This window comes from Dipodomys merriami, unplaced genomic scaffold (genome assembly GCF_024711535.1).
Source record: "Dipodomys merriami isolate MVZ:Mamm:240054 unplaced genomic scaffold, mDipMer1.0.p SCAF_52, whole genome shotgun sequence".
In the NCBI taxonomy this organism is placed as follows: domain Eukaryota; kingdom Metazoa; phylum Chordata; class Mammalia; order Rodentia; family Heteromyidae; genus Dipodomys; species Dipodomys merriami.
In genome coordinates, this window is record NW_027206091.1 from 9,629,552 (window position 1) to 9,690,499 (window position 60,948).

Here is a 60,948-nt window from a genome sequence, read left to right on the forward strand (position 1 = left end):
ACGCCGGGAGATGCAGTCCGCCTGCCGTCCGCGCCGCCGTCACCGCCCTCGACACGCAAGGAGGCCCGCGTGGTACGCCGGGAAATGGAGTCCGCAGTGGCTTCAGAGTAGAGGTAGGGGGTCAGGAGATGACGGTCTCTCTGCAAGTCGAGAAATAGAGTCCTGGGTAATCTGCCAACCGATTGGTGCAGAAGGCAAGCCCTGGAGGATTTTGAAAACAGAGTCACCTCCACGACAGCAACTCAGAGCCTCTAGCGGTACCTCAGAAATGAAGTCCCAGCCGCGCCATCCCCGAGCTGAGTAGGCCTGATGCACGCCGGGAAACGGAGTCCAGTCAGTTCTCTTAGCCTCTAGGCAATGGGTGACTCCCAGAGCCAGATGCACTCTGGGAAATTGAGTCCGCGCCGGTCAACCCGCAGATCTTGGTCCGCGAGGCAAGCCGGGAAATGAAGTCTGTGCCACACCCTCTCCCGCATTGCAGGTGTAAAGCGTTTTCCAAAGCACGCCGGGAAATGGAGTCCCAAATGTAGTCTTGAAACCCCCTGAGTGGATACGAGGGTTCTAGAGATAGACCAGGAAATGGAGTAGGCATCACGTTCTCTGGCTTTGTACACCAAACCGCAGTGCCTGCTGGGAACTGTAGTGGACACCAAGGTTGTTCCACTGAGATCTTAATGCCTTCTGGGAAGTGAAGTTCAAGGCAGCCTCCGAGTTATGGACAGGCGGGATTGACTAGACGCCCGAAGCATGTTGGGAATATTATAAAGCTGATCCTGACCCTTTGTGAGACCAGAATCAGAAGCTTGCTGGGAGGTGGAATGTAGTCGAGTGCCACCGGGGATTGTGGGACAAAGGGTAAGGACGGTAGTTCCCTAGAGGAACTGGAAAATGTCTCAGTTCCTCCTCTTTCACCCTCAGGTCCTTAAGTATGAACCCAAGTTGGTCGGTGACCCCTGGGAAAAGACGTCTAAGTACCTTTGAAGTCCATGTGACCACAAATCAGGAGGGGGTGGATGGGGTGGGAAACAAAAGTTTCTAGTAGAGTATCCCAGAATTTGCCTTCATATAGTCTACTTTTCTTTTTCCTATCAATATAGGTAGCACTATGAGGCAAAAATGAGCACCAAAAGAATGAAAGAGTACCGTCTGCAGCTTTACGGCTTTCGTTTGTTGCTGTTGTTGATTTGTTGCATCTGCCCGTTTGGGGAGACCAAATGAAATAAGCCGGTTTCAAGAAGTAGCCTCTGGGTTTCGTGCGCTCATTTTATCTTTAGTACCCGGAAAGATAACAGCCTCAGAGGATCGTGGGAAACAGAGTTCTTGCGTGTTTGTCCCTCCAGTCCGACGAAGGGTAGGAAATGGGGATTCTATACTTCACTTTTAACTCGAACCTATGCTCATACTAACTGATCTGGCTTTCCTGAGGACCTAAAGAAAGTTCAGTGGGCTCGGTCTGTTTTTGATTGCAAGACAGTGGACGCAAAACCGCAACAGATTTAACACTGACGCCTTCTCGGACTACATTACCCAGAAGGCAAAGCGCGAGTCCTTCCGCTTCTCCGCAAAGCCTGTGAACACGCCGCCCTCCTCCATCTTTCCCCCCCACCCCTGCCGCGGGTGTTTCTGGGATTTGTAGTTGTCTAACCAAATGGTGGCTGCTGCCCTCTAACGGCAGCCCGGAACTTAAGAGTAAAAATTTTAATTCAAGCTTCAAAGCGCAGAAAATTCCGAAGGGGGTCAAAAAGGTTCTCAAGGACATTAGAGAGGGGCAGAATAAGACCCAGCTAATTAACCTCCAGAAAGTGTAGGGCATGCGCAGTGGACAATCCTCTGAGGAGTTTGGGTCTTTGGGAGTATGAGGGTGACGATGTGAGAATCTGGGCTTTTTGTTGTTGGGTGGGCTTGGTTTTTTTGTAAGTGGTAAGAACATTTGTGGAGGAGTACTAGGGCCTAATAATGTCTGCAGGGACCGAGTCCACGAAGAGGTCTTTAATGAGTTATGGACACCTGAGACATCTGGACCAGTGGAGAATTCTGAGGTAATTTAGGATAGCTGTCAAACGACTATAGGCGACTGAAAGGGTCTCTTGAGGGATCTGAATGGGGTGAGAGATGGCTGAGAAACACCAGGAAGGGCTTTGCCAAAAGGACCTGTCCAGGTGCTGGGGTTGGGGGCCATGTTTGGTTGCAAATGAGATCTCTGGTGGGGTGAATTAATGTGGAAGATGCCCTATGGAGAAATCTATGAAAGATTTTCTTCTTGGAAAGCAAGACTCTCAGAAACTAGGATCATAGGTGTCTTGCAGAAATATTTCAGGTCTGCTAATGGGAGTTCAGTGAGCTATTCAAGATTAAGGGGAAAACACTGGCGTTCTCTAGGCCAAACGCCACCTGCAACATCCCACACATCCAGAATCTGGGGCAACAAGCTTGGTTGGACCGTGTAGTCTGACCTGGAGCTGAGCCTTTGGGAGTCATGTGATTAGAGGTATTTGGAAAGCTAAGGTACTGAAGCTACTAGACAGGAACCTGTTTCCCTCCAGCCAGCCAGGACTTTCTCCTTATCTCCCTTTCTCCATCACTCTACCAGCAACTCGGTCGCATCTTTGTTGCCAGGAGATCCGCCTCATCCCAACTTCCCGAAATAGCCCAGTGGTCCCCACCCTAGGGAATAGCTTACATCACCCAGGAGAGGGAGCAGTTGCCCATAGCAAGCCACAGGAGCCTCGTTTTCCAGCCAGTTCCTCAGCCCTGGATCCTCTCTTTACTGCCAAGTGACAGCGTCATCTGGGACCACCCACCCTGGGCTGGCAAGAACTGAAGTTTTAAGTGTGTAATGGGTAGCAGTTGCCCGTCAACATTCTTTCCCCCTCAGGGTTACACAGGGTGGGGTTTCATGGTAAAGCCAGTCCAACAAGCCCCTAGCCTGCTGCATCTCCTAACAGCTGCATGGCCTGAGGGAAACCCCTTCACCTCACTGGGCCTCAGGCACCTCACCTGCACTGCAGGTCCTGGCTTATGTCTCCGGATGATCCATCCCAGCCTGAATTCTTCCCGCTTTGCTCCTCTCAAGACTCAAGTCTCCAATCTGAGCTTCTAGATTTATGAGGCTGGCTCTAAGATTCTGTAATTCTGAAACCCCTAATCTGGATCCAACTATCTTAAATGCAGGGGAGAGAAAAAAGAAATCACTTGCTCAAAGAATGTCATACAACTGGGTTCTTTCTTAACTGAGCTGGTGGCCATTCCTTGCTGAATGCTTAAAGGCCTGTCAAACCATACTACCTACGAGGTGGAAACCAGCCCTTGTCATTTGCTGGCTGGGAATGGTAGCCTAGTTGAACCAAAAAAGACCACCATTATTTGCAAAGTATTTAAAGAGATGCTGCAGGCTTTGTTCCAAAGGACTCGCAGCTTAATTCCAAGCACCCAAATGAGTGGGCAGGGTGTTAAAGGCAGCACAAAAAAAAGCTGGGTGCTGGTGGCTCACGCCTGTAATCCTAGCTACTCAGGAGGCTGAGATCTGAGGATGGCGGTTCAAAGCCAGCCCAGGCAGGAAAGACTGTGAGATTCCTATCTCCAATAAACCACCAGAAAACCAGAAGTGGTGCTGTGGCTCAAGTAGTAGAGTTGAGGGACAGCGCCCAGGCCCAGAGTTCAAGCCCCATGACCAAAAAAAAAAGTCTTGAACTTCACGGGGGGGGGGGGGGGGGGGGGAATCAGAACAGGTGAGAGAAAAGCTTCTGGCACTGAAGAACCAAGCAGTTTGGGGGTAGATAAGTGAAAGTTCCAAAGGCAGACAAGAGTCCAGGGCCACAGTAAGCCAGAGACCTTAATCACCCAGCTCTGAGGTCTGTGACACCCAAGTGCAGCAGACAATAGTTCCCCAAGGCCTGGATTGAAACCATCCAGACAGGGTTAGGCCCTCTGGCCACAAAGTGAGGGGAGGGACGGTCTAGACCTGTCCAAACTGGCTCCACCCAGCATCTAGGACAGCTCACAGCAGGGAAAGGTCCAAAATTTTATTGTTTGAATACATTCTCCAGCAGCCCCCTACTTCCCTCCCCCACCCTCCAGCCCCAATACAGAATAAGGCTTGACCACAGCCCCCACAGCCCACCCCAGGGCCCCCAAGCTGGGAGGCAGGGGGCGCTTCCAGTTTGGTTTCAGGGCATTCCCCTTCCCGTAAGCCTCCACCTGTCTGCCCTGTGGGCCAGTCCTAGGAGCAGCTGGGGGTGGGGGGGTGGGGGTGAAGGATTGGGACTGGGGCTGGGGTTGGGAGTGGGAGAGCAGGCACTTATAGAGATTTGTGGCCCATGGGTGGTAACCCCCTCACCCTCCACCATTCCCCCCACCCTACCCCATCCCTGTACACGGGATTTTTGGTTCATCATAAAATGGTCCCTCCCTCCTCTGCTGCAGCCTTGTGGGGTATGAGAAACCCAGGCACTCACAGCCCCTGGAAGGGGCAAGGAAGGCAGGGTTGGGGGGTGGGGGGGGGGGAGGTATAGGGAACAGAGGAATGGACTGGGGGGAGGGGAAGGTCCCAAGGCAGAGAACAGGGAGGGAGACAAGGCTTTACTTCCTAAGATTGTAATTTAAAAAAAAAAAAGTTCCTGGGTGTTAAGGCCAAAGCCTGGTTCAAAAAGAAATTCCCAGAATGGAGGTCACCCCTCCCTTCCCCCCCCACTTCCTCCCCCCCATCACCATCACTTTGCCCAGAGCTCAGACACCCAGAGGAAACCCCCAAGTCTTGGGCACCCCCCCACCCCCCCACCATTTAAAAAAAAAAGTATACTTTTATACAAAATGTGGGGAGGGGAGGAGGTGGCATGGGGGAGACGAGAAAGCTGCCCTCACCTCCGGGGCTTTTGGGGGGGGGGGTGGTTAAGGCAGCAAAAGAAGCATGGGAAATGGGGGACACCTGGGCCCCCTGCCCACAGCCCTCAGGAATCTCGATGTTCCAGAGAGAGCTGAGCTGTGGCATGCTGGAGATCAGAACTCACCCTCCTTGGGGTGAGAGGTCCCCCGGCTTCCCCAGGTCCCTCGCCCCGCACCTTTTTGTCTTCACCCTCATCCTCAAGGGCCCCAGCAGGACCCCCGCCCCCCTCCAGGCGACAGTCTTCACTCCAGCGCCGCTTAAAGCGCAGCTTGAGGGGCATGCATTGGGCAGCCCCAGGCGCCTCGCCAGGCTCCGGCTTGGGGGGCGCAGGTGGGGCACGGGGTGTCTTAAACACTTCCCCATCTTCCTCATCCTCGTCGCTGATGTCAGTCACCTCCACCTCCTCCGACTCGCCTTCTGAGATGGGCTCCACCTTGATCTGGGGTGGCGGCGGTGGGGGGGCCAGCGCGCCCGCACCCTCGGCCAAGCCCCCGGTGGCACTGCCTCCCAGGCCCCCTCCGCTGCTCTTGTCGGGGCCTCCCGGCGCCTTCTCCCCTGATGCCCGCTGGCGGCGTCCTAGTGGAGGCGGCTGCAGCTTAAACTTGAATGGGGAGGAAGAAGAGGAAGAGGAGGACGAGGACGAGGAAGGGACCGGTGGGGTCTCGGGTGCCAGGGGGGGCAGCGGACACTTGTCAGGGCGTTGGGGCTGGGGTACCACCAGCCCAGGGTAGTGCAGGAAGGCGCGGGGACTGAGGTGGTAGTTGTAGACGCTTTGGGTATGGGCCTGTAGGTACCGTTTCATGTCCTCGGGGCTAAAGGAAAAGTGGGAGCCTCCAGCTGAGCCACTGGGGCCCCCGCCACCACTGGGGTACATAGGACTGAGCGTGGGTGAGGGGGTGTAGGCCAGATGCGTGGGTGTCATGGGGAGGGCTGGCGAAAGCTGAGGGGGTAGCAGGGAGCCAGGCCCAGCAAGAGGTGACACAGGGAAGGGACTGAGGGGCTCAGGGCCCCCCCGAGGCCGAGGATAGACACGGAAGACACCAGGGTCATGAGACAGGCGGGCCAGTGGGGGCCCTCGGAAGGCACCCAGCTCTGGGGGGCCGGGGGGTCGAGCCCGGGGGTCCTCTCCCAGTGGCTCTTCCAGCTCTGATGTGCCATCGCTACAGTCACTGACTGAGCCACGGCCCAGGCGACGGGCCACCACAGCCGAAAAGAGGGAAGATGAGGATGAAGAGCAGGCCGGTGGCGAGCGGGGGTCTTCAGTGGGGGACAGCACCTCAGAGGGCGTGGAGGGAGGGAAGCGGAAGTGGCTGCCACCGGATGGCACAGGAGGGGCACTCTGCGGCACCGCACCCCCTGATGGAAGAGGGGGAGAGACTCAATATCAAGGCCCCTTGACCTAGCCTCGACAGACCCCCCCTTTTCCCCATCCTCGTAGGCCAGATATCCCCATACTCACCAGCCAGCCCCACATCAATGAAAGGGTAATTAACCAGCACCAGTTTGTTGAAATTGAACTTGTAGGTGAACCGTTTCCCCTTGGTTTTGTGCAGAATGCGCTTGTTGTAATAATAGCTGTGGATACAGAAGAGCCATTGGGATGTCAGTCCCCTTCCTCCCCCCAATCCCCCCCACACGCACACTTGTAACTCCCCAGTACCCAGGCCCACCCTGAGGGTTGTTTAGATCCGGCTCACAAGGGACAAGTGACTACCAAGGACCACACAACTAGAAATCTGAGCTACTCTGGAGGCTGAGATCTGAGGATCACTGTTGGAAGCTAGCCCGGGCAGGAAAATCCCTGAGGATTTGTGGCTCAAATGGTAAATCACCAGCCTTTACTAAAAATGCTAAGGGAAGAGTAAGAGTAGCCAGGTCCTGAGTTCAAGTCTTGGAACAGGCAGGAAAAAAAAAAAAAGAAGCAGAAAGAAAAGGTCAAGTACCCTGAGGCTAGAGACTATAGACTCCAGGCCTTATCAGTGATTGAATTCTCTCCCTCAGGACAATGGGCTCAGAGAAAAGACGGGAATTGCTCAAGGTCACACTGCCAGGATCCCAGAAGAGCAGAGAAATCCAACAGCCTGTTCCAGTAGGTCAGGCACCCTCCCCAACCCCAGGGCCAAGCCCCAGACCAGCTCCTCACCGCAGGGCCCGGCTCAGCTTGTCATAGTTCATCTGGGGCTTGCACTTGCGGACCCCCCAGAGGCGGGCGACCTCATCTGGGTCCTTGATGACAAATTCCCCGTAGTCCCCCTGCCAGGCGATGACGCCCTGGTATTCCTCCTTCCGTAGCAGCTCAAGGATAAAGTGCCACAGCTGGATCTGCCGGGAGCCGGGGGATGACTCCGGCTTGTAGGCCCAATCCGGGAAGGCAAACCCTGAGGACGAGAAACCGGGAAGCATGGCCTAGGGGGTCAGGAGGCCAGGATGGGGAAAACTCTAGGTCATATATCCCAGGGTCCACCTCCTACCCAGCCTTCATGCTTCTTCCCTTAGCCAAGTAAAGCGGGAACTAGAAGGAGACAGTATGTGTCTGTCAGGTCGAGGGGGGCTAGACGGGAGCTGGGGGGGGGAGGGGAAGCTGGAGCCTGCTCCAGCGACACCGGGAGAAACAGGAAACCAACGGCGGCGGGTCCCGGGGCCAGTGCCAGGGGGCCAGGCACCAAGCCAGGATGGCGGGCAGGGCTGCCAGTGGGGGAGGGGCAGGAAAGGGCACACGTGGCCTGCAGGCTGGGGGCACAGCCCCTTCACCCATTCAGAACCAATAGTAACCCCCCCCTCCCAGGACCTCTGGTCCCCTTTTCTTAGGAACATACATTACCTCCCCACACACACCCAAGACCTATGGAAGTCTCTACACGCCCCACACCCCAGCATCAGAGAGAATTTTTTTTTTTCTTAAAAGGACCAGGAGGGGTGGGGTGGCTGGTTGAGGATGAGGTCAGCGCTTGCACACACAGAGGCTTCTGTCTTCCCTGGAGAGTGAAACCCAGACTGTCTGAGAGGCCACCCCCCCAACCCCCCCCAGTCCTGGACCCTCTTGAGTGGCGCTGCCCTCCCCAGGCCCAGCCTCAGACCAGACCTGGGCTGGAAAGGCCACAGCTCAAGGCAGGACACTGGAGCTGGAGCGCTCTTCTCACTTCTGCCTTCTCATGCTCAAGCTACTCCCCAGCCCACCTGCCTGCCCGCCCCCAGCATTAACCTTGGGTAGAGGTTGGTGGTGGGCTGGCTGGTCCCTGGAGGGGGGTGGGCAGTGGGGGGGGAGGGGGGGGCTGTGGTTGTTGTCATTTCCCAAACCCCCGGGTAATCAGGGGCCATCAATAATTCAGCACTAGGCAGCCGGTAATGGAGGGGTGGGAGGAGGGAAAGGGGAAGAAGAGATGGAGGTGGGGGGGGGGGGAGGCAAAGCAGGGGCTGTGGTGCCACTAGAGAGAAAAACCAAGGTGGATGGCTAAAAATGTGAAGGGAGGGGAGGGGGTCCCAAGCCCTGCCAGGCCAGGCAGCAAGGGGCAGTCTCTCTCAGCTCCAGCTCAAGCAGGTACCAGGCAGGCCTCCAGGGCAAGGCCTCCCCAAAGGCTCTACCCCACTCTGGAATCCAACAGGGGATGACCGGTGCCCCTCTGGGAACCACTTCCGCCCAACACAAAACTGTGATCCCTACCAGCCCCCAGCACAAGCCCTGACCCTGGCTGGAGAGGCTGAGATGGCCAGTACCTCATTTCCCCACACAGTCCCTGCCCTGGCCCCAAACCCCAGCCTTCCAGGAATCTGACCCCCAGCTCTTCAAGCCTGGAGTCCCGCTCAGTAGCCTTGCTCTCTTCCCAACAGTGACAGCCCCTCCCCAGGACCCTGCTTCCCTAGCCTCATCCCTTGACTGGGAACCCAGAGATTCACCCCATGATCCTCAACCTGAGAATCAACATCACCACATCACCCTTGGGGCCCACCCAGAGGCATTTGGGAACACAGGTGCCCATGTATTCAGGAATCCCCTCCAAAAATATTCCTGACTCCCCTCAGAGCACCAAGCCCCAAGCTACTTCTACCTCAGCCCCAATCTGGCTCCCAGACCCAACAGGGTGGATGGGGAGACTGAAGCCCCTGAAACATCAATCTAGGGGTGGAGGGGTGTACTGACTGACTTCCACCCTCCCCCCCAAAAAAATTAAAGCCACCCTTCCCAGCCCACCAGCCCCAGCCTCCGTGTCCCGGTAACCAGGCAACGTGTGTGCAGCGACAGTCCTGGGAGCGGGGGAGCAGGAGGCTAAAAATAAACTTTGCAGAAGAGAGGGAGTGAGAGAGACTACATGCAACACAAAGGGAACTCGAAAAGGAGGTGGGGGGGCTCTGGAAGGGCCTCAAGCCGCATTCTGGGAGCTGTCCCGAGCCCTGTGTTAGCCCCCTTCCCAGAGCAATCCTCACCTCCTTCTGCCCCTTCACCCCCCACAGGGCCTAGACCCTGGCTCCCAAGCAAGGACCCTTCCCCATCCCCAGGCCCACCCCCAACACAGGCTTTCCTCATCGGACACAACATACACAAGGGCCTGTTCCCGGCTTTAAGGGGGAGAGTAAGAGGGGGTGACGTCAGGGTGTCTCAATGGGGCTCTGTTCCCCAGGCCTTGGAGCCAGGAGCCAGGCACGGGCAAGGGGAGCATGTGTGTGTGTTGTCTGTGGATCCACGTGCTTTAAATCAGGAAAATACCAGCCCTGCACACCAAGAAGGCTTGGGGGTGTGCAGGACCTCTCTGATGCACTGGGGAAGAAGGGGGTGCGGTGAAGTAGGGAGAGGGAGAAAACAACTGCAGAGAGAGACAGAGAGAGAGGGTTCTGAAATGCAGACAAGGCACAGAAGTGGCAGCAGACAGACAGGAAGAACTGGGATGGCACACCTGGATGCCACAGAGGTGCGGAAGGGCTTCTCCCAGACTCTGCAGGCCTGGGTAGGGGCCGAGCTCCTGGGCACCTTCCAACTTCATGTGACAGCTCAAACTTTTTATTATTATTATTTTATTTAAGAGTTATGTGGATCAGAAAGGAAGGGTGGTGGTACATAGAGGAAGAACATGCTGGCCTGGGGGGGGGTCCCCACCTCCCTCAGTCCAGGCAGCCCTCTGCTGCTGCTGCTGCCAGAGCCGGGAAGAAAACAGGAAGTGGGAAACAGCCAGTGTAGAGGAAAAGAAGGGCCGGGATGTGGAGGATTACATGGAGGGAGGCAGTCAGAGCGACCTGAAGGCCATTGTGGGGGGGGGGGGTGAGGGGAAACTCACACCTCCCTCAACTAGAGACCCAACCTAAGCCACGACTCAGACCTCCAGACAGCATTGCGGGGGGGGGGGGGGGGCGGTGCGGCGCGTCCCATCAAGCCAAGGCCCAAGGCAGAGAAGGATGAGCAGGGTTGTCTGGGCATCTGGGCCCTCGGCCCCAATCGAGGGAAGGTTGGGAGGGGAGGGGGGCTGGCTGGGAAGGGGGGGGCGGCTGTGCCCCCATGGAAGCCAGGGAGTATGTGGGACGCACGTGACTGACCCTACCGCAACTCCGCACCCCTGCGCCTCCCCCGCCCCAATCAATCCCCAGGCGCGGGAGCCCTTTAAGAAGAGCCGCCCCCACCCGCCGAGCAGGGGGGTGGGTGGGGAGGGCTGGGGTGGGGTGGGTGGGCCGGTCGGGGCACACACACCACGCACACGCGCGCACACACATACACATACATACACACACATACACACACACACACACACACACACACACACCACCCGATCACAGGAGCCCCGGCCGCCGCCACGGCCGCCGCCGGGGGAAGGAAACAAGTTTGAACAGCGGCGCCCGGCCCCCTTCCCCCTCCCCCGTCCCCGCCCCGGGCCGGATTCCGACGGGGTGGACGGGCAGGGGGCGGCGGGGACCCCTCCCCCCGCCGCGCGCTCGGGCGCAAAGTCCAGCCGGGGGCGGCGGGGGAGGGGAGGGAGGGAGGGAGGGGGGAAAGTCCGAGCGGGAGGGGGGTTAATCCCGCCGCCCCCCGCCCGCCCGGGAGGGGGGGCGGAGGGGGAGGGGAGCACTGGCCCCTTAAGGAGGAGCAAGTTGGCGGGGAGCGAACGCCGGGGCGGAGGGAGGAAGGCGGCGGGCTGAAAAGAGAAGGGCTGGATCAGAGAAGGGGGGGACGGGACGGGGGAGGGGGGAGGGGAGAGACTTCAGCGTCCCCCCACACACACACACCTCCCGGTACACCCCCTCCCCTCCCGATCGCCCTGCACCCCCTGCACCCCTGGGCCTCGTCCGGCGGCGCGCGAGCCGGGAGACCCCGGGCTCCCCCGGAGCCACCTTAAAGCCGCGCCGTTCTAAGGTCGGAAACAAAAAGTTCCTTTTTCGAACGTTCGGGCTGCGCTTTGGAACTTTGCGACTCGGCGCGGGCGGGGGAGCGAGGAGACGGCGGAGCCGGGCGGGGGAGGGGCGGCGCGGCCCGGACCCCGAGTCCCGGGGCCCCCGCGCCCCCCCCACCGCACTCACACGCGCCTTCTCCCCGCATCCCTTCCCCGGCACCGAGCGGGGCACACGCCGCCGTGAAGGTCACGGGCCGGGACCCCGCGCGGCGCCGAACCCCGGGGACGGCAAGGGGGGGAGGGGGGTCCTCCGTGCACAAGACCCCCGCCGCCGCCACCCCCGCCTCGCACGCGTCCCGGCCCCCCGAGTGCAACGTGACGGAGCGGCAGGGAGGGGACCCGCCACCCATCTCCATGATCCCGGGAGTAGGGGAAGAGCCCAGTTTGCGGGGATCCGGGCAGGAAAGAAGAGCACGATCCGCAGCACCCCGTAACCACTCCGAGAGAAGCCACGAAACGAGGGGTCCCAGGCAGTAACCCCCGCTCGCGCCGCGAGAAGCAACAGGTCTCGAGTGATTCGGGGGGGGCCCCAGAACTAGGGGACCACTCCAGCTCCCCTAGATTCTTCCAGCCCCCCCCCTAAAGTTTTTTCCACCGGGTTTCCCAAGGCAACAAGTCTTCCCCCACACACACACCACCACCACACGTGCTGCCCCCGCCCCCACCTGTGTCCGCCGGGGTCTTCATGCTGGTGTGTTGGGAGGTGGGGTGGGGGGGCCCGGGGCAAGGCGCCCCGACTCCGGGCCGCAGCTCCCCGGCGCCCGCGCTTGCCCCGTCCCGTCCCGCGCCCGTCGGGCCGCCCTCGCCGCCTCACCCGGCCTCGCCTCTCAGAGCCTCTCCCCTCCCCGCCGCCGCCTCCCGGGTTAATATCGCACTCCGGGGCCGGGACGCCCACGCCCCCCGGCCGGCGACGTCACCGCCGCGTCGCCATGGAGACACTGCGCCCGCCCCCTCCCAGCGCCGCCACACACACGCACGCGCGCGCGCGCGCGCACGTACACACACACACACACACACACACACACACACACACACACACAGACGCGCGCGCGCGCGCACACGCGCTCTGGCGCACCACCAGTGAGGACCGGCCGGCTCCGGGCTTAAAGAGACCGCGCGGCGAGGGTGGGGGGGGGTGGAGGGGAGGGAGGAAGAAAAGGGCGGGGAAGGACCTAGGGGGGTAAGGGGGGGGGCCCTAGGGGTCGTGACCCTTCTCCCTGGCGCAGATAACTTAAGTTTGCCTGCCCTTCGCTATCTGCCACCCCTCTTCCTCTCCTCAAGCTGCGGATTCCAGTTTCCTTTTTCTTTTTTTTTCTTTTTTGGAGGTGGGGAGGGAGAGCTTTGAGGCAAGGATACTTTCGGAAGAAAGGGATTCGGTATATTTTTCCAGGGAGGAGGATATGGGTCTTTGGGGGGAGTAGATACTTTCCTCCCTCTATAGGGGATGGGTGGGGGGTTCTGGACTTGGGAAGATGATAAAAAAAATTTTTTAAGTGAATAAATAAACGTAGTCATTTCTCAGCCTGGGTTTATCCAGCCCCCTTAGCCCCTGAACCTGAAAGCTGCCCAGGGGCAGCTGTCCAGGAGTGGGGTGGGGTGGGTGAGAAGCATTTCCCTGCATCGGAAATGGGGAGGCGGCTGTGCCCTCAGCTCCGGTAAGGATGAGGGCTCTTTGGCCCTTCCTGATAGGACCTAGTGCAGCTGGAGGAGGAAGTGACCCGAGAGAAGGCATTCAGGAGCCCCCACAACCACCGTCCATCCCCAGGCTACAGCTGTCCTAGGAAGGAACAAGCCCAAGCCGGAGGTAACCCTTCCCCCATACACACACACACACCTCCACTATTAGGGCAGAGGGTTCCGGAGAGCTTGGTGGTCAGGATGCAAGTGTAGGGGGTGACCAAAGTCAGAACAACTGTGCTCCCTAGAGGCACTGGGGTCGCCAGGAGAGAGGAAGACAAGGTTTAAAGACTCAGGGCCCAGGCATTGGGAAAAATGTGAAGTCTTTTTTTTTTTTATCCCTAAAGTAGCATCTGGGAGAGATGGATGGAGCCTGAAGCTCCAAGGAAACAGGAAATCAGATAGATTCAATGGAGAACTACAGTGGGCAGGCAGGGTACAAGGCACATAGAAGCAAGATTCCCAGCAAGGACTCTTGAGTTGCCAAAAGAGAAGAAGGTGGGAGGAGGGGAGATGGAAGCCCAGAAAGAAGATGGACTTTCCAAAGAGATGGACAAGCCTGAGGGACAGAGCCTGCTGGCATCAGGTTCTCTAGGCTTGGGGCTCTGCCTCAGCAGTTGGGGTTCCTAGTGTCCCAGCTCCTTCACAGAAGGCCTCTGAAAAGTCTCAGGCCTTCTCCTTGGGGACCAAGGCCTCCAGGGAAGCTGTCACCCCCTTGGGGAATTATGTAACCTTGCCTACGGACAGAGCAGCTCCCCCACGGATATTGTAACCCTCTGGGAGCCTTGTGGTCCAACCATAATCATCATCATTGTTACAATAACAGCTCCCGATTCCTGATGCTCAGGATGTGCTAGGCACTGAGCCAGGCATTGTCCAAAGCATCTTCTCACTTAAATCTCTCACTGAATCCCAATGAGGGGAGTTACTATTTGTTAGTCCCCCCCCTCCCTCCTTGGGGATTAAGAAAATCAGATTCTTTTTTTTGGGGGGGGGGGTCCGGTCATGGGGCCTGTACTCTGGGCCTGGGCACTGTCCCTCAGCTATGCAGCTCCAGGCTAGCACTCTATCACTTGAGCCACAGCGCCACTTCCGGCTTTTTTCTTTTTGCTTAGGTGGTGCTGAGGAATGGAACCCAGGGCCTCTGGCATGCAAGGCAAGCGCTCTACCACTGAGCCACCTTCCCAGCCCCTAGGCCTAACTTTTTTTATTTGCTTTATTTTTTATTTTTTGGTCAGTCGTGGGGATTGAAATCTGGGCCTGGGCGCTGTCCTGTGCTCTTCAGCTCACGGTGAGCACTCTACCACTGAGCCACCTTCCCAGCCCAAGAAAATCAGATTCTAATGATAGGGGAAATGAGGATTCAACTCCTATCTGGCAAATTCCCAATCCCCTTAGATTACAATTCATGACCTCCTTCACTACTTTCCTCCCACCTCAAAAAAAAAAAAAAAATAGAGTCTCAAGGGTAATAGACCACTTGCCCATATAATTGTAATCCCTCTGTACAGTATTTTCACAATAAAAAAATTTTTTTAAAAAGGATAATAGGCCAATAGTGGCCCCCAATGACCCCCACGTAAGTCCTCCTCCCCCATCAGCAAAGAGAGACCTGGGTTGTAATCCTAACTTGGCTTACACATCTCTGAAAAAGGTCAATATGATCCCATTTATTTGACCCTCAACTTCTGTAAAATGGGACTTTTAATAAACTCTACTCAAGGTGGGCATTGATGGCTCTTCCCTGCTATCCTAACTACTCCGAGGCTGAGATCTGAGAATATGGTTCAAAGCCAGCCCAGGCAGGAAAAGTCCAGGAGCAAAACTAAATAAATAAAAGCCAGAAATGGAGCTGTGGTAGAGCACTAGCTTTGAGCAAAAGAGCTCAGGGACAGCACCGAGGCCCCAAGTTCAAGCCCTGGTATTGGCACAAAAAATAAAACAAACCCTTCACAATAGGGTTATGATGATAGACCAGAAATGTGAAGTAAAATGCATGACTAATACCAGGCTGTGAACCTGTCTCAAGTTGTAAAGCACTTTTTTTTTTTTTTTGGTCAGTTGTGGGGCTTGAACTCTGGGCCTAGCACTGTCCCTCAGCTCTTCAGCTCAAGGCTAGTGCTCTACCTCTTGAGCTACAGCGCCACTTCTGGTTTTCTGAGTAGTTAATTGGAGTTATGTCTCACAGCCTTTCCTGCCGGGGGCTGGCTTTTGATCCTCAGATCTTAGCCTTCTGAGTAGCTAGGATTACAGGCATGAGCCACTGGCACCCGGCTTTGTAAAGCACTTTTCTAGCAAGCTCAAGACCCTAAATCCAGTCCATCCGTGTATGTGTATGTATGTATAATCATATGTAATATATGCATATGCTTTAATATATTATGTATTAGTATATTGTAATATAAAATGTATTTTAAAACATATTTCTTATAATCTATCCATATGCTTCTATATCTACAGAGATAAATGCATAGATGTGTGAACATATGTATGCATGTATGGCTGAGGTATGGTTCAGTGAGAGATCATGTGCTTACCATGTACTAGTTTCTGATTTATATCCCTAGCACCAAAAAAAAAAAAAAAGGTTTTGTGACAATACTGGGACTTGAACTCAGACTGGGTTCCATCCCGTAGCTTTTTCAAGGCTAGCATTCTAGCACAAAAGCCATAGTTCCACTTTGGGATTTTTGCTGGTTAATTGGAGATAAGAGTCTCTTGGATTTGTTTGTCCAAGCTGGCTTCAGACTTGGATTTTCAAATCTCTACTTCATGAGTAGCCATGATTACAGGCATGAACCACCAGCCCATAGCCAAAAATTGTTTTCAAATTAATACTACCAATAATTATTATTAGCAGTGAAAAAAGTGAACTCTACACCCCATGGGATCATTTCTTACTCTAGACAGCAAGTATAAACAACAACAAACACTTATCTTGACGGTATAGAATTGCCAATCAGTATCATAATCCCAACCTGATGCAGCTACATAGCTCAATGCCACCGTTTTCTGCGAAACAGGACCAGAGATTGTAAGCAAGCCTTACAGGTGAGTCAAAACCATCTGCATGGGTCTGGGAAGGTGCCTCAGTGGTAGAGTGCTTGGCTTGCATGCACGAGGCCCTGGGTTCAATTCCTCAGCACCACATGAGCAGAAAAAGCTGGAAGTGGCATAAGCTCAAGTGGCTGAGCACTAGCCTTGAGCTGAGGAGCTAAGGGGCAGCGCCCAGGCCCAGAGTTCAGGCCCCAGGACTGATAAAAAAAAAATTTTTTTTTGCAGACCCTTGTGCCTTGACAAGCTAGCCCATGGATCTTGAAACTTCTCAGGAGTCCTATGAGTTCACTACAGAAATACAAAAACCTGGGGCTGGGAAGGTGGCTCAGAGGTAGAGCGCTTGCCTTGCATGCCTGAGGCCCTGGGTTCGATTCCTCAGCACCACATAAAGAAAAAAGCCGGAAGTGGCATTGTGGCTCAAGTGGTAGAGTGTTGACCTTGAGCTGAAGAGCTGAGGGACAGTACCCAGGCCCAGAGTTCAGGCCCCAAGACCAGACCCCCCAAAAAAAAAGAAATACAAAAACCTACCTGGTATGGTAACTTCCACCTATGAACCCAGCTGCTTGGGGAAGCAGAGATTGAGAGGATCAAGGGTCCAAGCCAGCCTGTGGCTGGCTTGCAGGCCAGCCATTTGCAAGACCTCCATCTCAACAAACAAGTCTGTCATGATGGTGGCATGCCTGTGATCCCATCCAGGACTTAAGGTCTGACACTGGCTCTGGACAAAAAAAGAAAAAAAAAATTGTAAAGCCCTATCTGAAAAATAACTAAAGACCCAAAAGAGGGCTAGGAATGTAGCTGAAATAATAGACTGCCTGTCTAGCAAGTGTGAGGCCCAAGTTCAAACCTTAGTGCCAAAAGAAGAAAAAAAGAAATGCATATCCCCTTGGGTAGATCATTGGCTCTCATACAGGCTTTGGTGGTTCAGTCTCAGAAATGGTATGATAAAGAGCGTCACCATTACTGAGATCCAGGACACACCCTCAATGACCAGTGTACACAAACCTGTCAGTCAGTGAAGAATCCCCACTCCCAAGGCCCCTGTAGTGTTTGTTTCAGTTTGCTGCTCTGACATAGATAACATTTATCCTGGGCCGGGAATGTGGCTTAGTGGTAGAGTGCTTGCCTAGCATGCATGATTCCTGGGTTCCATGCCTCAGTATCACATACACAGAAAAAGCCAGAAGTGGTGCTGTGGCTCAAGTGCTAGCCGTGAGCAAGAGAAGATCAGAAACAGTGCTTAGGTCCTGAGTTTAAGCCCCAGGGCTGGCAAAACAAAAACAATTTTAAAAAATTCATCCTCCTGTTATCCAGCAAAGCATAAACAAAACTATTCCCAACAGACACAGATTTGTCTCCTCACTCCTGAAAAGGAATCAAGGCTGGACACTGTTCCTGTAATCCTAGCTACTCAGGAGGCTGAGATCTGAAGATCACAGTTCAAATCCAGTCTGTAAGACTCTTACCTCCAATAAACTACTGAGAACAACTCAGAAGTGGCCCAAGTAGTAGCACTAGACTTTAAAAAACTCTGGAACAGAGCCCAGGCCCAGAGTTCAAGCCCTAGGACCAGCAAAAAATAAAAAAATAAAATAAAATAAATATATATATATAGAGAGAGAGAGAGAGAGGAGGGGGGAGAAAGAGAGAAGGGGCTGGGAATGTGGCTTAGTGGTAGAGTGCTTGCCTAGCATGCATGAAGCCTGGGTTCCATTCCTCAATACCACTTAAACAGAAAAAACTGGAAATAGTGCTGTGGAGTGCTAGCCTTGAGCAACAGAAACTCAGGGACAGTGTCCAGGCTCTGAGTTCAAGCCACAGGACTGGCAAAAAAACAAACAACAACAAAGAAAGAAAAAGAAAGGAAGGAAGGAAGGAAGAAAGAAAAGGCAGGGTGCCAGTAGCTCAAGCCTGTAATCCTAGCTACTAAGGAACCTGAGATCTGAAGATCGAGGTTCAAAGCCAGCCCAGGAGGAAAGTCTTATCTCCAATAAGTCACCAGAAAACCAGAAGTGGCTCTGTGGCTCAAGCAGTAGAGTGCTTTGAGCTGAAGAGCTGAAGGACAGTGTCCCGGCCCCGAGTACAGGCCCTACAAACAACAAAAAAAAAGAAGAAGAAGAAGACTTCCCTGTCTCCTGCCTGGGTTCGATTCCTTAGTCCCACACACACAGAAAAAGCCAGAAGTGGGCACTGTGACACAAGTGGTAGAGTGCAAGCCCTGAGTTCAAGTTCCAGAACTGACACACACACTCTCACACACACAAAAAGTCTTTGCTGGGCTGGGAAGGTGGCTCAGTGGTAGAGCGCTTGCCTTGCATGCATGAGGCCCTGGGTTTGATTCCTCAGCACCACATAAGCAAAAAGAAAAAAGCCGGAAGTGGCACTGTGGCTCAAGTGGTAGAGTGCTAGCCTTGAGCTGAAGAGCTGAGGGACAGCGCCCAGGCCCAGAGTTCAGGCCCCATAACCGGACCCAAAAAAAAAAAAAAAAAAAAGTCTTTGCTGCTAGCTTTGAACTGTGATCTTCAGATTTCAGCCCCCTGAGTAGTTAACAGTTGTGACTTTTTTTTTTTTTTTTTGGTCAGTCCTGGGGCTTGAACTCAGGACCTGGACTCTGTCCTTGAGCTTTTTTTCTCAAGGCTAGCACTCTACCACTTGAGCCACAGCAGCACTTCCAGTTTTTTCTTTTTTTCTTTTTCTTTTTTTTTGGGGGGGTCCAGTCGTGGGGCCTGAACTCTGGGCCTGGGCGCTGTCCCTCAGCTCTTCAGCTTAAGGCTAGCACTCTACCACTTGAGCTACAGCGCCACTTCTGGCTTTTTTTTCTTTTTGCTTATATGGTGCTGAGGAATTGAACCCAGGGCCTCAGGCATGCAAGGCAAGCGCTCTACCACTGAGCCACCTTCCCAGCCCCACTTCCAGCTTTTTCTGTATATGTGATACTGAGGAATCAAATCAGGGCTTCATGCATGCTAGGCAAGCACTCTACCACTAAGTCACATTCCCAGCCATGTGATGTGACGTTTCGGAGAGCCACCTGTCTTATGGTGAGTTGTCTCTCAGCTGACTACAGCTACATTGCCATCTCTAGCCCACAGCTCTTGCTAGAACTCCAGCTTCCAACATCTAACCAACTCGCATTTCTCAAGCTTGCCAGATCAACATGATCTCCCTGAGTGCCTCCAACCTGTTCCCTACCTCCAGTGTTCCCCCTCTCAGGAACACACAACTCCATTTTCTCATCTGACCTCTCAGCTGAAGAGAACTTTCCTCTGCTTTACCCTTGACTTTTCCAGCATCAACTGCCCCCCACCTTTTTCCTTTTCTTTTTTCTTTTCTTCTTCTTTTTTTTGTTGATCACCGGGCTTGAACTCTGGGCCTGGGTGCTGACCCTCAGCTCTTCAGTTCAAGGCAAGCGCTCTACCACTTAAGCCACAGAGCCACTTCCAGGTTCCTGGTGGTAAATTGGAGATAAGAGTCTCATGGAGAGGCTGGGAAGGTGGCTTAGTGGTACAATGCTCCCTTTGCATGCATGAGGCCCTGGGTTCGGAAAAGCCAGAAGTGGCGCTGTGGCTCAAGTGGTAGAGTGCTAGCCTTGAGCTGAAGAGCTAAGGGACAAAACCCAGGTCCAGAGTTCAGGCCCATGACCAAAAAAAAAAAAAAAAAAAAGAGTCTCATGGACTTTCCTGCCTGCACTGCCTTGAACCTGAGTAGCTAGGATTATAGGTGTGAGCCACCAGTGCCCAGCTTTCCTTTTCTTTTCTTTCTTTCCTTTCTTCCTTCCCTTCCTTTCCTCCTTCCCTCCTTCCCTTCCTTCCCTTCCTTCCCTCCCTCCCTCCCTTCTTTCTTTCTTTCTTTCTTTCTTTCTTTCTTTCTTTCTTTCTTTCTTTCTTTCTTTCTTCCTTCCTTCCTTCCTTCCTTCCTTCCTTCCTTCCTTCCTTCCTTTCTTTCTTTCTTTCTTTCTTTCTTTCTTTCTGCCAGTCCTGGGGCTTCAACTGAGGGCCTGGGCACTGTCCCTGAGCTTCTTTTGCTCAAGGCTAGCACTCTACCACCTGAGCCACAGCACCACTTCTGACTTTTTTGTTTAAGTGGTACTGAGGAATGGAACCCAGGGCTTCATGCATGCTAGGCAAGCACTCTACCACTAAGCCACATTCCCAGCACTTTCCTTTTCTTTTTTACTCTTTTTTTTTTTTTAGGTCCGGTTGTGGGGCCTGAACTCTGGGCCTGGGCGCTGTCCCTCAGCTATGCAGCTCTAGGCTAGCTAGCACTCTACCACTTGAGCCACAGCGCCACTTCCGGCTTTTTTCTTTTTGCTTATGTGGTGCTGAGGAATTGAACCCCGGGCCTCAGGCATGCAAAGCAAGTGCTCTACCCTTGAGCCACCTTCCAAGCCCTTTCCTTTTCTTTTTTAAGATGGGGGTCTCATTCATCTGTTTTGCCCAGGCTGGTCTTGAACTCCAAGGCTTAATCATCCTGCCTCAGTCTCTTGAGTTTCCAGACTACAGACATGCACTATGGCTGCTTCTGGCTGAAATCAGCTCCTCCTTCGTTATCACCCCCCCCCCGCCCCCCTCCTGATCTAGGGTCTCCTGTTTAGCCTGCCTGCTGCCACCCCCAGCCAGGAGGGTTCCAGTAAATCAGATCACATTCCTTTCCTGCCAGTAACCCCCCAGTGGCCTCTCTACTCACTGGGAATAAAAGCCAACTCTTTGCAATGGCTTCTGAGGCCTTGCCCTCCCCCCCTTCTCCCTTCCTCTCCCCTCCCCTCAGTTCTCTACCCCTCTCCTCCCAGCTTCCCCTTCATTCCTCCTCCAACTCCAGTCAGCCTCTCTGCTGTCCCTCACACATGCCAGACACATTCCGGCCCCAGGGACTTGGCCTTTGCTTTCCAATCTGACAAGGAAGCTTTTCCCCAAGATGTATGAAGCTCTGTCCCTCATCCCTGTCAGCCTTTAACTCACAAACTTGCTTCCCTGGTAAGACCCTGCTTGACCACTGGATTTCCCTCCCACACCGCCCCCCTCTCTCTGCTTGTGTGTGCTTGAATTCAGGGTATAGGCGCTTGTCCTCCAAACTGGTACTCTACCACTTGAGCCAAACTTCCACTTCCAGCTTTTTGGTGGTTAGCTGGAGATGAGTCTCATAGACTTGCCTGTCTTGGAATTGTGATCCTTCGATCTCAGCCTCCTGAGTAGCTGGGATTACAAGTGTGAGCCACCAATGCCCAGCCTCACTTTAACAACTCCTCATGGAGTTGATAAATGACACAGATAGGCTTACTAGTAGAATTCTTCTCCAAAGTACCTCCTGCCCTCCTTTGAGACAGAATAAATGAGGCATGGTCCTGCATTCAGTGACACCTCCACTACAGCACTCACAAAGGAAGGATGAGGTTACCAATCAGAGTCAAAATATTTATTGTGCGGCTTGAACTCAGGGCCTGGGCATTGTCCTGGAGCTCTTTTGCTCAAGGCTAGCACTCTATGAGCTATAACTCCACTTATTTTTGTCAGTGTGGGGCTTGAACTCTGGGCCAAGGTGCTGTCCCTGTGCTCTTCAGCTCAAGGCAAGCGCTCTACTGCTTGTGACACAGCGCCACTTCTGGTTTTCTAGTGGTTTATTGCACATAAGAATCTCATGGACTTTTTTCCCCGGGCTGGCTTTGAACCTCAATCCTCACATCTCAGCCTCCCAAATAGCTAGGATTACAGGTGTGAGCCACCAGTGCCTAACAACAACTCCTTACTTTTGAGGCAAGGTCTCACTATGTAGCCCAGACTGGCCTGGAGTTTGGAATTCTCTTGCCTTAGCCTGCCTAGTGCTGCCATTATAGGCATGTGCCACCACACAGAGCATCAAGTGTTCTTTATAATTTTAAAAATTATTTATGTTTATTTACTTCTCGGTTATTTGCTCAAGGCTATTACTCTACCACTAGAGCCACAGCACTTCTTATTGCTTTTTCTGTGTATGTGGTATTAGGGAATAAAATCCAGGGCTTCATGCCTGCTAGGCAAGCACTCTACCACAGAGCCACATTCCCAGCCCTGTATGTTTGTTATTGTTGTTTCTGTCAGTCAAGGGTCTTGAACTCAAGGCCTGGGCACTGTCCCTAAGCCTCTTTGTGCTCAAGCCTCTTTGAGCCACAGTGCCATTTCTGTTTTTTTGAGTGGTTAATTGGAGATAAAAGTCTCACGGGGACTTTTTTTGCCTAGGTTGGTTTTGAACCATGATCCTCAGATCTCAGCCTCCTAGGTAGAATTACAGGCATGAGCCACCAACACCTGTATGTGTGAATGCTGTATGTATGTTTTGAACAGCAGGTGATTGTTTTGTGTTTATGCTACTACTGGGGCTTGAACATAGGGTCTAATGCTATTCTTTAGCTTTTTTTCTTTCTTTCTTTTTTTAGCCAGTCGTGGGGCTTGAACTCAGAGCCTGGGCACTGCCCCTCAGCTGTTTGGGTTTTTTTTTTTGGGTCCGGTCATGGGGCCTGAACTCTGGGACTGGACGCTGTCCTTCAGCTCAGCTCTTCAGCTCAAGGCTAGCGCTCTACCACTTGAGCCACAGCCACAGCACCACTTCCGGCTTTTTTCATTTTGCTTATGTCGTGCTGAGGAATCGAACCCAGGGCCTCATGCATGCGAGGCAAGCATTCTACCACTGAGCCAACTTCCCAGCCCCCCCTCAGCTGTTTTTGCTCAAGGCTAGCACTCTAGCACTTGAGCCACAGTGCCACTTCTGGCTTTTTTTTTTTTTTTTGCCAGTTGTGGGGCTTGAACTCAGAGCCTAGGCACTCTCCTGAGCTTTTTTTTTTTTTTTTTTGGGGGGGGGGTCCGGTCATGGGGCCTAATCTCTGGGCTTGGGCGCTGTCCCTCAGCTCTTCAGCTCAAGGCTAGTGCTCTACCACTTGAGCCACAGTGCCACTTCCGGCTTTTTTCTTTTTGCTTATGTGGTGCTGAGGAATGGAACCCATGGCTTCATACATGCTAGGCCAGCATTCTACCTCTAAGCCACATTTGCAGCCCCTTTTTTTTCTTCTTCTTCTTTTTTTTTTTTGGTCAGTCATGGGGATTGAATTTAGGGCCTGAGCACTGGCCCTGAGCTCTTTTGCTAAAGGCAAACAGCCCTCTACCACCTTGAGCCGTAGCTCTACTTCTGTTTTTTGAGTGGTAATTGGAAATAAGAGTCTCACAGACTGCCTGGGCTGGCTTTGAGTCAAGATCCTCAGATCTCAGCTTCCTGAGTAGCTAGGATTACAGGTGTGAGCCACCAAAGCCTGGCTATTCTTTAGTTTTTTGGCTAGGGCTGGAGCTCTACCATTGGAGCCACTTCCACTTCTGGCTTTGTTTTTTTATTTTTTCAGTACTGGTATTTGAACTCAGGACTTCATGCTTGTTAGGCAAACAGTGTACCATTTATTTATTTATTTATTTATTTATGTCGGTTGCAGGGCCTGAACTTTGGGCCTGGGCGCTGTCCCTCATCTCTTTAGCTCAAGGCTAGCGCTCTACCACTTGAGCCATAGCATTTCTGGCTTTTTGTGCTTATGTGGTTCTGAGGAATTGAACCCAGGGCCTCATGCATGCAAGGCAAGCACTCTATCACTGAGCTACCTTCACAGCCCCAGTGTACCCTTTAGCTATACCTGCAGCCTTACTTTTAATGTTGGTCATTTTGGTTTTGGTTTTGGTTTTTGTGGGTTTTTTTGGGTCTGGTCATGGGGCCTGAACTCTGGGCCTGGGCGCTGTCCCTCAGCTCTTCAGCTCAAGGCTAGTGCTCTACCACTTGAGCCATACCGCCACTTCCGGCTTTTTCCTTATGTGGTGCTGAGGAATCAAACCCAGGGCCTCATGCATGCAAGGCAAGCACTCTACCACTGAGCCACCTTCCCAGCCCCAATGCTGGTCATTTTGGATGAGTCTAGTAAAGTTTTCTCCTGGGGCTAATCTTGAGCTGTGATCCTCTAGATCTCAACTTTTTTTTTTTTTTTTTTTTTCTAATGTTGGTTGTGGGGCCTGAACTCTGGGCCTGGGCACGGTACATCAGCTCTTCAGCTCAAGGCTAGTGCTCTACCACTTTAGTCACAGCACCACTTGCAGCCTTTTCTGCTTAGGAGGAATGGAACCCAGGGCCTCATGCATGCAAGGCAAGCAGTCCACCACTGAGCCACCTTCCCAGCCCTCAGTCTCAACCTCCTAATTAGCTAGAATTAATTAGCTAGTACTCAGAGCCTGGGTACTGTCCCTGAGCTTCTTTTGCTCAAGGCTAGCACTTTACCACTTGAGCTACAGCGCCCCTTCCAGCTTTTTCTGTTTATGTGGTGCTGAGGAATCGAACCCAGGACCTCATGCATGCAAGGCAAGCGTTCTACCACTGAGCCACCTTCCCAGCCCCCTGTTAGTCTCTTTTTAAAAGGAGTAGGAATGAAGGCACAGAGAGCTTAAGTGACCTTCTCAATATCACAGAGCTGGGAAGAAGCCCAACTGGGATTTGACCCCAAGCAGCCTGACTAAGGCCTCCTGCAACATCACCCCAGCCAACCCTGTATCTTTAATGAACTGTGTAACTATGTTAATCATGCTTTATGTAATTCTCCTAGGGGCAGGGTACAGCTCCCTGCTCACACCTGTCCTCCAAGACAGGGGGAGTAAGCTTTGGAATGTGGATTCCTAAAGGCAGGTCTCCTATATACAAAGCTGTAAACTGGATGAAGCACTGGGCGTGGGGGTCCCTCCCTAGACATAAACACAACACAGAAAGATCCTTAACCTGACAGCACAGGACACCCCCCTCCCCACTATGGATGGCAGAATACTATCTTGGAGGATAAGTTCCATCACGGATAGCAGACCGCCCCCACCTCTGTCCCCCCAATCGAATCCTTCCTCACACCTGATGTGAACTGACTGTGGAACACAAAATTCCATTCTAAGAAAAAGCAACTACGGGGAGCTTGAACTAACTACCCAGTGTGAACTTTGTAAAAGACAGTAGCCTGCAAGTCAGGCTTGTTATTATTGCTTGCTTGGCTTTTTTTTTTTTTTTTCTTTTTTGGTCATAGGGCCTGAACTCTGGGCCTGGGTGCTGTCCCTCAGCTCTTCAGTTCAAGGCAAGCACTCTATCACTTGAGCCATAGTGCCACTTCCGGTTTTCTGAGTGGTTTATTGGAGATAAGAGTCTCAAAGAATTTCTTCCCTGAGCCAGCTTTGAACCGTGATCCTCAGATCTCAGCATCCTGAGTAGCTATGATTACAGCGTGTGCCACCAATGCCCAGCTTTTTCTTTTGGCAGGGGATGGGGGTGGGGTGGGGTGGGGTGTGGAGGTGGGAGTGGGGGTAGGAACTGGAGTTTGAACTCAGGAATGTCATTAGACAACTGGTAATTTTTCCAAGCCATTCACAAGTAAATGGGAATGAATGAGATTACTATGACCTACAATAGATATGTTTCCTTCTTCTTTTTTTTTTTTGGTCAGTTGTGGGGCTTAAACTCTGGGCTTGGGCACTGTCCCTGTGCTCTTCAGCTCAAGGCGAGCACTCTACCGCTTGAGCCACAGTGCCATTTCTGGTTTTCTAGTGGTTTTATTGGAGATAAGAGTCTCACGGCCTTTGCTGCCCGGGCTGGCTTTGAACCGCGATCCTCAGATCTCAGCCTCCTGAGAAGCTAGGATTACAGGTGTGAGCCACCATCGCCTGGCTAGATGTGTTTTCTTCTAAGGAGTCGTGTGTGTGTGTGTGTGTGTGTGTATGTGTGTGTGCGCACGCACGTGTGCGCTGGTACTTGAGCTTGAACGCAGGGCCTGGGCCCTGTCCCATCTCCTTTTTTCCCCGCTCTCAAAACTAGCACTCAACCCTCTGCACTCCACTATTTCACCATCTTGGTGATTGGATTGGGTATACAAGTTTCATGGAAGCTGGGTACTGGTGGGCTCACACCTGTAATACTAGCTACTTAGGAAGCTGAGAATAACAGTTCAAAGCCAGCCTGGACAGGAAAGGCCATGAGACACTTATTTCCAATTAACCACCAGAATACTGGAAGTGGCACTGTGGCTCAAAGTGGTAGAGTGCTAGCATGGACCAAAAGAGCTCAGGGACAGCTTTCAGGCCCTGAGTTCAAGCCCCATGAACAATTAAAAAAAAAAAAAAGTTGAGCCAGGCACCTCCTAGCTACTCAGGAGGCTGAGATTTGAGGACTGCAGTTCAAAGCCAGCCCAGGCAGGAAAAGTCTGTTAGACTCTTATGTCCAATGAACCACCAGAAAAATGGAAATGGCATTGTGACTCAAGTGGTAGAGTGCTTGCCTTGAGCTGAAGAGCTTAGGGACAGTGCCCAGGCCCAGAGTTCAAGCCCCATGACCAACAAAACAAACAAACATGCAACACTGCCCTGACACTGTTACAAATTTTGCCAGCAAAATGCAAGTCTAGCTACTCAGGAGGCTGAGATCTAAGGATCATGGTTTGAAGCCAGCCCAGGGAGAAAAGTGTCAAACTCTAATGTCCAACTAACCAGAAAAAAGAAAGAAAGGAAGGAAGAAAGGAAGAAAGAAAGAAAGAAGGAAAGAAAGAAAGGGCAGAAGTGAAGGCTATGGCTCATGTGAGTGTGAGACTCTTACCTCCAATTAACCACCAGAAAACCAGAAGTGGTGCTATGGCTCAAATGGTAGAGCACTCACCTTGAGCTGTAGAGCTCAGGGACAGCATCCAGACCCAGAGTTCAAGTCCCACATCTGACTCCCCCCCAAAAAAAAAGTTGGATTGGGAATGTGGCTCAGTATCATGTAAACAGAAAAATCCAGAAATGGTGCTGTGGCTCAAGTGATAGAGCACAGCCTTGAGCAAAAAGAAGCTCAGGGTCGGTGCCCAGGCTCTGAGTTCAAGCCCCAGGACTGGCAAAAAAAAAGTTTCACAGAATTTCTTACTTAGGCTGGCTTTGAATCCCAGATCCTTAAATCCTTAGATCCTTAGATCTCAGCCCCTGAGTAGCTAGGATTAGAGGTGTGAGCCACCAGGGCTCGCCTGCCCAGATATAGGTCTTGAGAAGACTACAGTACTGAAAACCCATCACAGGAAAAGGAAACCTTCCCTAGGCCTTGGTACATCGCTCTCCATTATGCTTGGTCCAGGACTATCTGATGTGCAGAGTAGAAGATCATGGACATATGTAGACAGGTCTACACCTGGTGTACACTGTATCCAGGCAATAGGCATCTACTAACAAGGCATAGCCCATCCAATCCATCTCACCTCCAGTGTGACGAGACTATTAGAAATCTCCCTCCTCCAGGTATGAACACCCCCACAGGCTAGCTCAACAGAATGCAGTGTGCAGGCCCAGGAAGTATCACATTTCTCCATCTTGTGCTCCCAGCCACTCCAAGCTTTGGGGGCGGAGGGGGGGATGAACTGCGTCGTTCTGAGTGTCAAAATCTTGAGGGAAGTGACAGGTCTCTCCAGAGCCCCTCAAAGTCCCAGGCTGCTTGCACTGCCTAGGCTGCAGCGCGCGCCACCCTACAGGCCAGGCGCGTTCTCTTTCCTCCCGGTGGCAACAGGGCTTTCCGCGGGGCCGCGCCAGACTTTTTAAGACTGTTGATTGGTCACCAGAAAGCCAATCAAGCAGGAGAAAGGTGACATCACTAGTTCTCCCGTTTCCCTCCCTTCCCCCCGCCCCTCCCCAACCCCAAACTTCCCTACTCTGGCTACCGGCAGCAACAACCACGTGGGGGAGGGGTAAGAGTGTAGAGCCGGTGAGGTCATTGCCCCGCCCAAGCCGCTGTTGATTGGCTGCGGGACTCGCGGGTGGCGGTTGGCTGCTCCTCGCACCTCCCCCTCGTGCCGCTACCGCCGCCACTGAGAGGAGCCACCGGCGACGCCAGAGCCGGGAATCCGGGTGAGTTGGGGCCCTGGGTCTAAAATGTTCCTGGTGTCCAGCGAGATTCACGAGGAACTGCCCTTTCCGACTTTTTCTCCTCGCCCGGGTTCTTTAGTGCTCCCGGCACTCTGTCACATGGGAGTTGTAGTCTGCCTTCTACAGTCGACTACGGGTCAGAGACGTGAGAGGACTACTATTCCCAGAAGGCTCTGCGCCTCGCCGGTCAACAAACGCTTTGAGCCACGCCTTCTAAGCCTGCTCATTGGAGAGCCCATCCCTTCTTCTATTTCATTGGTTACTGTCCCTCAAGTCTAGGTTCCGGCCTAGGGTGCATAGTGACTGGGTACTGTAGTTGTCATTCGGCACAACGTCGATTATCAATTGGCCAAAGCTGGTGTTCATCACTTGTTGTAGGGCAGGGCCCAAGACAGATCAGGCGGTCGTAGGCTTAGGTTAGTGTCGGTCCCGGAGGGAGGCCGGCCTTGGATTTTGGCCCCACCCCCTAGCGCTGCCAGAAGAGCACGATTGGTTGCTGTGAGTGTCGCTCATCGTCGAGAGGCGGAGCTGACTAGACTGCAGCTATCTATTGGCCTAGATCGGCGCCGGTCAGCGGGGTTGTGGCCACTGATTGGCTGGTTGTTCCAGCTGTTGCAGGTCCATTCACCATTTTGTGTGTTGGAGTAAAAAAAAAAGGGAGAATCGAGAGGGAGAGCCGGAGGGGGGGCGGGGAGGGACCGGACCGGACCGAGCCGGGGCCACGGCCCCCCGCCCCGAAACCCCGCTGAGCCCGAGGTGAGGGGCGGGGCCAGGGCTGACACGGGCGGGGGGTCCTGGGGGCTGGGGGACGTGTGGGGACAGGTGGCAGGAACGGGAAGAGGGGTACAGGGGGAAAGGGGTGGGCGGAATGGTGGGAAGAGGAGAGGGAGTGGAGGAAGTGGTGGGGAGGGGGCTGACAGGAAAGGGGTGACAGGGAGGGGGTGTTGGGTTAGAGACCTGGTAACAGGAATAGAGAGATGACAGGACTAGATCAGAGTGACAAGGAGAGAGAGGGGATAGAGTTAGAGGGGGTGACTAGGAGGTGATGGGGAGAGGAGGTGTCAGGTCCAGAGATGGCTGACAGGAGAGTGACTGGGAGGAGTAGGTGACAGCCATAAATGGGGGTGACCAGGAGAAGGTAACAGAGGAGGGGGGTCTTAGGACCTGAGAAGAGAAAAGTAGAGGTGGTGTCAAGATGGGAGAGTTGATGGCAGCAGAAGGCATGAACCCCCCCAAAACCCAGGTTCTGGAATGGTTTCAGGAGTTACTACTGAGATTCAAAGGGGGGGGGGGGCAAGGGCCCACAGGACCCTGGTTACTCAGGACCTAGTTATGCAGAGAGGAGTGGATGGGAAGTGAATAGGCCTCAAGGAAGGGCCCATTCTTGCAGAGTAAGGAAGCGCTGCTGGGCAATAGGGTCTAGGGGTGTCAGGCAATGTGGTCATCAGCCCTGGCTAGGTTATCCAAAGGTTGGTGTTTGGGCCAGATCTCTCGCAGTGTCCAGCACTGTGGCCCAGCAGTGAGGAGGAAGTGGTGATGGTTGTCTGATTCCTGGTCACATAGATGCCAGTCCCTGGCCCTGCAGGCCCTGCTTTTGAGGACATATAGAAGAAGCAAGGCTTGAGACTTTAGGGTCCATGGGAAGAGCAGGCCCCAATTGCAAGAGTATAGTGTGAAAGATCCTGGGGAGCCAGAAGACTCATGAGGCCTGTGATTGTGTTTGACTTCTTGTCCTGGACCTCCCCATTCATCCTACAGGACCCTTTTAGGCCTCTTGGGTTCTCTTAAGTCACTTCAGAGTAAAGTTTTTTTTTTCTCTTTTCTCAGGGCAGCTTGAGAGGGGGCGGGCAGCAATGACTGTTCAGGAAGTGGGTGAGGTTGGCCTGTTGGGCTTGTACTGCTTTCTTTGACCTTATCCTGGTTACCCCCACCTGAAGTTGGAAGATATATTTGGGAGTCTGAATACTCTCCCATCCCCCCCTTCCCTTCCCTCCTCCCCCCCCCCCCCCGCCCTCCCCTACCTGCCACTCTACCCTAGCCAGCCTAGCCAAAGGTGCGTGCAAGCCAGAAGAGGGGGGCTGAGCTTGCTGTTTTCATGCTGGCTGTTATAGGGGGAGGGGCAGGCCTAGTGGGATCGAGAAATCCTGGGGTGCAGCTCTGTGTCCCGTGTCCCACTGTGCAATGATGTTGTGTGTATGTGCGTGTGTGTGCCCATGTTTGTGCGCGTGCGTGTGCTCATGCACGGCCCTGTGGCAGTACCGAGTATGAGCTCTTGCCCTAGACATGCCCCTGCCTGTTCCCTGCCCAGGATCTGGGGAGATGACTGCACCTGGCAGGCCTTGGGTGCAGAGTGGAGTGGGCAGCTGTCCCTTAGGACACTCAGCTGCCTAATTCTTCCATAGTGCCTGGCCACATGTGGTGTCTAGCGTGATGAGGGAAGGTGGGGTGGAGAGATCCACATCATAGCCAAGTCGCCTCCATGTCTGTGGCTTAGTGCTCGGGTATGTGTGTGCATCCGTGCCTGTGGCTTGGTGCTCGGGTATGTGTGTGCATCCGTGCCTGTGGTTTGGTGCTCGGGTATGTGTGTGCATCGGTGTCTGTGGGCTTGGTGCTCGGGTATGTGTGTGCATCCGTGCCTGTGTCTTGCTGCTCGGGTATGTGTGTGCATTTGGATGTGTGGCCCTGTAGTTGATGACTGTAAGAGTAAGCCTGCCCTGTGATCATGTGACAGGCACACACTGAAGTGGTTAGGAGCACTGGTTCTGGAGCCAGAGTGCCTCAGTTCAGATCCTTGTTTGCCTCTTCCTAGCTGGCTTAATCTCAGTCGAGTTACTTAACTCTCTGCACCTTGGTTTCCTCAAATATACAAGGAGGCTGATAGCAATTCCCCCCCACCCCCCGCAGCCCTGGCCTTTTAGGGCTGTTGAAAGATGAATTTTAAAAGGCAAGTTTACCCTGAGTGCTAATGGCTCATGCCTATAATCCTCACTACTCCGGAGGCTGAGATCTGAGGATTGTGGTCCAAAGCCAATCTGGGCAGGAAAAGTCTGTGAGACTCTTACTTCCAATAAGTGGGAAGTAGAGTTGTGGCTCAAGTGGGAGAGCACTAGCCTTGAGGAAAACAAAACAAAACAAAACAAAAAACTCAGGGACAGCAGACTCAAAGACTTTAAGTTCAAGCTCCGAGAATGGCACCAAAAAAAAGGAGGGGAGGGGGCAAGCTTAGCACAGGGTTCAAGACCAAGTGAGCACTCTGTGATTGTGAACAACAGTGCCCCCTCATGCTTCCTGGGGACACTCAGCGTGTACATGTCCCTGACAGAGAAGAGCAGAGTACGATGTATAGGCTCAGGAGACCCAGGTGCCAGTGTGGATCTGGATGCCCGGGGCCCACATGAGTTAAGTGTAAGCCAGAGAGAAGAAGGCCTTGGGGACCATGGAATAGAGGCAGTTGAGTCAGCAAGTCTTGGGGCACCCCGAGTCGGGGGGGTATTTCCTAAGTTGCTCCCTGTCGGCTCTCCCATTTTCCAGGTGCACAGAAGATGAAGCCGATGAAGAAGGCATGCACTAGTCTTCCAGGTCCTGGTAGTGGCAGCAAGTCCCCACCAGCCACCAGGGCCAAGGCCCTAAGGCGGCGAGGGGCTGGGGAGAGTGACAAGCCAGAGGAGGACGAGGAGGAGACTCAGCCACAGCAGCAGCCTGGGCCAGAAGAGGCTGAAGAGGGCGAGGAGGAGGAGGCCGCTGAGCGGGGTTCTGGGGCTGAGGGGCCGCCCCCAGAACTACACCCCAGTGACCCAGCCTCAGGCCCAGCCGAGGACCCCAAAGGGGATGGGGAGGCAGGCCGCTGGGAGCCCTCACTCAGCCGCAAGACAGCCACGTTCAAGTCTCGAGCCCCTAAGAAGAAGTACGTGGAGGAGCACAGTGCTGCTGGTGGGGGGGTGACGGGGGCTCCTGAAGAGCAGCAAGAGCGGACCCCTGAGGAGGCCAGTGTCCTGGGGGTACCCCCCCAGCCACCTGCTTCCACCCGCTCCTCTTCCACTGACACAGCCAGTGAGCACTCAGCCGACCTGGAGGAGGAGTCTGCTGAGGCCTGTGGTCCAGGGCCCTGGCCTCCGGGTGGCCCCAGTGGTGGCTATGACCTGCGGCAGCTGCGGTCCCAGCGGGTGCTCGCGCGGCGTGGTGATGGCCTCTTCCTGCCGGCAGTGGTGCGCCAGGTGCGCCGAAGCCAGGACCTAGGTGTGCAGTTCCCTGGCGATCGAGCCTTGACTTTTTACGAGGGGCTTCCGGGCAGTGGCGTAGATGTGGTTTTGGATGCCACGCCGCCACCAGGTGCGCTGGTGGTGGGCACAGCCGTCTGTACCTGTGTGGAACCCGGGGTGGCAGCCTACCGTGAGGGTGTGGTGGTGGAAGTGGCCACGAAGCCAGCCGCCTACAAGGTCCGCCTCAGCCCTGGCCCTGGCTCCCAGGCAGGCCCCCCGGGCTCCCTGCCACAGCCCCAACCGCCGCTTCACAACCGGGAGCCCGAAGAAGCCGTGTGGGTGGCCCGCTCCAGCCTGCGCCTGCTGCGGCCCCCCTGGGAGCCCGAGGTCCTGCTGAGGAAGCCCCCCATTGGGCCTGAAGAAGAGCAAGCCGAGCCGGGAACCACCCTGCCGCCCTGCCCAGCTCCCCTGGACCCCAAGCAGCCTGAGGATGCTGAGGTCTCCAAGATTAGCTTCGGTGGTACCCTGGGCGTCCACTGTGAGGAGGGTGAGGAGAAGCACCCACCAGCCCTGGGCACCCCAGCCCTGCTCCCGCTGCCCCCACCCCAGCTCCTGTCCCCACCCCCCAAGTCCCCAGCCTTCGCTGGCCCTGGTCGCCCTGGGGAGCAGCCTTCGCCCTGCCAGGAAGGGAGCCAGGGTGGCAGCCGGAGCAGCAGCGTGGCCTCGCTGGAGAAGGGGGCCGCCCCAGCAGCCCGGGCCCGCACCCCACTGACGGCTGCCCAGCAGAAATACAAGAAGGGCGACGTGGTCTGCACACCCAATGGCATCCGCAAGAAGTTCAACGGCAAGCAATGGCGGCGGCTCTGCTCTCGTGATGGCTGCATGAAGGAGTCACAGCGGCGAGGCTACTGCTCCCGCCACCTGTCCATGCGAACCAAGGAGATGGAGGGCCTGGCAGACGGCGGGCCTGGTGGGGCCGGGCGGCCAGCTGGTGTGGCAGCCCGGGAGGGCAGCACCGAGTTTGACTGGGGGGACGAGACATCAAGGGACAGCGAGGCCAGCAGTGTGGCTGCCCGGGGTGACTCGCGCCCGCGCCTGGTGGCCCCCGCGGATCTGTCACGCTTCGAGTTTGATGAGTGTGAGGCAGCCGTGATGCTCGTGTCGCTGGGCAGCTCCCGTTCGGGCACACCCTCCTTCTCCCCCGTCTCCACGCAGTCGCCCTTCTCGCCAGCCCCCTCGCCCTCACCTTCGCCCCTCTTTGGCTTCCGCCCGGCCAACTTCAGCCCCATCAACGCCTCGCCTGTCATCCAGCGCACAGCTGTTCGCAGCCGCCACCTGAGTGCCAGCACCCCAAAGGCTGGCGTGCTGACGCCCCCCGACCTGGGCCCCCACCCGCCGCCACCTGCCCCCCGAGAACGTCATTCCTCCGGCATCCTTCCCACTTTCCAAACCAACCTAACCTTTACTGTGCCCATCAGCCCTGGGCGGCGCAAGACCGAGCTGCTGCCCCACCCAGGGGCATTGGGGGCCCCTGGAGCAGGAGGTGGGGGTGCTGCCCCAGACTTCCCTAAAAGTGACAGCTTAGACTCTGGTGTGGACTCAGTGTCCCACACGCCTACCCCCTCCACACCGGCTGGCTTCCGGGCTGTGTCACCTGCCGTGCCCTTCTCACGCTCCCGCCAGCCTTCACCGTTGCTGCTGCTGCCCCCGCCTGCTGGCCTGACCTCAGATCCAGGGCCCTCCGTGCGCAGGGTGCCCGCAGTGCAGCGGGACTCGCCCGTCATCGTTCGCAACCCTGATGTACCACTACCCTCCAAGTTCTCTGGAGAGGTGGGCACGGCCGGTGAGGTCCGGGCTGGGGGACCTGGGCGGGGCTGCCGGGAGACTCCGGTGCCCCCTGGGGTGGCCAGTGGAAAGCCTGGCCTGCCCCCACCTCTGCCCGCTCCGGTGCCCATCACTGTGCCTCCAGCCGCACCCACCGCTGTGGCCCAGCCGATGCCCACCTTTGGCCTGGCTTCGTCACCCTTCCAGCCTGTGGCCTTCCACCCCTCACCCGCTGCCCTGTTGCCGGTCCTCGTGCCAAGCAGCTATACCAGCCATCCTGCCCCCAAGAAGGAAGTCATCATGGGCCGGCCTGGAACAGGTAAGAGGGCAGGTGTGTGTGGTGAGGGGGAGGAGGGCTCCCTTTAAACAAGGCCCCTTTCGACTTGGGCTCTAAAGAGGGGGGGGGTTGCCCACCCTAGGAGGGGCTCAGGGGAGGCTGGCCTCCTCTCTGCACAGATGTTACAGTACAAACCCTTGTCAGGCAAGGGCAGTGCTAAGTACTAGATTATCTAACCAGATTTCATACTGCTCCATCATGCAGCACTTACCACACACATTTCGAACAGGTTGTAAACAGCTCAGTTTTTATCTTCACAACTAGGCTACCAGGTGGGTGCCATGATTGTGCTTGTTTAGAAGAAACTGAGGCCAGGTTAGTGACTTGCTGGGGGTCACATGGCTCATCAGCCCGAGGGCTCTTTTGCACACTGAGGTCGTTGACTCATGACCAGTGGGCTGTGGTTCAGGGTAACCCGATGGGAAGACTGCGGCTGTCTAACAGGTGTTGCCTCAGGCAGTGGCAGGACCAGGGCTGAAGGGAGCCAGGGGTGCTGCTGGCACTCTCCCAGGTGTGAATTCAGCCTGCCACTTTTAGGATGGGCTGGGAAGCGGGGAATTGGAGAATGAGTGGGAGTCAGTGGAGCTGAGCCTGGAAGGCTGGAGATGATGGGCGGTGCGAAAGGCTGTGTGACTAGAGGGCCTAGCCTGGAATGCAGACTGTGGCATTGCTTCTGAGATGGTGCTGGAGGGCTCGGGGGCCCAGGCCAGCCTGGGTCTTCAGGAGCAACTCAGGCAGGGAGACAGTGCTGTCATCAGCCCCATCCCTGGCAGTTTTGTTGATTTCTCAAGCTACTGGTGGCTTGTACATGGCCTGGCCTTGTGCTACATGGTGCTGAGGACCCAGCCCTGCTGGTACTCATCACTTGGTCCCTAGAGTAGACAGGCCTGTCCCCACAGAGCGACAGTCTATAGGGTTTGTCAGGGATGAGGTGATCAAAGCCTAGGATCTAGGCTGAAAAATCAGGAGAAGACTGAATCACCACCCTCCACCCCCCCACCCCCCTGCAGGGCAGGTAGCTGTGAGCTCAGTAAGGCAGACAGGCTGATAGACAGACAGGACCTTCAGGCAGAGAAAAGTCTGCAAAGGCCTAGAGGCAAAAGTAGAGCATTGCAGCCAGCCAGGTGGCTCCCATCTGTAATCCCAGCTACTCAAGAAGCTGAGATCTGAGGAACACTGTTAGAGGCCAGCCCAGGTCCTGAGTTCAAGCCCCAGTACTAGAGAGAAGATGCGGGGGAGAAAGAGATGATTCTAGGTTTGGAATCTGTGAAGCCAAGAAGCTCTGGAAGGTAGTTGAGTGTTGGGATGTCAGTGGTTGGATTGGTGAGCAAGGTTCAAATTGGAGACAGCCATTAGGAGACCTGTGAACTTTATCCCCAGGGCAGTAGACAGTCAGAAAAGGTTTTGAGCAGGCTTCACCTCTATGTCACCAGGGGATGTTGAAGTCCCTGAGACGGAGGTCGGCGCCCTGAAGGAAGGTGTCTGGGCTGTGGATGTGGGAAGGACTTGCTGTGGCTTGGGCCGGGACAGGGGCCAATTCAGGAAGGAGCTAGGCCCTGCCCTTCCAGAGAGCTCCAGCCCAGGCCTGTCTCTCCAAGGCACAGGGACGTGGGCCTGCCTGCCTGCCTGTCTGCCTGTCATGGGCTGTGTTTTACCCTTCCCCCAACTCTGTTTGCATCTGTTACTGTAGTTCACAGCAAAATTTCTCCAGGGAAGATTTCTGTCTCTGCAGATAAAGAACCTACATCTGAGGAGCTCTAACCACCCCATTGCCCTCCTCCCATGGCATCTCTAGTGACTCTCACTGGTACCTAGGAAGGGTTGGCATTGCTGCCTACTAGGGCAGGCCCATGAGGGACTATTGCCACATTATTTATTATTATTATTATTATTATTTTGGTTGGTCTGGGTCTGGGTTCCCCAGCTCTTCAGCTCAAGGCGAGCGCTCTACCAGTTGAGCCACAGAGCCACTTCCAGTTTTCTGGTGTTTAATTAGAGATAAGAGTCTCACGGACTTTCCTGCCTGGGCTGGCTTTGAACCTTGATCCTCAGATCTCAGCCTCCTGAGTAACTAGGATGACAGGTGTGAGCCCAGTACCACCATTTTCCAGATGAGGGAAAGTAAATCCCTGAGAAAAGAAGAATTGTGACTGAACTCACCCAGCCAGGCCAGAGGGGACAGGACTGGGCTTTGAACTAAGTGTCCTAGTCTTACTACCAAGAATTACAGTAGTAATGACTTCCAGAGCAAAATTGCAGGCCAAGGTTAAGTGACTTAATCCAAGGTTACCCAAGTGAGAGAGAGAGAGAGAGAGAGAGAGAGAGAGAGAGAGAGAGAGAGAGAGAGAGAGAGAGAGAGAGGAGACAAGATTTAAACCTAGGTTATCTGGCTCCAGCTCCCAGGCTCTTAAGTACTTGTAAGAGTAATGAACTTGTAAGAGTTATGATGATGATAGTGATGGTGATAGTCATTCCTTATTGATCATATACTATGAGCCCAGCTTGAGGTCCTTTCCTCCAAACCACAGGGTATTGTGAAGCAGTGATTACCAGCCCTTATTGTCCAGGGGTAGGACTGAGGTTCCGGCCTCTTTGTTGGAGGCCACCTGGCTGTCAGAACTTGTCCAGTGCCTGTCCTAGCAGTTCTGAACCTTCCTGACAACACCCAGGCTGAGGTATCCTGCTGCCCACAGGTGCCAGCCAGCTGCCTTTCATTCCCCTCCCAGAGGCTTCCCTCACCCTCCAGAGGCACGCACTTTGGAGTGTACGCCCTCCAAGGCCCAGGTAGGGGCAGAACATGCCCAGTGGCACAGTGAGGCCATAGTCCTGGCCCTTTCTGCCCTCGGTGCCACCTGACCCTCCATGGGAGGGCAGCAGGTGTGAGGGGGTGGCCCAGGGCAGCCTGCCTGGTCTGCCCCCCGCCAGGCATTTGCTTCCGCTGGGGGACATGCTGGGGCAGGCTGCCGGCATTCTCTACATTCTGCGCATGGCATGGCCAGCCAGCTGTCTTGCCACCTCCCTCTGACTCTTCCTGACCACTCCTCCCACCTCCCAGAGTCTATAGCCCCCCGCCTTGGGGGCCAGATGTCTCAGCCCCATTCCTGGCATGGTCTCCCTCCCAGCTTCCTGCATGGCTTCCCCTTATTGACAAGAATTCGTCCCTCCTCCTGGGCCTCTGTCCCACTGTCTGAGCTCCTGTCAGTCTCCAAGCTACTGGGTGGCCGTCTTTGCCTGGGTTCCTATGTCTCTCTATTCCTTATTTCTGGGTCTTTGTGTCTCTTTGGTCCTCTCTCTGTCCACTTAACTTTCTGACTCTGGCTCTGTATGTATACCTTTCTGGGTTTTTCCCTCCTGGACTTAGTTTTGGTCAAATCTTTCAGTACAGCCTCTTCCTACCTTGGCTCCTAAGTGTTGGGAGCCTGTGTCTCTGGGCCTGCCTTGGCCTCCTACCTGGTCTTCCCACTTCCCCTCTTCAGCAGTCTTGCTGTACCCATGCCAACCTCCTGCCCCAACCCTGTGCACACTCAGTGCTCATCTTAAATCAGTGAGCAGGTGCTAAGCACCAGGTCTCAGGCTCCTGCATTGGGGAGTGTTGTGAGGGTGTCTAGACCAGGAACCCCTCTGCTGCTTCATACATGAGCTGTTCTCTGTTACCTTAAAACCTGCTTGAAAAATGTCGGGATCCATCTTGCAGATGTACCCACCATCCAAGCACCTGTTCCCCAGACCAACAGGAAGGCGGAGGTTGTATGGGCCAAGCTAGGAGATCCTGCTGTGGGAGGTGGCAGGAAAGCAGCTCCCATGCCCACCCACCCACTAGAGGGCATGACCTCCAGCCCCTGTGCCAGCTCAAAGTACCCACCAAGTATGCCCAGGCAGGTGGGGAAAATGAGACAGAGTGGGATGAAGGAGCTTGAGCCTCTTAAATCCAAGTGCTTTCCACTACAATTTCCATTTTCTCTCGACCTCATAGACATCACTAGAAGTCAGCTTCTTCCTCATTCCTCTGCCAGGTCCCTGGCAGAGCAGTTCTATGGCAAGTGGGTGGGGAAGGCAGACAAGATGCTGGCACAGATAAGGATGAGCCAAAGGAGGTGTTGAGCCAGATGACAGGGGCAGTCAGTGGCTCATGGGAACTCGGGAGGACGGTTCAGGTAGGCTTTTCATTGGAGATAGTTGAGTTGAAGTATGAGGGGTGAGCAGATTTCAGGGGGAAAAAAAGGCAATCCAGGCCAAGGTACCTGTATGAGCAAAGGCCACAAGAGGTGAAAGTGCATGAACTAACCCATGTTAGCTGAGGTCAGAGTTGACACTAGAACCCAGGCTTGGAGGATGAATGTCATAGAGGGACAGGCTTAGGCAGGGGAGGTTTGCATTGTGCCCACGCCTATAATTCTAGCTACTCAGGAGACTGAGATCTGAGGATCCTGATTCAAAGCCAGCTGCGTGTGTGTGTGTGTGTGTGTGTGTGTGTGTGTGTGTGTGTTTGCCAGTCCTGGGGCTTGAATTCAGGGTCTGGGCTCTGTCCCTGAGCCTCTCTGTGCTCAAGGCTAGCACTCTACCACTTGAGCCACAGGACCACTTCAGGCCTTTTCTGTTTATGTGGTACTGAGGAATTGAACCCAGGGCTTCATGCATGCTAGGCAAGCACTCTACCACTAAGCCACATTCCCAGACCTCCATGAGATTTTTTTTTTAATTGTGAAAATACCATACAGAGGGGTTAAAATTACATGGGCAAGATAGTGATCCATGAGACTTTTGTCTCCAAGTGGAGCTATGGCTCAAAGTGGTGGAGCAGCAGCCTTGAGCTCAAATGCTCAGGGATAGCATCCAGGCCCCAAGTTCAAGTCCCAGGACAGGCACACACACCAAAAAAAGTTAAGAAAAAGATTTAGAACAGGGAAGGGAAGAGGTTGGATATGACCCCGGTGTCAGTCAGTGACCCCAGCAGACTTCCCTGGAGAGGAAGGAGGCCGGAGGCGGGGAAGAGCATGGCTTTGGAGAGGGCCGGTGGGCCGGGGAGCTTTCCTGAGCCGCCGGAGTTGAGTCTGTCTGGTGGCGTTCCCGGGAGAGACCCTGGCTCCGGGCGCCGGGCACGGAGGGCACAGGCTGCCCCCTGGCGGCGGCCCGCGGCGGCGGGGGGGCGCGCATGCGCAGCGCGGGCGGTGGGTGCGTCCCGGGGCCCTGGGCGCCCAGGCATTAATGGCTCCATTAGTGGCCGGGAGGGAGGCGCATTAGCGGCGGCGACGGCGTCTGGCTCCCATTACCACCGGCGGCAGCGGCTGCACCGCAGGCGGCTGGACCCCAGCCCGATGCGCCGCCTCCTCCGCCCGCACCCCGTCCCCTGTTCCCGCTCCCCGCGAGGGCCGGGCAGGGAACCCCAGTCTCCCAGTTTTGGCAGAAACGCTGATTGTGAAGTGGGGCTGGCGAGCTCAGGTCTCAGCCGCGCCACCTCCCGACTGCAGGGTGGTGGCCTTCCCCGGGAGCCGTTCTCCCGCGAGGCAGGGGTGCACGCGGGGCCTCGGGGACCCAGAGGGGCACTGTGTGAGGACCGCGCCCAGCCCCCCTCTGCACCCCGGGGTGCGGGTTCCCGCGCACCCCTGGGGGTAGGCCCGGCGGCGGGCCTCCGTCCTTCCCATTGGCCACCCTCGCGCCCGCCCGCAGCCGATTGGCCGAGGCCCGTGCCCCCCGCCCTTGCTCGATTAACCCCTAAGGGAACGCGGGTTCCCGCCCCCCCCTCCCCGGGCGCTCGGGTGCCAGCTGGCCCGCGCCCCACCGCGGCCCGCGTGGGTGTCAGGCCGGCCGGGCGCCCGCCCGCCCTCCGAGCACAAAGCGGCTTTGTGGGGCCTGCCGGGGACTGGCTGGGGGCCAGGCAGCGAGTGGAAAATCTCGTGAGCGCCGAGAGAGGAGGGGAACGCAGGGCGGCGCCCCCTCCTCGGCCCGGGCCCCGGCGCCTCCCCCAGCTCCGGCTTCTGTACACCCCCCCTCCCCGCCCTGCACCTTCCCTGCACAATCCCCGGGCCCGCCCTCCACCTGCATGCTGCCCCTCTCCTGATCCCTGGGGACTCTTCCCCCCTGCCTCGCTTTCCCCCCTGGTCCCCCTGCCTACCCCAGCCCCACTCACACTGACTCACCCTGACGCTATTTTTAGCCCCCCATCCCTCCGACAGCAGCGCCAGCCCAATCCTGGGCTCGTTCCCCAGGCAACCCTGGCCGTCGCCGACGCCGCTCGGGTGGGTGGGTGGGTGGGTGGGTGTGTACATGGAGAGCGGGTGAGGGGAGCTGGGGACACAAGGGTGGTAAGCCGAGGCGGGCACCCCGCCTTTGAGAGCTGGGTGGGGAGCTGCGGGTCGGCGGGGGCGCGGTGCCTTGCGGGCTCAATAAAAGGGGCCCGTGAGTTCAGAGTGAGTCTGCCGGTCCCTGGGTCTGTCGGCTTCCCTGGCTGCCTGCCCCGAGCTTCTGGGCAGGCCTCAGCCTGCACCACCCCGGGTGGCTGTCGGTGTTTCTGTCTGAGCTCCCAGTCCCCGGGCCGGGGTGGAGTGTTATGGTGAGAGTTGTTTAGTTTGGGGCTATTTGGAGGTGGTGCAGAGGGGTGACTGTCATCACAGTCCTGCCCAGTACCTGCCTTGAGAGAGAAGGTTGGCTGAATACCTCCTCTGGGGCGGGGCTGGGGCCCTGGTTTGGGGAACCCTCTCAGCCTTTTCCAATTTGGGAGGCCCTAGTTAGGGTTGGAGATGACTAGAGAGAGGAAGCTGGTGGGGATAGGACCTGCTCCCTCCCTTTCAGTGCTAATCCACCCCCACCCAGGGTTCCTCCACTCTGAACAATAGAAGCTAAGTATAGGGCTGGCCCAGTGCCCAGGGCAAGGGGAGGGGGAACCTTCCCATTGGGGATTCCCACCCCTCCCTGTCAGGCAGGGCCCCCACTTGGTTGTGCCCAGGCCCCTGAGAGAGGCCTCTTCCCATCCTCCCCCCCCCACACACACCCTGGACACTGTTTTCTACCAGATGTGCAATCTTCCCAGATGTGTGGGGCCCTCTTTCCCTGCTGTGTATATGCCTGGCTCTTTCTCACCCAACAGAAGTGGCAGAACAGGGCTCTTCTGAGCACTGCCCCTGGGCTCCATTGCCGTGGGGAAGGGGTTAACTTGAACAGTAGGTGACTCACTTCACCGGTGGGGAGAGAGTGGGGAGAGGTGGGGGCAGTGGTGGGGAGGTGGTGGGGAGATAGTGGGTCACATTGATTTCTTCCTCACATTGCAGTCCCTGGGGCAGTGAGGTAATGGAGGGTCTGAGTCTAGGGCTGCGTAGAGGAGGGGGCAGTCACCTAATAGTCCCACTGGTAGCCCCTCCAGGCTCTTAGCCAAGTGTCTAGCCTTGCCATCTCTGGAGGTCAGAGAACTATAGACCTTCCTTTCCCCTTGGGATCAGGTTACTTGGTTTTGCCCCCTCTCCATGCCTTCAGCTCTGTTTGGATGGACAGGCTGAGCAAAGTTTACTACTGCTCTTGTCAAAGATCTAACCTATGCAGAAGCCCCAGGGTCCTCTTGGGTGATCCAAGGCTTCTGCCTCTGCCTAGTGGGCCCCAGACCCTCCTGTGTTGCCACATGTGCCTGCTCACCTTTCTGTGCTTCTGTAGTCACCATTTGATCTTGTTCTATTTCCTGCTGTGTTCACCTTGAGATCTAGTTTTGAGTCATGGGAAGAGCACTTGAATTGAGAATCCTGGGCTGTTAAAATCCTGGCTTGCAAGAGCCTGCACAGTTAATTCAGTCTCTGAACCTCATTTTCTCACTTGAACAATGGGCATATAAAAGTAGACCTTCCTAGGTGGCAGTAAGGATATGATGACAAGATAAATATAAACAATTTTGTATGTCGTCTAGCCCGTATTATCTCCTAGACCATAGCAGCCCATTTCCTTTCTTCTTTTTGGCCCTTTTTTTTTGAGGGGGGAGGTAGGAGGTGGGTATGTTATATAGCCCCACAGCCATTTTTGTTGTTGTACTGGGGTTTGAACTAAGGGTTTTTGCTTTTGATGGCTATAAGGCTATCACTTGACCCTGCCCTACCCCCCCCACCCCCGCTTTTTTGCTTTATTTTTCTAATGGAGTCTATTTGCCTGGGCTGGCCTGGAGCTGTGGTCCTTTTGATCTCCACCTCCAGTATATATGGGATTGCTGGAGTGTCACCATGCCTGACTGTGGTCTCCTTCCCACACTGGTAGGTAGAGTGGTAGAAAGCCAGAGTGTTGTATTCCTGATGAAGCTGGGTATTGAAGTCTACTGCTCCTGCAGGTAGATTAGAGTATGGGGGTCAGTATACTGGTGTCAGTGAGGGCTAAGTGTGTTGGAAGGCTGTGGAAGGTGTGAGTGTGGACAAGCAGTGGTTGTGCTGAGGTCCTCCCGATAGCTTGTCTTTGATTTATGTGGGCTGAAGTGTAATGATAGTGCTTATTGGGAAGACATGTGTGACAGAGCATGTGCCATGTGAGGTGAAGATGAGTGTGTGATGATGAGCAGGTGTGGGCTGTGACTTCGTGTATGACAGTATGGGGCCCCAATAACGGTGTGTAAGCTCCAATGGGTGTGGCACGAAAGTATGTCTACGATGTGTGTGCGCGCGTGCGTGTGAGCGCTGGAAGGGCTCCGGTGGCTCGCGCAACTCTGCGCTATGGGTGTATCCAGCGGAGCCCGGGTGCGCCCAGGTGGGTCGCGCCGCTGGCGAGCTCGTCCCCCGGCGCTCGGGACACAGCACTATCCTCAACTCGGGCCTCCGAAGCGCGGCGCCCCGAGCAGCCCCCCTGGCTCGCGGCCTTTGCTGCAGTGCGCCCTCCTTGCCACCCTCCCACTGCAGGCCCGCCCCCGGCCGGCTCGGAGCCAACCGAAGTCCGCCCCGCCCTGCTTGTATTTGCATATGACTGACGTTCCCCCGGGGCGGCCAATGGGGGCGGGCGCGGCGGGGCCTGACCCGCGCGCGGCGGCAGCAGCCAATAGGCTCGCGCGCGGGGGGCCGGGCTTGCGCGGAAGGCCGCGGGGGAAGCGGGGAAGGGGCGGGGGGAGACGCGGCGGGGGGAGGGGAGCGCGTAGTAGTGGCGGGGCGGGGAGGCGGCGGTGGTTCGGCGCGGGGCTCGCTCGGAGCGCACGGACGCACGCACGCTGGTCCGTCTGCCCGCCCGGGGCCTGAGGTCGACCCGGCGCTGAGCCGCGGGCCTTGGGCCCGGAAAGGCGGGGCGGCAGCGTCGGCAGCCGGGGCGCGCGGGGCGAGAGCCGTTACCCGCCGGAGCTTCGAGGGAGGGAGGGAGGGAGCGAGCGAGCCAGGCTGCGAGCAGGGAAGGGAGGGGGCCACCCCCGCGCACGCGCGCCGCGCCCCGCCCCAGCCGCCCCGCCCGCCGGACTCCGCGAAGGAGGAGGGAGAGGGAGGGGGCGGCGCCGATGGCCCCCGGGCCGCGCGCCCCGTGACGGCCCCCGCGCGCGCCTGGGGGCGGGGCGGGGCCGGCGCGCGCTGACCTCCCCCGCCCCCCGGGCGGCGGGAGGGAGGCGGGCGGCGCTCTGCGCAGGCGCGCCCGGCGGAGACCCCCGCGGGGGGCGGCCGGCGGGGGGCGGCCGGGGGGGCATGCGGCGACGGCCTCCCGCTCCCCCCGGGCCGGAGCGGCGAGGGCCCAGAAGCCAGCTGTGGGCGGAGTGGCGTCGGCCGCTGAGGAGGCGCGAGCCCCCGCCGGGCACCCCCTGCGCCGGACCATGTATTCGGCCCACAGACCCCTGATGCCCGTGTCCGGCGCGGCCTCCCGGGGCCTCGGCATGTTCGGTCAGTAGCGCCCGCGTCGCGGGACTCGAGGGGTCAGGGTGTCGGGTGCTCAAGTGCGGAGTAGCGGCGCCGGGGCGCTAGCTACTACGAGCACGCAGAGAGTAAAGGGGCGACGGGAAAGTTGGCGCCCGGCGGGGCGGAGTGGTTAGAGACGGCGTGGGGCGCGTGGCGGAGCGCGGGGAGTCGGGAGCACCTGGAGACAGGTGTGGCGCGCAGAGGATGGATGGGACAGGTCGGTTGGGATCGGAGGCGCGGGGCGCCGAGTTACTGGTTCTGCCTTCTAGGTTGGAGACCCGGTGGGGAGAGAGAGGCGTGGAGGGGCTTTGGTGGAGCAGTGGCCTGAGGACAGGCTGTGGGCCAGAGTGTTTGTGGAGTGTGTGCCGAGAGGCGGGGACACCTGGGCCGTAGTGCACCTGGGGGAGGGGGCAGGACCTGAGGACTCCTCTTTGTCTTCGTCCCTTTCCCAGAAAATTGGGAGGCCCGATGAGGAGGACCCTTTGTGGAGATAGGAAACGGTCCAGGTCCTTGTGACAGTGTTGGAGGGCCCGTCATGCTTTGGGGGGTCCCAGGGGCAGGGGACAGGGTAGTCACAAAGTCTTGAGTGCCTTCCAGGACTGTCTTCTGGGTGCTTGTCCTCAGGTTCCTTAAGGGCTTTGTCAGTCCCTGAGAATCCAGTGTTGATGCCAGTTTCCTCCCCCAGAGCTCCCTGAGAGCAAGCTCCTGGAGGCTTTTTGGGATTTGGGGGGGCGGGTCAACTTAGGTCAGGTTGCTTTGGATCAAGGGAGTCCTGGAATGATGGAGAGCTGGGCTAGGGCGTTTCCCTCCTTCCCTCTTCCCTGAGCTGGGGCCTCTCTGCTGCTCTGCTGGTTCCACTTCCCCGGAAGGGAGCTGCCCATGAGAGGGGAAGCCCACCCCTTGCCTTGGTCCGCCCCAGAGGTCCAACAGGGGTGGTCCCAGCCCTGGCCTTGCCCTCCTACCACCTACCCGAGGTCCCCCACAGCTCCCTCATGAGGGAATTGTCTTTCTGTACAGAGCTTCAAGGAAACACCTGGCACTTTTTGCCTTCTCTGGGCTGAGATTTGGAACAATTCTCCTCTGCCCCATTGTCTGTGCTTTTTCTTAGGAGTTTACCACACCCTCACCTCTTTCTGGGCAAGGAGGCTGGGTGTTGGGCTCTAGATTGATATTCGGAGGATTTGAGGGAGGGGAGCCTCGGATGGTGGGTTTTTTTAGGGAGCAAAGGGAAGATGAACAGTTCCCCCCCCCAGGGCACTGCCTGTCTGGCTCCCTGGGTTTTTTTTGTGGGGGGAGGCAGGGAGGAGGTCACATACCAATGGATAGAATTAGAGGAGAGGGGTGATAGGACCAGCTTTTGCAGGAAAGTGAAAGGGACTAAGGCCAGTGTCAGCAGGTAGCATGGTTGCTGAGGATGTTGTGATGGGGGGGGGGGTCCCCAGACAGTAGGCATGGTAGCTGAGTGTGACCTGGTTTGTGGCAGGAGCCAGTTCTCTGGCTTGGTCCCTGGTGGCAGGGCTGGTAGAGGTTGGGAGGGAGGAATGGGACCTGAGTACCATTTCCCTTCCCTGCTTCTGTCCTCTCTCCCCACCCCCACTTCTTTCTCTGCTGTCTGTCTGTCTGTCTTTTTTTGTTGGTCATGGGGCTTGAACTCTAGGCTTTGACCCTGTCCTTGAACTCTTCAGCTCAAGACACAACACCACTTCTGGGTTTTATTTTGTGGTTAATTGGAGATTAGAGTCTCATGGATTTTCCTGCCAGGGCTGGATTTGAACCATGATTCTCAGATCTAAGCCTCCCCAGCATCTTTCTTTTTAAAAATAAAACTAGATGGCTGGGAAGGTGGCTCAGTGGTAGAGTGCTTGCCTTGCTGCATGCATGAGGCCCTGGGTTTGATTCCTCAGCACCACATAAGCAGAAAAAGCCGAAAGTGGCGCTGTGGCTTCAGTGGTAGAACGCTAGCCTTGAGATGAAGAGCTGAGGGACAATGCCCAGGCCCAGAGTTTAGGCCCCATGACTGACGAAAAAAAAATTAGAGACTTTTCAGGGAGGACTTCTTCCTGAATAAGATCTCACTGATGGGTCCAAGAGGCTAGGGAGGGGCAATGAGGCATAAAGGGGGGGGTGGGGCCACTTCATCTAGGGTCAGGACCAAGGTCTCCTGTTGCTTGCCTTACCTGGATCTTCCCCATAGTGTGGACAAACGTGGAACCTCGTTCTGTGGCCGTGTTCCCCTGGCACTCCTTAGTCCCTTTCCTGGCACCCAGCCAGCCGGACCCCTCTGTGCAGCCCAGTGAGGCCCAACAACCTGCCAGCCACCCAGTGGCTTCCAACCAGAGCAAAGGTGAGGAATTGGGGGCTGTAGGGAAGGATGGGGGTGGGGGCAATCAAGGGGTCCCTGGAGCCTTCTGATGGACCCAATCTGCTTCTAGAACCTGCTGAGTCAGCAGCTGTTGCTCATGAGCAGCCACCAGGAGGCACAGGAAATGCTGACCCTGGGCGGCCCCCTGGGGCCACATGCCCTGAGAGCCCAGGGCCCGGACCCCCACACACTTTGGGGATGGTGGAACCTGGTAAAGGTCCCCTTCCTACTACTGAGGAGGAGACCCCTGGCCCCCCGGGAGAGCCCCGTCTGGACAGTGAAACAGAGAGCGACCATGATGATGCGTGAGTGTTCCAGCGCATGGGACAGGTTGGGGGGGGAGGAAGGCGGCCTCAAGAGATCATGGCCTCCACCGTTCCTTGTGTCCCATAGCTTCCTGTCCATCATGTCTCCTGAGATCCAGTTGCCTCTGCCACCTGGAAAACGGCGGACCCAGTCCTTGAGTGCTTTGCCTAAGGAACGAGACTCATCTTCTGAGAAAGACGGACGCAGCCCCAACAAGGTGCCTGCTCTTCCTGACCCCCTGCTCCCATTGTGGTCACCCAAGCTTGTCTGTGTGGTTCTGACTGTCCCAATCTGGGCTGTGTGTACTGCAGCGGGAGAAGGACCATATCCGTCGGCCCATGAATGCCTTCATGATCTTCAGCAAGCGGCACCGGGCCCTGGTCCACCAGCGTCACCCAAACCAGGATAACCGGACTGTCAGCAAGATCCTGGGCGAGTGGTGGTATGCCCTTGGGCCCAAGGAGAAACAGAAGTACCACGATCTAGCCTTCCAGGTAATGCCTCCTCTCCTTGGCTCCTCCCAGTGTCCTCATTGGGGCGGGTGAGTGAAGGGTCGCCCTGCCCTTTCCTGCCAGGTGAAGGAGGCCCACTTCAAGGCCCACCCAGATTGGAAGTGGTGCAACAAGGACCGAAAGAAGTCCAGCTCAGAGGCCAAGCCCGCGAGCCTGGGGCTGGCAGGAGGGCACAAGGAGACGCGGGAGCGGAGCATGTCGGAGACGGGCACTGCGGCCGCCCCTGGGGGTTAGTCAGCTCTTGGCTCCCCCACCCTCCACCTCTCCCTGAGAGCTGCCCGCTATCCTCTTGCTTGCTCACCCCCTGGCCCGGCAGCTCCTCTGCTTTGCTGTTTTTGAGGACTCTCCTCCAAAAAGGAACTGGCAGTTGCAATGTGTCAAGAAACCAGAGAGGCACAAATAGATAAGATACCAAAACAATCTCATTATCAGCTACCACTTACTGAGCATTTGCTACACACCAGGAATCCATAAGACTCACATTCCCTTAGAGTCAAAACTTACACCTCATTTCCAGTTGAGGAAAGAGGCTCAGAAAGAAAGAGTCACTTGCTTCAAGTCATAGGCTAGAAAGCAGCACAGCTAGAACTGAAACCTCAGATCAGTTGGCTTCCCATCTCAGATGGTACCTCTGCTGCTTTTAGAGTACCTGGTGGTGGTCTAGAGTGCTGCTTTGGCATGATCCTATGGATATGGCGCTTCATCTCTCTGAGATGGAAGGACCAAGGCCCAGGCTAGTGGTTAGCTAGCTGACACACACCACATGGACTTGTCTCTGGCTTGCTCACTCTTAGAAAATGTGCTCCTGGGGAGTAGGCTTGCTTTTCCTGTAGCCCTAGAGGTCAGGAACCAGCAAGAAGGAGATGCTAGGGTGATGGTTAGTGGGTTTTGTTTTGTTCTGTTTTTATTTTTTTTTTCCCCACCAGGTGGCCCAGGAGTTCTGGCTTGCTTCTACCCAGTACCTAGAAACATCTCTGGGTAATTTGGCCAGTTCAGGTGCTGGCAGGAAGAGCGCTGGCTCTGACAGCCTCTCCTTCTGCTTTGCAGTGTCCTCTGAGCTCCTGTCAGTTGCAGCCCAGACACTCTTGAGCTCAGACAGCAAGGCTGCAGGGAGTGGCCCATGTGGAGCAGAACGGCTGCATGCTGTTGGGGGCCCTGGCTCGGCCCGGCCGCGGGCCTTCTCCCACAGTGGTGTGCACAGCCTGGATGGCGGGGAGGTAGACAGCCAGGCGCTGCAAGAACTCACTCAGGTTTGGGGTCTGGGCCACCAGGAGGAAGGATGGGTAGGGAGGGTTGCCTGAGGCTGCAGACCGCTGAACCCTGCCTGCTCCTTGTTCTGCAGATGGTGTCTGGCCCCACATCGTTCTCGGGCCCAAAGCCTTCCACCCAGTATGGCACTCCGGGCCCTTTCGCAGCCCCTGGTGAAGGAGGCGCCTTGGCGGCCAGCGGGCGGCCCCCACTGCTACCCACCCGAGCCTCTCGTTCCCAGCGTGCAGCCAGCGAGGACATGACCAGTGATGAGGAACGCATGGTCATCTGTGAGGAGGAAGGGGACGATGATGTCATTGGTGAGCAGGCTGAAGGTCAGCGGGTGGGTGAACGGGACCCTGGCTTCAGGGCCTGTTCCTGACTGTGGCATCCGTTCTGGCTTTGCTGAGAAAAGATTCATCCCAGCCAGCAGGAAACCTGGGCAGATGTTTATAGCCCTGGACTCAGGACTGGCCTCCTAGACAACACTCACTGTCTACGCAGGCAGAGCCCAGGTTCCAGATTATCCCCTCCTTGGTACCTCTGCCCTCAGCCCCTCGTCCATGCTATTTCCTCTGCTTCTTCAGCTGACGATGGCTTTGGCACCACTGACATTGATCTCAAGTGCAAGGAGCGGGTGACTGACAGTGAAAGTGGCGACAGTTCTGGGGAGGACCCAGAGGGCAACAAGGTGAGGCTTGGTGCTGGGCCAGGGTGCACACACCTGGAAGGGAGAAATGCACGTGTGTGTGTGTGTGTGTGTGTGTGTGTGTGTGTGTGTGTGTGTGTGTGTGTGTGTGTGTGTGTGTGTGTGTGTGTGTGTGTGTGTGTGTGTGTGTGTGTGTGTGTGTGTGATGCAGGGTAAGACGAAGGTCGAGAGCACAAGCTGCGGGGCCTGTGTGGAGCGGGATCCCATTCAGGCTGACAGGGTGTGCTCCTGATAGGCTGAGGACTGGTGTTCAGAAGCCTGAGTTCCCCTGACCATGGGGTCTCTTCTTCCTTCAACCCAGGGCTTTGGCCGTAAGTTGTTCTCACCTGTGATCCGCTCCTCTTTTACCCACTGCCGTCCCACACTGGATCCCGAGCCACCAGGTCCCCCGGATCCACCTGCAGCCTTTGGGAAAGGCTATGGTCCCACGTCATCCTCTTCCTCCTCACCTGCCACCACCTCAACCTCCGTAGCCAACTCTTTTTCACTGGGCTCTGGAAGCTTCAAGGCCCAGGAGTCTGGTCAGGGCAGCACAACAGGCCCCCTACGGCCACCACCCCCTGGACCTGGAGGCCCTGCCACACCTTCCAAGGCCACACGGTTTCTACCATCGGACCCTGCCTCCTTCCGGCGCAAGAGACCTGAAAGTGTGGGCAGCCTGGAGCCATCAGGCCCCTCTGTGATTGCAGTGCCTCCCAGCGGGGGAGGAACCATTCTGCAAACACTGGTCCTGCCCCAAAACAAGGAGGACCGGGAGGGCAGCGGAGCCCGTGTGCCCTCAGCTTCTGCCCCATCGCTGTCTTACGGGGCCTCGGCAGCGCCTCTGTCCCGCCCTGCAGCCACCATGGTCACCAATGTGGTTCGGCCCGTCAGCAGCACTCCGGTACCCATCGCCTCGAAGCCCTTCCCCTCCTCTGGCCGAGCCGAGGCATCTCCAAATGACACAGCAGGTGCCAGAACTGAGATGAGCACTGGCTCCCGGGTGCCCGGGGGCTCCCCGCTGGGGGTCAGCTTAGTCTATTCGGACAAGAAGTCAGCAGCTGCCACCTCACCTGCCCCACACTTGGTGGCTGGGCCCCTGTTGGGCACTGTGGGGAAAGCCCCTGCCACTGTCACCAACCTGCTGGTGGGCACCCCTGGCTATGGAGCCCCTGCACCCCCTGCTGTTCAGTTTATTGCCCAGGGAGCGCCGGGCGGTGGCCCCACTGCAGGCTCAGGAGCAGGTGCTGGAAGCGGCCCCAATGGGCCAGTACCCCTGGGCATCCTGCAGCCAGGGGCCCTGGGCAAGGCTGGGGGAATCACCCAGGTGCAGTATATACTGCCCACGCTGCCCCAGCAGCTTCAGGTGGCACCTGCCCCAGGACCACCAGCTCCTGGGGCCAAGGCAGCAGCTCCCACTGGCCCCGCACCCACCACCAGCATCCGTTTCACCCTCCCACCCGGCACCTCCACCAACGGCAAGGTCCTGGCTGCCACTGCACCCACTCCTGGCATCCCCATCCTGCAGTCTGTACCCTCCGCCCCACCCCCTAAAGGTGAGGCCTGAGCTGAGCAGCACAAGCCTTGTGGCCACCAACCTGCTGAGCTTTCTTGTGACCTTTTGTTTTTTTGCCTCTTGCAGCCCAATCAGTTTCTCCCGTGCAGGCCCCGCCCCCAGGTGGCTCAGCCCAGCTGCTGCCAGGGAAGGTGCTGGTGCCCCTGGCTGCCCCCAGCATGTCAGTACGGGGTGGGGGGCCTGGCCAGCCACTGCCCCTGGTGAGCCCACCTTTCTCAGTACCTGTGCAGAATGGTGCCCAGCCACCCAGCAAGGTAAGAGCATCCTACTTATCTCCTCTGTACCCCATGTCTGCCTCTTTCTTTCTGGGGCTCAGTCTGGTATCTTGGTTGATGTCAGCATCCTGCCCTGTTTCTCCTGTCAGTTCTTCACTCTGTTCCTTAGTATGGTCTGCATTTTTTCCCCCCTGGTCCTTAGGTGTGAACTCTAGAGGACCTGGGCATTTGTCTCTGAGCTGCTTTTGCTCAGAGCTAGTGCTCTACCACTTGAGCCATAGCACCACTTCCAGCTTTTTCTGAGATAAGAGTCTCGCAGACTTTCTTGCCCCAGCTGGCTTTGAACCACGTTTGTCAGATCTCAGGCCCCTGAGTAGGATTATAGGCACAAGCCACTGGCACCCGGCTTAGCCTCTACCTTTTGCTGTCGTCTTCCATCCTGAATCGTCTCCCTGTTCTGAGTCCCTCACTTCTAGTTAGCTTCTCGCCCCGCCCGCCTCTAGGCTCACCTCCTGCCTGTGGGTGTTTCTGTCCACAGATCATCCAGCTGACGCCTGTGCCTGTGAGCACACCTGGCGGCCTGGTGCCGCCCCTGAGCCCAGCCTCGCTTCCCGGACCCACCTCCCAGCCCCAGAAGGTCTTGCTGCCTTCCTCTACCAGGTAAGCTGCTAGTGCTGCCTAGAGAGCCAGGGCCCAGGCAGGCTGGGCTGGCTGCTTCAGTCACTCCTCCTCTCTCCTCCCTGTGGCAGGATCACCTACGTGCAGTCGGCAGGCGGGCACACTCTGCCTCTGGGTACCAGCCCTGCATCCAGCCAGGCTGGAACTGTCACCTCATACGGGCCCACGAGCTCTGTAGCACTCGGCTTCACCTCGCTGGGGCCCAGCGGCCCCGCCTTTGTGCAGCCCCTGCTCTCAGGTGAGAGGTGGCATGGCAGGCAGTGCCAGGGACCCAGGGTGCGGCTGACATAGCCCTGGCCCTGACTTCGTCTTCTTCCTCTCTCTCATTCTCGGACTTCCTCCCAGCAGGCCAAGCCCCTCTCCTGGCTCCTGGCCAGGTGGGCGTGTCACCTGTGCCCAGTCCCCAGCTGCCTCCTGCCTGCACAGCCCCCGGAGGCCCCGTGATAACTGCATTTTACCCTGGCAGCCCCGCCTCCACCTCGGCACCCCTGGCCCAGCCAGCCCAGGCCCCACCAAGCCTGGTCTACACCGTGGCCACCAGCACCACCCCACCTGCTGCCACCATTCTGCCCAAAGGCCCACCAGCCCCTGCCACTGCCACCCCCGCCCCCACTAGCCCTTTCCCTAGTGCCACAGGTGGGTGTCCGGCTGATCCAGGGCAGGGTTTCCGAGTTGGGGACCCAGAAAGTGGGTGTGAGTCAGGCATGGCTCAGCAAATACCCTTCTCACCACCAGCAGGCTCCATGACCTACAGTTTAGTGGCCCCCAAGGCCCAGCGGCCCAGCCCGAAGGCCCCCCAGAAAGTGAAGGCAGCCATCGCCAGCATTCCCGTGGGCTCCTTTGAAGCAGGTGCCTCCGGGCGGTCTGGCCCTGCACCCCGGCAGCCTCTGGAGCCTGGCCCCACCCGGGAGCCAACCGCCCCAGAGTCTGAGCTCGAAGGGCAACCCACACCACCGGCCCCTCCGCCACCCCCAGAGACCTGGCCTCCCAGTGCCCGGAGCAGCCCCCCTCTCCCCCTCCCAGCCGAGGAGCGGCCAGGAACCAAGGGCCCCGAGACCATGGTGAGTGCTGAGTGGACAAGTGCTGCTACCACCCCCCTCCCCTCCCCCCCCACACACCTGTGTGTCCCGTGTGTGTGTCTGTCTCTGCTCCTCTCCCAGCTCTGCATCCTGGCCTTCCTGAGGCCATGGACTGGGTCTTGGTGGGCGGGGGGTGGGGTGGGGGTGGGGGTGTTACCCCGGCATATCTGAGGTCAGGTGTGTTCTCCCTTTCTGTCCTCATCCCAGCCCAGCAAATTCTCCAGTTCATCCTCCGACTGGCGGGTCCCTGGGCTGGGCCTGGAGAGCCGGGAGCCCCCCACTCCTCCCAGCCCAGCCCCAGCCCCGGCCCCAGGCAGTAGCAGTGGTGGCAGTCTTGAGGGCAGCGGTGGAAGGGGGGCTGGAGACACCCCAGAGCGCAAGGAGGTGGCTGGTGCTGGCAAGAAGGTGAAGGTGCGGCCCCCGCCCCTGAAGAAGACCTTCGACTCAGTGGACAAGTGAGCAGGGGCTGGCGCCTGGCTTCGTGGGCGGGGCTGGGGGCTGGGGGTGGAGCGAGCAGCCCAGGCCCGGCCCAGGCAGGGGAGGTGAACCTGCCGGCCCCCCAGCAGGGTCCTGTCCGAAGTGGACTTTGAGGAGCGCTTTGCTGAGCTTCCCGAGTTTCGGCCGGAGGAGGTGCTGCCCTCCCCCACGCTGCAGTCTCTGGCCACCTCTCCCCGGGCCATCCTGGGCTCTTACAGAAAGAAGAGGAAGAACTCCACCGGTAGTGCTGGCCCCGGGTGGGTGGGGCTGGGGGTGGTGGTGAGCTTTGAGGCTACTTCTGCTGAGTCTGCTTCTGTCGGTCAGACCTGGACTCGGCGCCCGAGGACCCCACCTCACCCAAGCGCAAGATGAGGAGGCGCTCCAGCTGCAGCTCCGAGCCCAACACCCCAAAGAGTGCCAAGTGTGAGGGGGACATCTTCACCTTTGACCGCACAGGTATGCGGGGCTGCAGACCTGGAGGAGTGGCGGGAGGCTTCCGGAGATCAGCAGGCCCCTCTCTGACCCCTGCGTGCCACAGAAAACCAGCACTGGGGCTGGGCATGCCTCGTGGCCGGGAGGTGCAGCCTGCCACTGTAGCCTGGGCCTCCCTGCGCTCAAGCAGGTACCGAAGCTGAGGACGTGCTGGGGGAGCTGGAGTATGAGAAGGTTCCCTACTCTTCGCTGCGCCGCACCCTGGACCAGCGCCGCGCCCTGGTCATGCAGCTCTTCCAGGACCATGGCTTCTTCCCATCAGGTAAGGTCCTCAGCAGCGCATCTCACCTGCCTTCCCCAGCACCTGTGCTTTTGGTTTGGTTTGGTTTGAGACAGGGTCTTGCTATGAGCCTGGAATGCTCTGTAGCCCCAGGCTGGCCTCAGGCTCATGATCCTCTTGCTTCAGCCTCCCAAATGCTAGGATTACAAGCAATCATCCCCACTTGGTTCCTACTGTGTTTTTGTTCCCAGCTCAGGCCACGGCAGCCTTCCAGGCCCGCTATGCCGACATCTTCCCATCCAAGGTTTGTCTGCAGCTGAAGATCCGTGAAGTGCGCCAGAAGATCATGCAGGCAGCCACCCCCACAGAGCAGCCCCCTGGAGCTGAAGCCCCCCTCCCTGGACCACCTCCAGCTGGCACTGCTGCTACCCCTGCTCCCACTCCCAGCCCTGCTGGCGGCCCTGACCCCACCTCCCCTGGCCCGGACTCTGGCACTGCCCAGGCTGCCCCGCCACTGCCTCCACCCCCAGAGCCAGGGCCTGGACAGCCTGGCTGGGAGGGGCCCCCCCAGCCCTCTCCCCCTCCCTCTGGCCCCTCCACAACTGCCACCGGCAGGTGAAGGGTCCCTGGGGAGATCCTGGACCCATAGTACCCCCTCAGGACATGGACAGTGGAGGTGGCAGGAGTGGGGGGATGGGATGGTTGCCCCCCTCTCCTCTAAAGCCATGTCGTCCTTTCCAGTCCAGGTGGGCGGCATGAAGCCTGCTCCCCTTGTATATACTCCCGCCTCCCCAGGTTCCTCCCCGTGATGGGGAGACAGCTGAGGGAAGGCAGGGGCACAGCCTCCACTGGGCCCCTGTACATAACCTGGAGTGTGTGACCTTCAGAGCTTTTCACCTGTACTTTATGCAAAATGGCTCGTGTGAGGGCTGCAAGCTGGAGGGCAGGGTGGGCCTCGGGCCCCAGGGAGGTGCCTGTGGAGTAGGGGGGAGTTCATGCACCCCTTTTTCCCCCAGAGGGGCTGGACTCAGGTTAGTTTGGGGTCGGGGCTCCTGTACTTTTGCCACAGGCACGGGGAGGATTCTTCCTTACCCCCTCTGCCCTCCCAACTTGGGTTGTACTTTCTAAGAAGGTGATTCCCCACCCTGTCCCCGTCCCCAGAACAAAACATGTTGATCATGTGCAATATTTCTTACTGTGCCGAGAAGAAGCAATGACCGAGATTAAAGCTGTTTAACACACTGGGTGGCTGCTGGCTTGCTCTGCAGTGGGAGGTGTTGTCCCCACATGTCTATGGAGCATTGGACTCTCCCAGAAGGTGGGGGAGCAATTCCAAGAGCACCCCAGCATCAGAGACCCTGGACTGGTAGGAGCCCGTCTGTAGCCTGGACATCACGATGCCCACTCTGCCCTTCTCAGCTGTCTGGCCTGTGAGCGTGGGAGAGGTCTGTGATGGGGGCTGTCCATCCGTACTGGTCCTGGAATCAGGTTTTACTCCAGAAACAGACCATTCAGAGGCAGCCTTGAAACTGGTCCTCCCAGAGCACTGGGCCACTGACACCGGCTGCCCCCATGTGGCCTTAGCCAGCACAGCAGCCGGAAATGAAACTACTTATTGCATCGCCAGCCAAAATTACACCCTTGGTGCACTGCTATTACTGAGGAGGATCTGGAAGTGGCATCTGAGCAAGGGCCAGAGCACCAGGAAGTCACATCTAGGGAATATGTAGATGAGGGTCTGCCGGGTTGGCTTGGCCTGGACCCTCACAGGATAATCGATCCAGTGTGTTCACTGGGCAGCATCTGCTCAAGGCATTCAACATGACAGCAGGAATTCACCTGGCTACAAAAGCCAGTGTGCTTTGATGAGTGACTTCTGCCTCAGGCAGAAATAGAGGTGTGAGCCAGGTGCTTGTGGTTCAGGAGGCTGATATGTGAGGATCGTGGTTCCAAGTCAGCCCAGACAGGAAAGCCCATGAGAGTCTTATCTGTAATTAACCACCAAAAGACTGGAAATGGAGCTGTGGCTCAAAGTGGTAGAGTGAAACCCTTGAGCAGAACAGCTCAGGGACAGCACCCAGGCTTGGAGTTCATGCGCCAGGACTGGCACCAAAAAAAAAAAAGGCTTGGTTGGGTGCTGGTGTATCATGCCCATAATCCTAGCTACTCCGGAGGCTGAGATCTGAGGATCAAGGTTCAAAGCTAGCCCTGGCAGGAAAGTCCATGAGTTTCTCATCCCCAGTGAACTACCGAAAAAGCTAGAAGTTAGCCAGATGCTGGTGGCTTATGCCTGTAATCCTAGCTACTCAGGAGGCTGAGATCTGAGGATCATGGTTTGAATCCAGGCCAGGCAGGAAAGTCCGTCAAGACTCCTCCAATAAACTAATCAGAAAATGCCAGAAGTGGTACTGTGGCCCAAAGTGGTAGAGCACTAGCCTTGAGCTATAAAGAAGCTCAAGGACAGCACTTAGGCCCTAATTTCAAGCCCCAAGACTAGGGAAAAAACCAAGGGTGGATCTGTTGGTCATACACAGGAAGGCTCAGTCATGAAGCAGAAAACAGACTAAGGAAGGCCAAGTTTTAATGTGGGGAAGCAGGGAGCCTAGGGAGTGGGCTCAGGCAGAGGGACCCCTTGGCCCTGATCTTGGGCCAACAGGCGCAGAAGCAGGGAGTGCAGGGCCCGGCAGACAGGTGTGTATCCCAGGCGACTGAGATGTAGGTAATCATACATGTCATGGTGGCTTATGGTGCCATCTGAGTGCACAAAGCCAGGATCAGCATCCAGAAAATGGGCCCGTGGGTGGCCAGCCAGTGCTGCTCGAACTAGCTCATTCACCTGGCGGTTTTTCTCTCGAAGGGGGTTGGGGTGCTGGCCCCTTGGAAGCAGGCCCTGAGGAAGAACATCCATCTTAAGATATCCTATCAGCATCTGGCTCTACATCTTTCTCTGTCAAACTGGCCACTTACCACCATGAACTTCCCAGCTGCCTGTTCTAGAGATAGCTCCTGCTAATATACCAGCTTCCACTGAGCAAGAATCTTATGAGTGCCAACCTCTTTCCAAGCACCATTCAGAAAACATGTTGACATCTACCAGTTGCTAGTGGCTCACACCTATAGGCCTAGATACTCAGGAGGTTGAAATCTGAGGACTGGGCTTTGAAAGCAAGCATGAGCAGAAAAGTCTGTGAGAGGGCTGGGAAGGTGGCTCAGTGGTAGAGCACTTGCCTTGCATGCATGAGGCCCTGGGTTCGATTCCCCAGCACCACATAAGCAAAAAGCAAAAAAAAAGTCGGAAGTGGTGCTGTGACTCAAGTGGTAGAGCGCTAGCCTTGAGCTGAAGAGCTGAGGGACAGGACCCAGGCCCAGAGTTCAGGCCCCACGACTGGACCCAAAAAAAAAAAAAGAAAAGAAAAGTCTGTGAGACTCCTATCTCCTAGTACACAGCAAAAGGTGGGATGTGGAAGCGTGACTCAAGTGGTAAGATGCCAGCCTTGCTGGGCACTGGTGGCTCACACCTGTAATCCTAGCCATTCAGGAGGCTAAGATCTGAGGATCATGGTTCAAAGCCAGCCCAGGCAGGAAACTCCGTGAGACTCTTATCTCCAGTGAACCACCAGAAAACCAGAAGTGGCGCTGTCCCTCAAGTGGTAGAGCACTAGCCTGGAGCTGAAGAGCTGAGGAACAGCGTCCAGGCCCAGAGTTCAAGCCCGACAACCAACCAAAATACAACAAAACTCTTATCTCCAATTAATCACTCAAAAACCAGAAGTGGGGGCTGGGAAGGTGGCTCAGTGGTAGAGCCCTTGCCTTGCATGCCTGAGGCCCTGGGCTCGATTCCTCAGCACCACATAAGCAAAAAGAAAAAAGCCGGAAGTGGCGCTGTGGCTCAAGTGGTAGAGCGCTAGCCTTGAGCTGAAGAGCTGAGGGACAGCGCCCAGGCCCAGAGTTCAGGCCCCAAGACCGGACCCCCCCCCAAAAAAAAAAAACCAGAAGTCGTGCTGTGGCTCAAGTGGTAGAGTGCTTAGCCTTGAGCCCAAAGAGGCTCAGGGTAGTGCCCAGGCCCTGAGTTCAAGCCCAACAACAGACACCCTCCCCATCCCTGCCTTGAGTTCAAGGCCCTGAGTCCATTCATCTATTCACTCCTTCCTTCTCTTCAGTACTGGGGGCTGAAGACCTTGTGAGGCACACCTCCAGTCCTTTTGGTTTTAGTCTGTTTTTGAGATAGCATCTCATTTTGACCAGGCTGGTCTAGAACCCTGTCAGCTGTGGGCTGCATCTAAGTTTTCACTATCCCTCCCATCCTTTCTCACCAGTACCACGACCCGCGCCTGGGGCTGCCGCTGGTTCACCAGTTGCACAATGGCCTTGATGCCCCCAGTCACCTGCTCTGCTGTGTGCCCGTGGTTGTTGGTGCCCACCCAGACCACCACGATCTGTGGAAGGAGGTACACAAAGCAACATTAGCAAGGAAGGCCAAAGGTACTTTTGATGAAGATTAAACATACTCCCCCATCCCTCCCCCAATCCCCCCCCAAAAAAAACCCAACCCTCTCCTGCTCACCTTGGGCCGTATGTGTTCCAGTTCCCCGTTCTCCAGCCGCCACAGAACATGCTGGGTGCTGTCACCACCAATGCCAAAGTTAAGCGCGTGCAGAGGAGAGAAGAGTTCTCGCCAGATCTGTGGGGACAAAATGGTGTGGACACAGGTGCATCATCAGCACCAACTTATCACCCTCTGTCCAGTAATTAACCAAATACCACTACAGAAGAACTTTATGAAAACAGTCTGGTTGAATCTCACCTTGAGCAAACTTTGGCTGAACCTCCTTAGGTGAAAAGGCATTTATGATTTATCTGCACCCCCACCCCTTCCTGGATAACCATTAAAGTTCAACCAAAGCCTCCTGTAAAGATGAAGGCTCTAAGCAAACAAAGAGCCTCCCCTTAGTGAATCTTGCAAGAAAAACCTCATGACTTGGTACACACAAACCCAACCTGCCAAACTCAGAGCATACACTTTCTCAGCTGAGGAGCACTTAAAACAGATTCTCCAGCACTGGTGGCTCAGGCCTGTCATCCTAACTACTGAGATATGAGGATCAAAGATGGAGGTTCCAAGCCAGCCTCAGGAAGGAGAAAGTCTGTAAGACTCTCATCTCCAATGAAGCACCAAAAAAGCCAGAAGTGAAGCCGTGACTCAAATGGTAGAGCGCTAGCCTTGAGCAAAATAAAATGAAATAAATCTCAGGAACAGCGCCCAGGCCCTGAGTGCAAACCCCAGTAATAGCACAAAAACAAACAAACAAAACACAGGCACTGCATTCTTCATACATGGCTGTATGCCTCCCCAGTTACTCATCATACCTCTTACCCTGTCTGGCCTGGGTTCTGGGCCAGATGTGTCCATGAGGACACCAGGCCGAGGAGGAGCAGGAGGGAAGGGGCAAGGCCTCACCTCGCATTGATGCATTAGCTGGACCAAAGAGTCCCCGATGAACACGACTTCGGGTTCCTTGTCTTTGCTGTCCGCCACGAACCGATGGTGCTGCCCCGGGGAAGACACGGAGGGTGGGGTAGGGGGGTGTGGTGGGGGTGTCATGGGCATGCACAACCGCAGGCCCCGCCCCACCCACCCTGCTCCCTCGGGCAATGTGACACCCCAAGTGTCCTTAGCTTCCCCCTCCCCCAAGCACCGGATTCCCGGGTACCGCGATCGATCCCCGGGACTGTTCGCTCACCAGGGACATCCAGCGTCCGTCGCCCTGCACGTCCTGCACCGGCGTGGGCTTGCTGGCCGGATTCTCCTCTCCGCTCATGTTGGGGTTCCAGACGAGCGAGTGGGGTGGACCCCGGTGTGCTCCCGGGAGGAGGTGACTCCGCCACGCCCACTCCTAACCTCTCGGAGCAACAATGGACGACCCGGACGCGCGCACTCCCGCCGAGGACGGAGGCCGGGGCTCGGCAGGGCGCTACCTCCTCCCCCGGGGCGGAAATCTTCACTTAGGAAGGAGGTGAAATCGGGAACGTAACGCTTTCTCCCCTCCCCCGCGGCGGCCTCACAGTGGACTCGTCCGGCTACTCACAAGCGCACCCGGGCCCTGGGGGGCGGGGCGGGCGAGACCATTTCACACCATGGCGGGGGGGGGAGAGGGGAGAAACCATCACTGGCGTCCTGGGGAGGGACGAGGGACCTGAAAAAAAAAAAACAACAAAGGAGGTGGGGAACGATCTTAGCGCTTTGCGTTTGGGAAAAGCAAGCAAGCAAGCAAGAAAACAAACAAAACCGCTGACTGGCGCGAGAACACTGCGGGCGGGCCCACCTACTGTGTGGAGGGGTGTGCCCCATTCACGTGGAAGGGCGAGTGGAGCAGTTCATTCCTGGATCTCGGGGAGGGGTGTTGGTGGTGGCTGGTCCGCACCTGGCTAGAAGAGGACGCTTCCATTTTCTACCAATGTGGGGGTGGAAGGTGGCAAAATCATGAAATATGAAGACGGAGTTCGGAGGCAGTGCCGGGATTTAGGGAACCTTATCAGACCGTGGGCTTTCCCAACCCAGAGCACCTACTATTCATTTTGTTGGTATGGGAGTTGAACTCTGGGCCTGGGCACTGTGCCTGAGCTTTTTTGCTCTAGCTTGGCACTCTACCACTACAGCCAAAGCTTTATTTGGGGCTTTTAGCTGATTAATTGGAAATAAGAGTCTCAGAGACTTTTCTGCCCCAGCTGGCTTCCAATCTCAATCCCAGAGCTCAGCCTCCTGAGCCATCAGCCCTGCGCTGTTGTTGCTTCTTTTCTTTCCTTTCCTTCCCTTTCTTCCTTCCTTCCTTTCTTTTCTTCCTTTCTTCTTTTTTCTCCAGTCATGGGGCTTGAACTCAGCCTGGACACTGTTCTTCAGCTCTTCAGCTCAAGGCTAGTGCTCTACCACTTGAGCCACAGTGCCACTTCTGGTTTTCTGGTGGTTTATTGGAGATAACAGTCTCACTGTACTTTCCTGCCTGGGCTGGCTTTGAAC

General features: G+C 56.3%; 4 protein-coding genes across 18 annotated transcripts in view; 1 reads left to right on the forward strand and 3 right to left on the reverse strand.

Moving 5' to 3' along the window:
- Positions 1 to 45, reverse strand: part of Gsk3a (glycogen synthase kinase 3 alpha) — a 12,693-nt gene extending 12,648 nt beyond the window's left edge. Inside the window, exon 1 of the mRNA XM_069998989.1 lies at positions 1 to 45. This exon is cut by the window's left edge and continues 425 nt beyond it. The gene's annotated coding sequence lies outside the window, so the exon portion shown is untranslated.
- A 3,963-nt stretch (positions 46 to 4,008) lies between these two features.
- Positions 4,009 to 12,081, reverse strand: Erf (ETS2 repressor factor). The gene is made up of 4 exons (XM_069998983.1): positions 11,919 to 12,081; positions 7,026 to 7,260; positions 6,342 to 6,457; positions 4,009 to 6,238 (listed from the first exon to the last, which is right to left on the reverse strand). Exons 1-4 carry the CDS (start codon positions 11,938 to 11,940, stop codon positions 4,947 to 4,949), a joined length of 1,665 nt encoding a protein of 554 aa, XP_069855084.1. The 5' UTR covers positions 11,941 to 12,081; the 3' UTR covers positions 4,009 to 4,946.
- Positions 12,082 to 27,829: 15,748 nt separating this feature from the next.
- Positions 27,830 to 55,174, forward strand: Cic (capicua transcriptional repressor). 15 transcript variants are annotated; one of them, XM_069998943.1, is made up of 21 exons: positions 27,830 to 27,878; positions 31,428 to 34,238; positions 46,275 to 46,424; positions 46,513 to 46,747; positions 46,836 to 46,965; positions 47,060 to 47,242; positions 47,324 to 47,489; positions 48,308 to 48,510; positions 48,603 to 48,828; positions 49,096 to 49,199; positions 49,519 to 50,752; positions 50,839 to 51,026; positions 51,526 to 51,647; positions 51,737 to 51,903; positions 52,011 to 52,301; positions 52,401 to 52,726; positions 52,922 to 53,199; positions 53,308 to 53,462; positions 53,546 to 53,677; positions 53,841 to 53,975; positions 54,185 to 55,174. In XM_069998943.1, exons 2-21 carry the CDS (start codon positions 31,439 to 31,441, stop codon positions 54,550 to 54,552), a joined length of 7,593 nt encoding a protein of 2,530 aa, XP_069855044.1. In that variant the 5' UTR covers positions 27,830 to 27,878; positions 31,428 to 31,438; the 3' UTR covers positions 54,553 to 55,174. The 15 variants fall into 15 exon arrangements, with proteins under 15 accessions (XP_069855044.1, XP_069855043.1, XP_069855045.1 ...); XM_069998942.1 differs by lacking the exon at positions 27,830 to 27,878 and adding an exon at positions 28,475 to 28,652; XM_069998944.1 differs by lacking the exon at positions 27,830 to 27,878 and adding an exon at positions 28,475 to 28,652 and having other exon boundaries at positions 53,844 to 53,975.
- A 1,323-nt stretch (positions 55,175 to 56,497) lies between these two features.
- On the reverse strand, positions 56,498 to 60,203 carry Pafah1b3 (platelet activating factor acetylhydrolase 1b catalytic subunit 3). The gene is made up of 5 exons (XM_069998998.1): positions 59,675 to 60,203; positions 59,392 to 59,481; positions 58,498 to 58,614; positions 58,247 to 58,369; positions 56,498 to 56,823 (listed from the first exon to the last, which is right to left on the reverse strand). The coding sequence occupies exons 1-5, from the start codon at positions 59,750 to 59,752 to the stop codon at positions 56,536 to 56,538; spliced, it is 696 nt and encodes a 231-aa protein (XP_069855099.1). The 5' UTR covers positions 59,753 to 60,203; the 3' UTR covers positions 56,498 to 56,535.
- Between the last annotated feature and the right edge of the window lie 745 nt (positions 60,204 to 60,948).

Excerpts from the sequence above, each read along its gene's own strand:
- Erf (XM_069998983.1), bottom strand. The coding sequence starts at position 11,940 with ATGAAGACCCCGGCGGACACAG. Across the intron at positions 7,261-11,918 it reads GAAGACCCCGGCGGACACAG|GGTTTGCCTTCCCGGATTGG; the intron begins GTGGGGGCGGGG and ends TCTCGTCCTCAG. Across the intron at positions 6,239-6,341 it reads CATTGATGTGGGGCTGGCTG|GGGGTGCGGTGCCGCAGAGT; the intron begins GTGAGTATGGGG and ends CTCTTCCATCAG.
- Cic (XM_069998943.1), top strand. The coding sequence starts at position 31,439 with ATGAAGCCGATGAAGAAGGCATGCACTAGTCTTCCAGGTCCTGGTAGT. Across the intron at positions 34,239-46,274 it reads CATGGGCCGGCCTGGAACAG|TGTGGACAAACGTGGAACCT; the intron begins GTAAGAGGGCAG and ends TCTTCCCCATAG. Across the intron at positions 51,904-52,010 it reads TGTGCAGCCCCTGCTCTCAG|CAGGCCAAGCCCCTCTCCTG; the intron begins GTGAGAGGTGGC and ends ACTTCCTCCCAG.
- Pafah1b3 (XM_069998998.1), bottom strand. The coding sequence starts at position 59,752 with ATGAGCGGAGAGGAGAATCCGGCCAGCAAGCCCACGCCGGTGCAGGAC. Across the intron at positions 59,482-59,674 it reads ACGGACGCTGGATGTCCCTG|CACCATCGGTTCGTGGCGGA; the intron begins GTGAGCGAACAG and ends TCCCCGGGGCAG. Across the intron at positions 58,370-58,497 it reads TGGAACACATACGGCCCAAG|ATCGTGGTGGTCTGGGTGGG; the intron begins GTGAGCAGGAGA and ends CTCCTTCCACAG.